Genomic DNA, 65,244 nt, shown 5'->3' on the forward strand with positions numbered 1-65,244 from the left:
TTCGCCACATGCTTTTCCACTTGAGAGAGAAACCCTGAACATCATTGGCTTTCTTGAACCAAGGTTTCTTTCCCTAGATGCCTTACATGAGACATTTCTATAGCCTTGCTTTAATTTGGACATTTTCACAGCCTTTGAACTGAAAACTTGCAACTTATTAAATTCACCTTTTAAAAAGTCATTCCATGTCTGGTATAGTGCATTCCAGCAGCTTTCAAACTAGAACAGATTTTGGTACAGGAGAAGTGGAGTGCTGCTGGCATTTGCAAATACCAAACTTGTTGGAACAGTTTTTTACATGGATAAGGGGAAGATTTTGGAGGAGTTGTGAGGAGCCTGATACAGAAGGCCTAGAATGCTTTGAAGAGACTGTTGGTAGAAATGTGGACTCTAAAGATATCTCTGAAAACTCTAGACAGAAATGAGATGTGTTATTACAAACTGGAAGAAAGGTGATCCTTATTTAAAAATGATAGGTAATCTGGAAAAATTGACTAGTGGCTTTGGCTGGAAGGCAGATTTTAAAAGCATGAAATTGGAGATTTGGCAGAAGAGATTTCCAAATTAAATGTGGAAAGTGCAGCCTGGTTTCTCCTTGCAGCTTATAGTGAAATGTGAGAGGAAAGAGTTAAATTCAGAACGGAACTTTGGGTACAAAGAAACCAGAAGTTGATGTTCTGGAAAATTCTGGATTTCCAGGAAGGGAGACCCCAGAGAATGGTGCCCCACATTTGCCAAATGTGGAACCAGTCAGCCATTTCAGAGAAAGCCAGGATTGGAGATGAAATTATACAGCAAGGATTTGTGGACACTCCTTCTGTTTGACGGGCACAATCTGAACTTACTGCATAGATATCCAACAAGAGTGTGTGGGATCCAGGGCATGTGTTGCAAATATCTTCTCACAATTGTGGCCCAAGTTTTGTTTTCAAAATATACTTTATCTTTTATAACAGTTTTAGATTTACAGAAAAGTTATGAAGCTATTAGAGAGTTTGTGCCTCAACTTTTCACTTTACTAATAGTTCCTTTGATAAATGCAAGATTTTAATTTTAACAACATTGAAATATCAAGTTCTTCTTTTATGATTTGTATCTTGTTTTGAGAATCCCTCTTGACCCTGAGGTTATAAAAAAACGTTCCTTTACATTCTCTTCTAAAATAGTTACCATTTGTTTTTTTCATTTCTGTGGTTAATACACGTGGAAATGGTTTTTGGGGTGTTTTCAGGCAGGATCTAATGGCAATTTCTTAGCCAGTTGTCCAAGCCTTACTCACTGCGTATCTCATCTGATGCTTCTGGTGTGCAGTGTAACAACTGTCATGCATCAAGTCTCCACATTAGCCTGTGTTTGGGCCTAGACGGTTTCCTCTATTGGTCTACTTATCTATCTCTGGGCCACTACTACACTACCTTGATTACTAATTACTTTTATAATAAGTATTGATATCTCATAGAGTAGGGAAAGTCCTCCCACCTGGTTGATTTTTAGGAATGTCATGGCTTTTCCTGGACTTTTGCTTGTCCATCTAAATTTTGAACTGGTCTTCAAGTTGCTCCAAAACAATCACACAGACCAACATGATGAGATCTAAGGCTTGCACTGACTCTTTGGACCAATGAGGAGAAGAATTGACATTTATAATACTAATTTTGTTAATCTATTTAGTTGCTCTTTAATGTAATTCAATACAATTATATGATTTTATATATAAAGGTTTTATACATATTTTGCCAAAATTTCCTAGTTGTAAAAAAACCTGTTATTATTAATGGTAACTTTTAGAAAATATATTTGCTCTGTTGCTGATGAATAGAAACACTTCTGACTTATTCATTAATTTTGTTTCTAGAAGGCTTGCTGAACTTTTATCAGTGTTGGTAATTTATATTTTGAATCTGTATCTCAAAAGCATCATATCACTGGACTATAATAGTAGTGGTTGTGGTGGTTTTAAAACTCTAACCATGGGCACATGGGTGGTTCAGTGGTAGAATACTCGCCTTCCCTGTGGGAGACCCGGGTTTGATTCCTAGACCATGCACACACACACACAAAATCTAAGAACACCTAGGGCAATATGTAAGATTTCACATGGGTTCCAGGCGCTAGAGTAACTTTCCAGAAACCTACAACCTCCAGATGGGTCCCTGGTCCAGATAAGTCCTGAAACCTAGAGGGCCCAGCCTCTCCAGAACACCAGATAGTTTCATCTCCCTACCCCATATTAGTGACAGACCCTTCCAACATGAAAAAGTCAGAATGGCCATACCCCAAACACCCATAAAGAGAGGGATAGGAAGATCAAAGGTGATGGTGGAGTTAGCAGAGAAGATAGGATTTAACAAATGAATATGATTGCTGAATCATTAAATTGATATCTCTTTTAGTCTCCAGTATCTTAGAGCAGCTAAAAGTAAAAACCTAAAATTGTGGAATCATAACCCATGTCAAACTTTGAAATACGTTCTACAAATAATTGTGGTGCTGTGTTTCAAAATTTATTGCTTTTTTGTACATATGTTATTTTTCACAAAAAAGAGAAAAAAGGCGTTTGTGGTGATAAAAAAAAATTTAAGCCTTCCAGCCACCTATCTCCTGGAGCAGCTGGAAGGAAAAATCTGAGAGGTCCATATGGTAGACTATGACACACTCTGGGCTCTGTCCTGTAAATTACTTGCTGAAGAGGGCTTTGAAAACTATTGCTTATTTATTTCTTTGCTTTGTATATATGTTATACTATACAATAAAAAAGTTAAGAAAAAAGAAACCCTCTAACCACAAACCCTTTGCCAGTCCTCTCTCCAAGAGGTGGAACTTAATTCCCCCCTCCTGGAGTATAACCTGGACTTGCTCCTAGCAAACAGAACATTTGTTTTAGTGATGGGCTATCACTTCTGGTATCAGATGATGAAAAGACTCTTCTCTCTCTTGGATCACTCCCTCTGGGGAAACAGTAGCTATATTCTGAGCTGTCCTGAGCCAGGTCCACACGGCACAGAGTAGGTACAGGGTCGACTGCATAAAACATCCATCCAGAAAAGGGAAAAAGAGGAAACACAGCACTGCGTACCACAGCTCGATGAAAGGCCACCAACAGAAGGTGCAGAAGCCCCCAGGTGAATCCGTTCAGCACCTGCCTCCCTTCTTCCGGGCTCCCCCAGGCCAACATGATTCACGCCTTGGAGCGCGTGCTCTCCTAGCAGCTGTTCACCAGCTGTAGCCTGCTTCTTGCTGGTGGAGGTACAAAGGCTCAGGAGTTTCTTCAGGTGTCGAACAGCAGCAGGTTTTAGCAGACCCAACTTTGGATTTCTTTGGCAACAATTTCTTCAAAAGCCAGGATGCTTCCTGTCTTCATCCAGTCAGTTGCACGGGGAGGTAATGATAGCTAAAAATCTCGAGAGGTTTTAATTTACTGGTCTCTGCTCTCCACCCCATCTCACCCCATGCTTAACTGTCCCCACATTATATTGCCTACTTCCTTAGGCCTGTTATGGGAAAACTACTCATTTTCCTATGCCCCATGTGCCCAGAGTCAGGACCCAGGGTCAGCATTACCCCCTGCTACTTCCATATGACTCCTTGCTCTCCCTCTCATTCAAAGCCCTGTTCCTTTGGAGCACTTGCTGGTATCCTGATCACCCAGTGCCGTTCCACATCTCTGTCATCCTACCTCCTCCCACTGGATCGCCATCCTTCACTGAGGGGAAAGTGAACAGCTACAAATGAAATGTGTGAGACAGGAAATAATTTACTAGATAATGTCCCTGAGTAACTGAGAAGGATGTGATCATAATCACAGCCCGTATCCTCACCAGAAGGAAAAAACTTTTAATCAAACAAGAGGAAAAGAAGAAAGGTTTGAAAATAACTATATCAGTCATCTTAGTCTAGGTTAATTCATTTAACAATCCCCAAATCTCAGTGGCTTAAAACTAAGATATCTCCTTGCTTGTATTACATGTCCATCATAGGTTGGCAGAGGAACGAAGCTCATCAAAGGGACTCAGGAACACAGGCTGACAGGCCAACCATAGTGCCAGAGGGAAAAGTGCTGATGGCCTCCCACTGGGTGTTCAGACTGGGATGGGACATGAGTTACTGGGCAGAATTAGTCACACGGCCGTACTCCACACAGCAAGGGGGACAAGGAAGTACAACTCTCCGGAAGGCAGAGAATTGGAATTTATTTGGTGAACAGCACTAGTCCCCCCCATACACACACACATAATTTCATCCCAGAAAAACTTTCATTCTGTAAGTGACTAGGATGCTTTATGAAACTTTGACATAACAAAACGCGAGGGCTTGGAAAGGACCTTTAGAGACTAGACAGTGCAACCCTTTTGTTTTAAGGACAAACAATTTGAGGACCAGACAGGCAGTCATTTGCCCAAGTTCACACAACAGAACAAGTGGGAGGAAGACTGAAAGTCCTGTTTCCCATCTCCCAGCCCATGGTCCACGACAGCCTGGCACTCTCTGAACTTTATCTCCAGCAGCGTTAGGAACTCTTCTTTCCAGCAATCCTTTTCACCTGGGGTCAGATATCAGTGCCATTTCCCCAAAGTACTGATCGTGCCTTTGGCTGTTGCCAGTTCCAGTTCTACCACGTCCATCTGAGCTGAGCCCACAGATGTAGAAGCCTCTGCAGTAATTTCTGTGGTCTTCCTGGCTTCATCCTGACCAAGGGTGGGACCAGTGGGGCTGGGACATTCTATACACCTCACCTCCATTTCTCATGGATGCACACAATACATCTCTTCCTGGATGCCTTTCATCATCTCCCAGCCTGGGTTAGGTGATGCCCCTATGCTCCCAGTCCCCATGCTTCCTCCTATAGTTTGATACCGAAGGACATATCACAACCAAAACACCAAAATCCTGCAGACAGGTTCCAGCTTGAGGTGGCCTCTGCAGTTATCGGGAACTCATCCAATAAACAATCCCTCCACTGGCCTTTCTGTAGTTATCCATGACCTGACCTCTGCAGGACAGCCAGGAAAGGGACAGCCTGGGGCTTGAGAGGGATGTGTGGCTCTATAACCAACAACCTGGTCACCCCAGCCATACCCAATTAAATGACTATACAGCCCTGCCCCTCACAATGGCTCCTATCAAATTCTTTACTTAGAAAATGCAAAATGCAAACTATTCAATTGTTCCTCCAACTGCCAGCAAGCTGAGAGGAAGGATTTCAGGAGCTGGGGAATTTGGAAAGCTGTGGCTGCACTGCAGTTCCAACCAATTCAGGAGTTATTGAAGAGAACTGAAGACAGTAGTTTTCAAACTTGTATGTGCTTAAAAATCACTAAACAATGGATACTGTGCAGCTATAAAAAAGAATGCAGAACCAGATACTGCGATGGGAAAGATTTCCAAGCTGTATTTTTAAGTAAGGGGAGAAAAAAACTATCAAAGAATGTAACAGTGCATTTAGTATACTACCATTTATGTTTAAAGAAAAAAACTTGGGAAAGTTATGCATATTTGGAAAAATATACAAGAAACTGGTAATAGTTGTTTTGGAAGAGTAACAATGTTCTGGGGGGGTGCTCATTCTTATTTGTTTTTTAATTTTGTGCCATCTGTTTTAATGTGATATCCTGGATTGGATCCTGAAGCAGAAAAAAGACATCAGTGGAAATCTGGTGAAATCTGAGTAATACCTACAATCTAGTTAGTAGTACTGTAGCAATGTTAATTTCTTAAGTTTAGACAAATGCAGCATTTTTGTTTCCTGGTTCATAATTTCATCCTATCCACTTCTCCCCACTACTGGAACTCACATGGAAGATTCGGAACCTGTCATTTTTCTGTTCCCTTTTTCACTCTCTTCTCGATCTTGAAAGCTATACTCATCCTTCAAGGCCAAGTTCATGAACCATCTGCTCTGAAAAACCTTTCCTAGATTCCCGGTTCAGTATTCTCTTGAGACATGACATGTATCTGTACCGAGCTTGTGACACATGGTTTTCTACTGGTTTGTACTTTTACAAACAGATTCCTTCCCCAGGAAGTAGACTCTGAAATGAAGATTAAAATGCAGGTAAATTTACTGGGATTAATACCAATGGAAGGGAAGGGAAGCAGCATTGGGTAGAGGTTGGGCTATGATACAGTCCCAAGGAAGGTCTCAGCATGCCCCAAGGAAGCTAAGAAGCCCTTCGAGGTTGCCCCACATTGTGGTGAGAGGGATAGAGCCCTTACACCACCAGTCCATTAGAGGGCTAACCAAGAACAGTCCGTCAGCAACACTTGCAGCAGCTGGGAGAATAAGACCTTCATCCTGAGGGTTGGGGCATCACACCACCTCTATTCTATGTCTTATCCCATCCCACCATGAACATATCTTATCCCCATATTCCTAATGCAAGGATTAGAGTAGAAAATGCTCCAGTCTGTATATGAAAGATGACTGTAGGTACTTTGGTTCTCTGAAAGCAGGGGCCTGGACCACAGGATCAGATGAGCTTCCTTCTACAGTAAGAACAGCCTGTTCTTTCCACACCCATTCTCACAGCAGCATGCGGAGAGTATATCATTCCCAACAATCAGAAACATGCGGAGAGCCTTGTAAACAGTAAGCAATTCATGGCCCACTTGATAACACCAACCAACCAAAGAAAAATTTCATGCTGAAAGAACATCCATTTCTTAACAAATTAACTTTTTAGGCCTTGTCTTTTCAAGCAAATGAATACTTTTATTAACATAGTAAGTTTTTTGTTTGTTTTAACAGGTAGGGTTTTGACCTCAAATACTTGTGTCAGGTCTGTTATTCAAATGAACTTATAAGCTGGACAATTTGTGAACCTTGAGGCAGCCTCTTCTCTATCCAATTTAGGGTCCAATGCATACAGTTTCTGCTTTCCTTTCCCAGTCCCTCAAGGGACTTTGCAAATAGTTCTTTCATTTTATGCCCAGAACACTCCAGAATGTATCAGGGAATTAATTACATCAACCTGCACAGAATACCAAGTTTTCATCCCCTAATCCAGGTTCCATGTCAAAGCTGAGTTAGGTTGTCCAAACAAAGTGACTAGACAGGTTACACCAAATAGTGTGTGACAGAAAATTTAAAATTTGAATAAATCTCTCCTCCTTTGGTCTTACGCAGAAACTAAAGTCCCCAAATACAGACAATACCATCCTCCACCCTGCTTTCTGATTTACCTTAGTTCTAACCAGATCAGCCCCAGTCACACCCCCAGTTGAAGTACGATCCCTTCTTCAGCTTCTTCAGCAGCTGCTGCATGGACTCGTCTTGCAGAATTAATGCAGCTCCTTGAGTACCTCCAGAGCTGGAGAGCTCCAACTCCGAGTCTCAGGTGTCACAAACACACCCAAAGTTCCACGGAGCTACCAGGCCACAAACAAAGAGCAAAGTACCTCAAAATTTAGAAATAACAACTGAAGCCCAGGAACAAATGTCACTGCTGCAAGAGTTTACAATCTAGGCCCTAATTCCCTTATGTGCGAGCATTTTACAAATGAAGTTATTTCCAGAAACAAAACTATTTAACAATCAACTTATATTGAGGTCATTAACCACAGACCATAGCAAAAAACGTAGTGTAATTGAGGACAGAGTGCAGACAGAGGAAAAAAGAGAGAAAACAAAAGGCTCTCTGGTTTCAGCTTCTCCAGGGTGTCAGCCAATCTCCATCAGGTGACGAGAATCCATTGGCTGTAAACCTAAAGCACAATTGAGAGAAATTTATCAAGAGGTTAATTCTGGGGCCAAACCAACCAAAAACCCTCAAAAAATTCAATCAGCAAGGGTGCCACCTCCTCTGGAATGCCACTTGACTCCTTCCAGTCTTCCAGCAAAATTTGGAATTGTCCAATACCGGACATCTCTCGTAATTCTCTATCTCTATCCCCCCACGCCTTTCGATGGCGTATCATGTGTTTGTTTCTGTTCCCTTCGTGATATTTAGGCTTACTCTATCTTACTCTGTCTCTAGTCTACTGGTGGGGACCTCTGGTTTCAACCAAACACATACCAAGCCAAAATAACTAAACAAAAAATACACAACTTATTTTCCCTAGTTACCAGAGTAAACCAAAACTACCCAAACGTAAATGGTATCAACTAGGACCAAAGTTACAAGTCAAGCATGCTCTTATCCTTCCCTTCCTCTGAATATCCACCTCACGTGGGTGGCTAGAAAATAATTTTTCTCGGAGAGATGTGACCCAGTTTAAAGCGTCAACCCAGCTCCCACGGGCGGCCGGCCTTACCGTCGCTTCCCCTTCAGGACGATTCGCTCTTCTCTATTCTGCGGACTAGCTCCACCAACATCTCTGCCATCTTCGCAATCTCTTTGGCCTTTTCCTCGGCCTTCTCGCATCTTTTCGTCGCTCTACCCTCGACTCCGTCGTCGGGATTCTGGAGATGATTCAAAGCGCTCTCCTCCGAAGCCTCCACCTGGGTTTTTATTTGGAAGAGCATATTGTCCATCTCCCACAACTTGCTCCTATTCCGCATGTAGGCTCTCCCGTGCTCTCGGTTGAGAGACGCGATATCCTCCCGCATCTCGTTGATGACTGGGAGCAGAAACTGCTCAAAATCTTCCTCGGGTTCCAGCACTTCGACCTCCTCGGGTTCCGCCAGCTCGACGATGTCCAAAGGCCGCATTTTTTCCCGCTACTTCAGAGCCGCAGTATCGACGTCGATCGGAGAGATTCAGGTGGAGAGCGACTGTGCTTGTCGACAGAGTTCCAGAAAATTCTTCAAAACTTTTATCCTTTTTAAACTTTTCGCCTCGCAGACGCCGAGGAAACTACCGACTTCGGAGCAGAGAAGCGCGAACAAAATGGAGTCGCGGCCGTCAACCAGCGCTCTGCGGGTTGCGACCCCTTTTACGGCACGGCCGCGCCCCTTTACGGCCACGCCGCGGGTAGGGAAAAGGTGCGGGCGCGCGCACGTGGCTAATGGAGGACGCGGCCCCGCCACCGCGGCTGTGCGTACGCAGGCACGCACGCGCACGCACTGCATTTTCCTTCCTCCTCCGTCCTGCCGCTGCGGTCATTTCTCTTCCTCTCGGTCCTTTCTCTTCCTCTCGGGGTGCTTCCCGTGCCCCCTTCCTAAAGGACTTCTCGGGCGTCGGTCTTGACGCGCTTTAGGATGTCAATTCTGTTTTCCTTACGCCAGAGGAGGGGGACCAACCTGGCGATGTAGTTCAAGGCGCTCTCGGCCCCTTCCCCTGGGTGCAGTAGCCTGACGCCACCCGCTTAGCCGGTTTAAAGTTTAATTTTCTTCCGTGGCTCACAGTCGCGTGTGGCTGGGTATCCTTTAGCCAGACGAGTCTCCCACACCCCAAAGGTAGAAAGCCTGGTGTGACCATCCCGAGGCTCCAGCTCTGCCGGACCTGGACCTTGAGTTATACCGAAAAAGGTTTCCCTGACTTTTTTACCAAGCTCTGCTTTTTCACCGATCCCTTCGGGGGCTCGTGCTACCCAGCGCTGGGTCCCTAGCGCCCCGAGCAGAACTTGCCCCGCAGGAAATTTGCATTAATATTGACTTAACGCAACCAGTTTTGAAGGAAATGAACCCAGGCCTCTTGACCCAGTGATCACAGCTTGTTTTCCAGTTAGCTAAATGGAACCAAGCCCCTGTTTTGAATGAGGCAGAGTTAAGGATTAAGAGAAGTCCTAAAAACGCGTAGTAAACACCAAACAGACTTTTCTCAGATTTTTAGTATTTCTTATACTTTTGTTGTTATTAACGAAAACCCAACTTTTGAGTTTTATTGATTTACCAGAAGCAGCGGTAATGCTGATAAGCTTTTTGTATGAATATAAAGAAATGGCACCCCACCAGTTGGATGGATTGCAAAAATCCATCACCTCCCTGGGGTGAGCTTGGTGTGGGCCCCGTCGGGGAGGCAGTTGTGGGCAAGGCAGAAAGCCACGCTGCCCAGCTTTCATCCCGGCCTGCTCCCTGTCATGCCTTTGTTTTCTCTTAATTATTAATATCTGTTCCTTCTACTGTGTTTGGTTTATTCTGTTGTCCCCTTTTCAACTTCTTAGGCTGGACTTTTAACTCAATGCTTTTTTTTTTAAATAAAGCAGTTTGAGATATGTTCACACACGATACACTCCATCCGAAGTATACAACCAGCGGCTCTCTGTATAATCGCAGAGTTGTGCATTCATCAACACAAGCAATTTTAGAACACTTTCATGACTCTGAAAAGAAAAATCCCATACCCCTTATCCCCACCTATTATTGACCCTTAGCATGGGTGTGGTACCTTTGTTACAGTTGATGAAAGAATATTAAAATATAACTGTTAGCTATAGTCTGTAGTTTTTAGGTGCTTTTTATTCCCATATACCACTCTATTGTTGACACCTTGTAATAGCTATGCTGCATTTTCTAATATTTAAGATCTTATTTTCCTATCAGGTATGGCTTTAGCTGCGTCCCACAACTTTTGGTATTGGATTTTCATTATCATTTGGTTAAAAATAAATTTTGATTTCCACTGTGATTTTTATTACTACACGTATTACCTTTAAATTTTTTATTGTAATAAACATAACATAAAAATTATTTTAATCATTTTTAGGTATACAATTCTGTGACATTAAGTTTACAGTGACAATGTTGTGTAACCACCACTATAGAGTTCCAGAATATTTTCATCATCCCAAACAGAAGCTCACACCCCACCCTCCTTGCTGCCCTGGTCACCATGATTCTGCTCTCATTACTTTTACTAAGTAATAAGAAATGTTTACTTATTCTAAGTACTTCATATAAGAGATACCATGCAATATTTGTCCTTTTGTGTCTGGTTTATTTCATTCAACCTGCTGTATTCGAAGTTCATCTGTGTGGCAGTAGGTACCAGCACGTCATTCCTTTCTACAACTGAATAACATTCTATTGTATGTACTACTTTTTTTAATCTGTTCAGCTGTTGATGGACACGGGTTGCCTCCACAATTTGGCAATTTGGACACGGGTTGCCTCCACAATTTGGCAATTATAAGTAATGCTGCAATGAGCACTGGTGTACAGATACCTGTTCAAGTCCCTGTTTTCAATTCTTTGGGGCATTTGCCTAGAGTGGGATTGCTGGGACATACGGTAATTCTATGTTTAAGTTTTTGAGGAACTGCCCAACTGTCTTCCACAGTGGCTGCGCCAATTTACTTTCTCACCCACAGTGTCCAGTGGGTCCTATTTCTCTCCATCCTACCTGACACTTGCTACCTTCTGCTTTTTAAAATAGCCATCCTGGTGGGTGTGAAGTGGTGTCTCGTTATTTTAATTTGCATGAAGGTATACGAGGGAGCTCGTGGTGTTTATTTACCCCAGTTAGTGTGAACTCTGTGTCCACTGCAGAATGTTTGATCACAGGTGCCCAGCCCCTTTGGAGGGTGTGAACTTTGTCATCTTTCTAAAATCTGAAGAAGTCTCGACTCTGGGAAACCCATCGGGCCCCAACAGCCTGGATACTTTAGGGTGCAAGTCTTTCTCCTTTAACACAAGCGGGAGGCCCCGTTTCTCAGTCGAGGTGCCCGAAGGACGCTGCAGGAGGAAGAGGCTGTCGTGCTGTTTCTGGCCCTGTCCAGCCCAGCGGAGTGGGTGCGGGGGCATCAGGGGAGCTGCCTCTGCCTCAGATCCACCAGGTCCCTCTGCAGCCCTGACCTGACCATGACCTTTCCTGATGTGGAAATCAATGCCCTTGGTACCCATCTGCTCTGAAGGGCCCCCGCCCTGGCCTGAACTCTCGCTGCAAGCCCACCTTCCTGGGGTTGCTGCTCATCTGCTCTCCCCTGCTGCATGACCAGCAGCCCCAGGCCAGTTTGGACATTTTTATAACCTTGCCTTAATTTGGACATTTTCACGACCTTAGAACTGTAAACTTGCATCTTAATAAATTACCCCCCCCCCACACTTTTTAAAAAATTTATTTTGTATGCTGTAGGGTGGGGGTCACATTTCATTCTTTTTCCATGTGACTGTCCCATTATTGCAGCACCATTTGTTGTAAATCCCTCTTTTTAAAAGTCGTTCTTTCTGGGATCGCATTCCAGCAGCTTGCAAACTAAGGCCAATGGGTCCAAAACGCCTCTGTCTAGCTGGGAGTCACATGGCTGCTGGTCCTTTGGCTTCTGGCTTCAAACACCTTCCCCAGGGGCATTTCTTTCTGCATCTCCAAATGTCTGGGTCTTGTGTTGGCTCTGAGCTCTCTCCAAAATGTTTCCTCTTTTAAAGGACTCCAGTAAACTAATCAAGACCCTTCTTGAATGGGTAGAGTCACATCTACATCTACTCAAAAGGTCACACCCACAACTGGTGTGTCACATCTCCGTGGAAACAATCCAATCAAAGTTTCCCACCCTAGACAACAGGCCTGTTCTCACAAGTTGAATCAGGATTAAAGCATGGCTTTTCTGGGGTCCCTAATAGTTTCAAACTGGCACAATGAATATCCAAGTCATGCTCATACAGCAGCAATGCCAATCTGCTCTGTATGGTTCTGATTTTAGTACACATGCTGCTGAAGCAAGCACCCGACTAATTTCTTTTGTGGGTATATCTCATTTATCCATTCATCTGTTGGGGGCCATTTAGGCTGTTTCCACTTTTTGGTTATTATGAAGAATGCTGCTATGAGCCTCCATGTACCTGTTTTGGTTTGAACACTTGTTTGTAAGTTGTCTTTTTTTTTTTTTTTTGGCTTTTATGAAGGGAATTTATTAAGTTGCATATTTATAATTCTAAGGCCATAAAAAGTCCAAAGTAAGGCATCCACAGAAATATACATTGACTCAAGAAAGGCTGATGTTTTGAGAACCTCTGTCAGCTGGGAAGGCACTTGGCTTGCATTTGCTGGGCTGTGTGGCTTCTGGTTTCAAACAGCTTTCCCAGGGCCATTTATTTTCTGCATCTCCAAATGTTTAGATCCCATGTTGGTTCTGTTGGCTCTGTCACTTCTGAGGTTTTTCCAAATTGTCGCCTCATTTAAAGACTCCAATAAACAAATCAAAACCCACTTTAAAGGTGGGAGGCACATCTCCATCTAATCAAAAGGTCACACCCACAGCTGGGTGTGTCACATAAACATGGAAACAATCCAAGCAAAAGTTCACCCCTACAACTGAGTGGGTCAATCTCCATGGAAACAATCTTCTCAAAGGTTTCAACCCTAAACAATAGCCCTGGCCTGACTGGATCAGGACTAAACCATAGCTCTTCTGGAACACATAACAGTTTCAAACCAGCATATTCCACCATCTGGCATCCAAAAAGACATGTTCTATCCAAATACAATATACATTCATTCAATCACAATATCACAAAAGCCTTAAACCATTTCTGTAACAATACAAATGTGATACAACATCAGAAACTATAAGAAATATCAAAGTTGTATATAGGTATGGTCTGTTATAAGGAAAAAAAATTGCCTCTGGCTGTGGACCTGTGAAGCACAAAACAAGTTATCTGCTGCCAATATACAAAGAAAGGACAGTCATACGATACATGTTTTCATTTCCATAGAGAGAAATTGGAAGGGACACAGGGGTTATTGGACACATACAATTCTGAAATTCTTCAGGGCAGACTCCATTGGATTTCAAAGTCTGAGAGTCATCTATCATTGGGGTTTTAGCCATGGTCTTAGCCTTTCCAAGGGCCTATGCAGAATCCCTGCTATCTGCAAATACTAAGGTGAGGGTTGCAATATTTGGGTTGTTTGCAAGTTTTGAGGCACCTCCTGTGGTGGCTTGGAGTTATATACCCCAGAAAAACATGTTCTTTATCTATTCCTGGGGTTGTGTACCCATTGCAAATAGGACCCTTGAGGTCACTTCAGTTTAGGGATGGCCAGCTGAATTGGGATGGATTTTAATGTTATTCTTGGAGTCTTTTATAAGCAGAATGAAATTTAGACACACACACACACACACACACAGCCAAAGGGAGCTGCCGGAAGCTGGAAGTCAATGGAACGTGGAAGAGAAAGGAGAAGATGCTGTCGTGTGCACTGCCATGTGAAGGAAAAGCCAAGGATCCAGGGTCTCTGGGAGCCTTCCCCAGAGTGCCACAGCCTTCTGTGAAAAAGCATCACCTTGAAGCTGCCTTGATTTTGGACTCCTAGCTTCAAAACTGAGGGCCAATAAATTCTCATTGCTTAAGCCAACCCATTGTATGGTATTTGCCTTAGCAGCCAGGAGACTAAAACAGGTGCCTTGGAGTGGAATTGCTGGGTCGAATGTTAACTCTGTTTAATTATTTGAGGAACTGCCAGACTATTTTCCAAAGTAGCTGCACTATTTCATATTCCTCCCAGCAACACTGGAGGTTTCCAATTTCTCCACATCCTCACCAGCACTTGCTATCCTCCGCCTTCATGATTCTGGCCATCCTACTGGGTGTGAAGTGGGATCTCACTGTGGTTTTTTAAATTTTCATCTCCTTGCTGCGATTGTGAAATAATGCTACTGTGAACATCTGCATGACAGACTTTGTGTGCTCATAAGTTTTCTAGTCCCTTGGGCATATACCTGAGAGTGAAAGTTACTCTTTCATCACAGTGACTAATTCTTTATATTGATCTACCTCTCACCTGCTGTGTGGCTTCTGTCTCTTGAGGGGACCCACACTACAGCTGCAGTGCCTTTCTGGCCTGGCAGGCAGCACCTCTGCGGCACGGGTGGGGCACACACACTCTGCAGTCTGAGTTCAAGTCCCAGCCCTGCCTCGTTGTATCCAGCAGCCTGGGACAAGCACCTTCCTCGCTCGGTGCTCCAGGTTCCACCCCTGTCCAGCAGGCACAGCTGGGTAGCTTGCAGGGCGGGTCCCAGCGCGGGAGGGAGGTGAGGGCACTCAGCACACAGGCCCTTGGGAACACTGTTGAGCCTGCACCTCCCTGAGACCCAGCAGGGGCCGGGTGGCAGAGACGTTTGGGAGCAGGCTGGGTGTTGCACTCTGCCTTCAATAGGACTTCCTGGTTTTGACTTATGTAAATGAACGAAGACGTGTGTGTGAACATGTCACATATGGGAGAGGGGTGCTGGCTCAGAAGTGGGACGGGAAAAAAATCAGTCCTTTTAATTTGATTTTTATTAAAAAAATAAAAAATAGAACTCCAGATATGATCATTTCCTGCAGATAGCCAGCCAGATCTGCAGCTTATTCCAAATTATGGACTCTGCCTCGCTGCCCCCTCCACGTTGCCTTTCCATGTCCTGCATTCGGTTCTGCCTCTGCGACAGGCCTGGAGCCACGGGCGTCTGCATAGGGCTCACTCCTCCCGAAAACGGATGAAGAACGTGCGGATTTCCTTCGGGTGCACAGTGACAGTAAAGCCTCCTGGCGGCCGCGAGGGAGACATGGAGCTGCCTGTGGGAGCAGAGGGGCCCGTCGAGCACAGCCCCAGGACGTCTCTTCCCAGCCTCCCCCAGACAACTCTCTACCTGCCTCCAGCCTGCTGTGGCCCCCTGGGGTGGTGGTCCCTGGCTGCCCCCCTTCCAGCCAGGACTCTGGCTCCGAGGGGGTCTCTTGCACTTTGCCCCTGCTCGGGGCACAGCTAATATACAGGGTGGTCCTGACCCCACGAAGCCTCACCCCCAGGGTGCTGCCTCCACGCCTAAGGGCTTTCTCACTGAGCCCAGGACGGGTGGAGCAGCCCCGGCTGCCTGGGGCCCAGCCAGGCCAGGGCTCTCTCACCTCTACGGCGGGGGCGGGTCTGTGTCCTCCAGTGCCAGCGGCGTAACAGGCTCACGTCCCATGTCCCTGTGAGGGAACGCTCTTCCACGGCCACCACGGACCCCAGACCCTGCAGCACAGCCTGCGGGGGCACAAGCAGGGCGAGGAGTCAAGGACGAGGCAGCGCCTCCAGATCCAAGCAGAAAACAAAGCCAGCAGCTGGGGCGCTAACCTCATCACCCAGTGTCCTCGAGGCACCAGGCCCAGCGCCAGCATGGGACGCCCAGCCTTCATTTAATTCTCCCAGCAAGTCTCCAAACACTGGGACTTGCAGCCCTGTGTTTTGTATTGGTAAAATAACATACAAACATTCTTAGCATACAGACATCTCATGTATGGTGTACAGTGGCTCACATATCATCACATACTTGTGTATTCATTTTTTTTTGAACATTTCCATCACTCCAGAAAATGGAAGAAAGAGGAAAAAAGAAAAAACTCATACATCCCAAACCCCGCACCCCTCCCTCTCATTGACAACTAGTGTTTTCATCTACTCAGTTAATTTTAATCTTTGTGCCTCCTATTATTTGTTTATTTTTTATTCATATTTTTTACACATCTGTCCAAACCCTAGATAAAAGGAGCATCAGACACAAGGTTTTCACAATCAGAGTCACATTGCAAAAGCTGTAACAGTATATAATCATCTTCAAGAAACAAGGCTATTGGAAGACAGCACTACAATTTCAGGCACTTCACTCTGGTCTCACTAATGCACCTTAAACTAAAAAGGGGACATCTATATTATGCATAAGAATAACCTCCAGGATAAACTCTCAACTCTGAAATCTCTCAGCAACTGACCTTTTTTTGTCCCATTTTTCTCTTTGCCGTTTTGGTCAAGAAGGTTTTCTCATCCCCATGATGCTGAGTCCCTGCTCACTCCACAATTTCTGTCCCACGTTGCCAAGGAGGTTTACACCCTTGGGAGTCATGTCCCACGTGGGGGGCGGGGGTGGGCAGTGGGTTCACTTCCATGTCAGTTTAGAGAGAGAGGCCACATCTGGGCAACAAAAGAGGTTCTCTGGGGGTGACTCTTAGGCCTAATTTTAAGTAAGGTTTAGTCTAGCCTTTGCTGAAACAACTTTCATAGCAGTGAAACACAAGATGAGGGCTCAGCATATGCAGCCCTGTTTTATGGATGGGAAACTGAGGCATGGAAGGCATGTGTTTCACCCATGCTGACTGGAGGGAGCTGGCATTTTTAACTGGCTATTCAATGTTATGTCCCCTCTCCTCCCTGGTATTGCTCAGAGGGTGCCAGGTCCGGCCCCAGGGATGACCAGTTACAGTTATTCTGCCCCCTTTTGTCAAAGAACCATCGACTTTTGTCAAATAACCATCAACCCTGCTTCCCTTGCAGCCAGAGAAAATATGCAGTCCAGTTCTGGGCATCTTGAAGAAAGGACAAGTCTGAGGAAGGGGTTGGCGGGAGTGGCTTACGAGCGGCTTCCCCGGGCTGACACAGAGAGAGCTGCCTGCAGCAGGCCTTTCGTGCCACGGAGCCTCCTCCTTCGTGCCTTAAATATGCTTATGATGCCTGTGACCAGGAGGGACAGGCGGGAAGACAAAAGGCAACACGCTGCGGGTGGCTGAGTGGGAAGGGCAAGAGGATGGTCCTGAGGACAGCGTTGGGCAGCTGACCTGGCCACGGCCCCCTGGACGCCCTCCCGAGGTGACAACACACATGCAAATCCCTCAGAAATTCATCTTCAAGCAGAGGGAGGCGTGAGACACTTCAGGGCTTTGTCCTCTCAAAGAAGCTTTGAACAGCCAGCAACAACTGGCAGAAATTTCTTAAGCTGAAACTGTCCCAGGCTCCCAGGGTAGGTCTCTGGTTTTAGTTCTGGGGGGAGCAGACTGACCCTCCTGCGCATACTGGGGGCATGTACCCCGGGCTCAGCCTGTCCAGTGGTGGCCCGAGGGACTCGCCGTCCCAGCACTTGCCCTGTGTGTGGAGCTCCTACAGAAGGCTGTGGGACAGAAGTCAACTCATGGCTGCCTGGGGCAAGGGACTGCTGGGGTAGGACATGCCGTTCTGTGCCTGGGACAGCGAGGAAACTATTTCCTAAGCAAAAGAGGCCATGTGTACCCATGAAAATGTGGGAGTTCCCAGGAGCACATGAGTACGCCCAAGGCAAGACACATGCACAGACACTATCAGGGGAGTCACAGTACTTCGGCCTCGAACTATTCTCTAAACTCATCATATGGATAAACTCTAAAGGAGAGCACCTGCAGAGACTGCAAAGACTGGGAAAGGTGTTTTCCTTTTGTTCTCTCTTTTTTTCTTTTGTTAGCTCCTGGCATTCAAGGAAAGCTCTGTCATAACACCAGTGGAGACAAGCTTAAAGAACAGACACTTAAGAGTCTAAATTCTAGCAATAACACCTTAAAATTTCAAAATGCCTAGATTTCAACAAAAGGTTACAAAACATACAAAGAAACAGGTAATGATGAAACAGGAAAAGTAAAAGATGAAAGCATTAGAAACCAGTAATGAGGAAGACCAGACCTGGGATGCACCAAAGACTAAAAAAATGGTCCTAAATATGCTCAAAGAGCTAAAGGAAAAGACAGAGAAAGGGAACTAAAGGAAACTGAAGACAAAGGAAACTATGACTGTGATGGTTTGTACCCCAGAAAAGGTCCTGTCCTGACACTAATCCATTCCTGTGGGTATAGTTCATGGGGTACTTGAGTGGCTGGAGGAAAGCACATGAAACCATAGAGCTGTGTTCCAGTAGCCTTGATTCGTTATTTTTTTAAGAAAATATTTTTATTATAAACAATGAAAAAACATACAAACATTCTTGGCATAGTTATTACAATCAGTGGCTCACAATATCATCACATAGGTATGCACTCATCACCATGATCATTTTTTTGAACATTTCCATCACTCCAGAAAAAGGAAGAAAAAGAAAAAACTCATACATCCATGCCCCTTATCCCTCCTTCTCATTGCCAACTAGTGTTGTCATTTACTCAATTTATTTCAACCTTTGTCCCCCTATTATTTCTTTATTTTTTTTCCATATTCTTTACTCATCTATCCATACCGTAGATAAAAGGAGCATCAGACACAAGGTTTTCACAATTACACAATCACATTACAAAAGCTATATCAGTATATAATCGCCTTCAAGAAATAAGGCTACTGGAACACAGTTCAACAATTTCAGGTACTTCCTTCCACCCACTTCACCACACCATAAACTAAAAAGGGATATCTATATAATGCATAAGAACAACCTCCAGGATAACTTCTAGACTTTGTTTGAAATCTCCCAGCTACAGACGCTATATTTTGTCTCATTTCTCTTTGTCTTTTTGGTCAAGAAGGTTTTCTCAATTCCTAGCTGCCACGTCCCAGCATATCCCATGATTTCTGTCCCACATTGCCAGGGAGGTTTACACCTCTGGTAGTTATGTCCCACATGGGGGGAAGGGCAGTGGGTCCATTTGCCTTGTCAGTTTAAAGAGAGAGGCCACATCTGAGCAATAAAAGAGGTTCCCTAGGGGTGACTCTTAGGCCTAATTTTAAGTAGGCTTAGCCTATCCTTTGCAGGAATAAGTTTCAAAAGGGCATATCCCAAGATTGAGGGCTAAGCGTATGCAGCCCTGTTTTATGGATGGGAAACTGAGGCATGGAAGGTATGTGTTTCACCCATGCTGACTGGAGGGAGCTGACATTTTTAACTGGCTATTCAATGTTATGTCCCCTCTCCTCCCTGGTATTGCTCAGAGGGTGCCAGGTCTGGCCCAAGGGATGACCAGTTACAGTTATTCTGTCCCCTTTTGTCAAATAACTGTCGACTTTTGTCAAATAACCATCAACCCTGCTTCCCTTGCAGCCAGAGAAAGTATGCAGTCCAGTTCTGGGCATCTTGAAGAAAGGACAAGTCTGAGGAAGGGGTTGGCGGGAGTGGCTTATGAGCGGCTTCCCCGGGCTGACACAGAGAGAGCCGCCTGCAGCAGGCCTTTCGTGCCACGGAGCCTCCCACTTCGTGCCTTAAATATGCTTGTGATGCCTGTGACCAGGAGGGACAGGCGGGAAGACAAAAGGCAACACGCTGCGGGTGGCTGAGTGGGAAGGGCAAGAGGATGGTCCTGAGGACAGCGTTGGGCAGCTGACCTGGCCACGGCCCCCTGGACGCCCTCCCGAGGTGACAACACACATGCAAATCCCTCAGAAATTCATCTTCAAGCAGAGGGAGGCATGAGACACTTCAGGGCTTTGTCCCCTCAAAGAAACTTTGAACAGCTAGCAACAACTGGCAGAAACATTTTTTCCAAAGCTCCAGAAAACTGGAGCTGCAGTAACAGCAACGGCAAATCAAGAAAAAGGCCAGTTAAATAAAAATGGCAGGATCTCGTGGCGCCCTGGCTGACCCCCCCACCCCATCCCTTGCCCCAGCCCGGCCTGAAACTGTCCCAGGCTCCCAGTGAGGGTCTCTGGTTTTAGTTCTGGGGGGAGCAGACTGACCCTCCTGCGCATACTGGGGGCATGTACCCCGGGCTCAGCCTGTCCAGTGGTGGCCTGAGGGACTCGCCGTCCCAGCACTTGCCGTCCCAGCACTTGCCCTGCGTGTGGAGTGCGGCTCACGGAGCGCCGACAGAAGGCTGAGGGACAGAAGTCAAGTCATGGCTGCCTGGGCTGCTGTACCAGAAGCCAGAAGAGAGGCAAGAAATTGATTCCTCCCTGTGACACTTTGATGCACAGACCTCTGACCTTCTGAGCCATGAGATAATATGTTTCTGTGGTTTTAAGTCACCCGGCATGTGGGGCTTTGTTACGGCAGCCCCGGGAAACGAAGACACCATGCAGGCACTGCGGGTGGGGCTTCTACTGCTTGCAGCCATACGTATTCCTAACCGGTAAGCCATCTCCCCATCAGACCACCTGGCCAACACCCACCACGTGTCACTGGACCAGTGAGCTCAACAACACCATGTCACCCACCAACACCCCCGCCCACAGCATGTCACCCCAACACCATGTCACCCTGCCATCCCTCCCCACCATCACCATGTCACTCCACCAACACCCTGCCCACTACGTCACCCTCCGAACACTCCTCAGCAACCATAGGTCACCATGCCGACACATGACCCAGCCAACAAAAAGCTCCACGCCAACACCCCACATAACACCATGTCAGCCAGCCAACACCTGCCCACCACCTCACGCTCTCAACCACACCATGTCATCCCACCAACACCCAGATGAGATGTGTGGTGTCAACCCGCCCGTTCCCTGCTTCTGTGCTTCACCTGTAACATGAGGGCTGCACAGACAAGCCTTTCCGATTCTGCGGGTGTCTTCCTTCCCCTGCTGACACCCTCCCTGAGAACTCCCAGCGCCCGGCCCTGGGCAAGGAGCTGGGACAGGGGCCTCAGACCTGGCCTTGGCCCTCCAAGGAACCCAAGCCAGGGCAGGAGTCCATGAGGGAAGAGCCCCACCCCCTCCCCACCCAAGGTGGCAAGGCCTCCTTCCCTGGGGGCAATGCTGCCTGAGCAAACCTGTCGCAGTAGCCCCTGCAGGAGGGGGCGGGGTATAGGCTGGGGAGGGTTTGGGTGGGGTGCGGCTTACCTTCAGGTTTACTGTCACTGGCTGGGACAGGACTGGGTCCTCCCCCGCCTCGTAGAGATGGTGGAGCCGCAGCAGGACACGGCCCAGGTCTGCCTCTGCCTCCCTGCAGCCACCTGCAGGGACAGAAGGAAGGTGGCGGCAAGTCCCCCCACCTTAGCACCCGTGCCAGGGTCGGCACTTTCGGCACAATGGATGTGACTCTACCCTGCTCTCTTGCTCCCTGCAAGGTGGCTGAGCCGGTCTCCCAGTGGACCGAGGCGCTGACCTGTGCAGTGGCTCGTCCATGGCCAACCCCAGGGCCTCACATGCCCCACGCGGGGGCCACCGCCGAGGGCCGGGCCTCATCTGACCTCAGGGACCCCTGCCCTCTCCTGCCCTGCCCCCAAGCTGGGCCCCGCCTCAGTAGCCGAGGACATACGGGGTCCCTGGCGAGCCATGGCCATGGGACAGGGTGGGAACAAACTTATACCGCGTCCCGGTTCCCACAGCAGAACCCAGCCATCCAGGACGGTCCCGTCACCGCATCACACCCGTGGCCTCGGGACAAGCCTCCCCATTTTGGAGATGAAATGACCACATCCCGAAGGAAAGGAAAGCGCTGAGATCAAGGTCCGGGGAAGGGCAGCCGCCCTGCGTGACATCAGTGTCCTTAAACCCTGGCTTGTAGGCACACCCCAGCTCTGAAGCTTTATGGCCCAGAGCCTCCGGTACTGGACTCCCTTAGGGTGCAGCCAAGGAGCCGGTATATTTTAAAAGCACATCGTGGGGCCAGGGGCAGTGGGGGGTAGGTAGCTGGTTTACTGGCCTAAGGGATGGCCGCTAAATATCACAAAGGCTGACAGGTGTCTAAAATCTCTGCAGTGTGTTGAGAGGGCTGTGGACGAAGTTCAAGTTCCAGGGTCAGGCCAGGTCGCCGTCCCCTGATGGTATAACAGGGATGGGAACGGACACTACTTCCTGGGGTGGCTTAACATTTGGGGGAGCAGGGGGGCTACGCTTGCCAGACCCCATGTCCTCGCTCTGCCCTGTCTAAGGAGGAGCGGCTTTCTCACCATGGGGTCCGGCCCAGTCCCTTTCTCCCCTTTCCTATGTGGGAGCAAGCAGAGAGCAGGAAGCTTGGTCTCATCTGCACCTGGCCAGGCACAGAAGTCGGAAGGAACGGTCGGGCCAGCAGGGAAGGCCTGCCCTCCCCCGGGTCGCCTTTGGCGTGTGGGGATGCTAGTCTGTGGCCTGAGTTCCATGTTAGGAAGCCACCATGGCTGCAGACACCAGCCACATTCTGCAGGGTCAGTTTTATCAGGGACAAGGGTGTTATCTGGCCTGTGTTGGCTGATCCTGGACTTTTTCTTCTGCCTTGGCTCAAAACTTTGGGGGTTAAAGCCTCTTCTTTTTGTTTTGTCTCCTTAATTCTTCCTGTGGCCATATTTTGGTTTTGCCAGGCCCTGGGTGAGTGCTGGGGACACGAATCAGCCCCTACCTTTGAGCTGCTCCCAGTCTACAGGAGGCAGACAAACCATAGCTGGTTCCTGGTAGAAGCCACCTCTTCCAGGAAGCCCTCCCAGATGCCTCTGCTGGGGGCTTCCCTCTGGTCTCTGTGTCCTCTCTGCCTGGTGTCTTACTGTTTCCTCCTCTAGAGCAAGAGCTCAGGGAGCCTGGGGACCTGCCCACCTTGTTTGCTGCTCCATCCCCAGCCCTGGGTACAAGAAATATCTGTGGCATGAATGAATGGAAACTCTCAATGATCAGGGCTACTCGAGTTCAGGGGATGAGTGGGGTGGTGTTCAGGGGTTCCAGGAGGACTCCTAGAGCAGACAGGACTAGGGTGCATCCCTGAGGGTCAGGCAGGATGGGGATAGTGGTCTGCAGCTGGGGCTGGGGGGCAGGGAGGGATACATTCAGAGACTGGGGGGGCAGGTCCCAGGCTGTGCCCTAGGCCTGGTCACTCACAGCTCCTCTGTGGGGCCTCAGTCTCCCCATCTGTGCACGGAGGGGACCAGGTGACTCACAGAGCCAGGACATGCCCTGAGGGGAGCCCCTATGTGTGGGGAGGGCCCCGGGTCTGCACCGGGAGTGGGGCAGCCTCACCTTTGTGGAGGGCTTGCAGGTGCTGCGTGTGGTTTGAGCTGTAGTTCCAGCCGGGGAGGCTGAGGGTCTGCAGGTGCAGATTCGGGGGCAGTGTCACAGCCTCTGGCTGCCGTGGTCCTGGGGGCTTTGGGGCGGTCCCTGTAAGAGAGAGGGACAGAGTGAGGAGAGGGTTTGGGGCCCCGACACCTCAGTCAGGGCCTCTGCAATGCAGCCTACCTCCCCTATCCCCACGTGCGCCTGATGCAGCAGTCAGCCCGAGCTGTCACCGGCTCACCGCCATATCTCTGCTCCCACAGTCCCCTCCTCCACATTCTAGCTGCTGATATCACAGCCCAAGAGCTGGAATGACCTGGAATCTCACCCATCCAGACATTCCAGACTATGGATGAGGAGATGGAGGCCCAGAGATAGGACACAGTTTTCTCAGGGTCACCTGGCAAGTTCACACAAGCATCGCTCATTTTTCAAAGCCCAGGACCCCAGTTCTGTGTGTCTGCCTGCTCACCAGGCAGCTCAGTCCCTTCCTCCTTCTAGGAAATGCTCCCTCCAATGCTGGGCTTTCAGCTGGAGTGTCACCCTCCCAGTCCCCCAGGCCAGGGGCAGGTGCAGGCATGGGCCACCGGCTCCAAGCGGGACCAGGCAGAATCCCTCCGTGGGTCCTTGCACTGAAAGACCAGGAAGCCTGAGTCTCAGAAGGAAGGTGTGAAGGCAAAGAGAAGCCCTGGTGAGAGGTGGGCGGGGGGCCAGCCTCATGAGGGCCCTGGACCCTGGGCCCAGTCTCAAGTTACTTGGGCCTGAAAACCAACTCTTCCTTTTGCTTCTGCTGGGTGGAGCTGGGTTTCGCTTGCGAGCATCCCACAGGGACCAGAGTGGGGCCAGGTGGGAGCGAGCAGACAGCAGCAGTGGTGCTCTCCAAGGCTGGCAACATTCTCGGCTTTAGAGGGGCGCGCAGAGGCCAGGAAGGAACTGTGTTCTGAGCCAGGAGCAGACTCCAACTCTGCTGGGCCATCAGATCCCCTCTCTGGGTTTTCTGAAGCCTGGGAAGTGGAGGTGCCTGATGGGCAGTTCAGAGGCAGCCCTGGGAGAGGCGGCCGTAAATTCCTGAGATGCCCAGAGATGCCTCCTCCTGCCTGCCCAGGCCTCCTGTTAGCTCCTCCTCAGATTCTACAAACTTCCCCAGTCCCTGCCCAACTACCTCCCCTTCAGTTTCTGTTACTTCCAAACAAAAGAGCCTTAACTGATAGCCCCAGAGCTGACCCCTGACCTCTTCCTGGCTTGCCAACTTGCTCTCCTCTTACCCACAAGGCACCAGCCCTCTGGACGGCGCCTCTCCCTCACCACCCAGGGTCCTGGCTCTGCATTGAGAAGTCCTTCAGGAGGGGGACTGCGTCTTACACAGCAAATGCTTGTTGCAGGAGTGACTGCCTGGGTGCCTACTGGTCCTGACTCTAAATGGAAGCAAGGAAAATCTTAAAAGCACATTTGAGTTTGTCTGCTAAGCCACTGTACTGATGTTTCTTTTGGCCTCCAGTGTTTTGGAGCAGCTAGAGGGAAGGATCTGAAACTGGAATGGTGGCCCATGCCAGACTGTGAGATCTGTTCTGTGGCTGCTTGTTGGAGTGCATTTTGAAAAGTATTGCTTTTTCTTTTACTTTTTTGTATGTGTTAGATTTCATGGCGGAAGACATTGAAGGAAAAAAAAAGCACTTTTGAACCCAAATGCTGCAAGTGACTAGAGAGAGAACACAGTTCAAGGACTCATGAGGATGGTATCAAACTGGATCTAGGGGTTTAATTCATTAAGGGTTGTTCTGAAGTATTAGCTTTAAATGTAACTGCTGTTTAATGTTTCCCATGTTCAGCTATTTTAGGAAAGATACAAAACTATACGATTGTAAGTCTATAGAAGCCTAAGTGGAAGCAAAGTATTAGCTTTGCAGAGCAGACTGTGGACTGACAGCGCCCTCACTTGGTGGCATCATACCCAAATTCACACAAAACTGGTCTTTTAAATGCTGAGGCTCCAGACCTGAAGTAATATGGTGACACTGTCATACTCAGAAAGAACAAGGCACAGAGGGAAACTGGAGGAAAAGACTCAAGGGATGGTGTAAAGTGGAATGGGATGAGTTCTAGTTCTGCCCTTGCTAGCTGTTTGGCCTGGAGTGCATCGCCAAACCTCTCTGCCTCTCAGCTTGCCCATCTGTTAAATGAGGTGCTTGCTCCGGAGGGTCCACGAGATACTTCCCGCTCAAAAGCTGCCTGCACCCTGGAAGACACAGCTCCTACCCGGGCCTGTGTATCCTGGAAGGAGGACCCCTTACCAGCCAGCTCTCCAAACAGCACTACAGGCCTATGCTGCAGCTCCAGCCCGCTCCTTGGGCGCAGGGCGGCTGTGACTGGCTGGGGCCCCAGGATGAGCCAGAGCACAGGGTGGACAATGGAAGTGTCGTTCAGCGTGAGGTTGTAGCCCAGGTCCCACTCGAAGTTGTTCCACAGCCGCCGGTGGAGCATGACCTGCAGGAAGGAGCCGCCTGAGGGGCCTGCTCACCCCTGCACCTGCCCACGGGGGCCCACACAGGGCCATGGCAGGCCAGACCCTGCCCTCCTCCTACCTCCACCTGCCCACTGCCCTGGCTGGAGACGCCATGCGCCCGCTCGGACAGCAGCACCAGCCTGCTTCTGCTGTCCTCGATGAAGGCCGACTGGACCATGGGGTAGTAGTTCTGCAGACACAAATCAGAGCATGGAGCCAGGGGTCCGCTGGGTCGGGGGTCACTCTTGGTGCACCCAGGGTGGCCCCCTGCACAGGCACAGCAGCAGCAGGAGACTCACAGACCTGGGGTCAGAGCCCAGCTCCACTGCCTCCAGTCATGCGGTCTGAGGGAGAGACATAGCCTGCTGGGCCTCAGTTTCCCCATCTGTGAAACGGGGTAAAAAAGACCCTCTCTGCACAACTGTTGGCAGGAGGGATGGAGGGAGTGGGCGCCTGGGCCCATGGCTGATGAAAAAGAAAGGACTTCGGACAGGGCTGGAAACGCAGTCACAAAGCCTAGGTCACGGCAGGGAGGCATCGCTCCTTGTCCCCAGGAGAGTGCCTGGGTGCAGAGAAGCAAAGTGACCTGCCAGTGCAGGGAGCTGAACCGGGTCCGGCCACACACTCACCATCTTGGCCAGCAGCTGGCAGTGTTCTCAGCATGGGCCTGGGGCCCGGCTAAGCATTGGATGTGCATCGTCTCATTGTCCCTTTGGGACCACCCTTCAGTGGGCGCTCAATTTATAGAAGAGGAAATTGAGGTACAGATGGTTCAATAACTTGCCCAAGCCACCCAGAATTTAGATGTCATCTGACCTGGAGCCCATGCTCTCAGTCCTGCAACAGGCAAAGGAGCTTGGAAAGAACTCCCAGAGCTCTCTACTGCTGCCAGCTGGCGCTTACAGGGGTGGGCTCTGGCCTCCTGGAAAAGCCTGGCCAGGGGCGCGCCTCGTGGGTGCTGTGCCCGGGGCGTGGCAGGCCGTACCCGAGCGATGCTGTTGTTCCTATAGGGCTGGTAGGGCCTCGGCTGCAGCTGGTACCCGTTGTTGTCTGAGTAGATGAGCTGCCGGCTGTCGAGATCAGTGCTGGTCCTCAGGACGGCCTCCCGGTTCAGCTCCAGGGGGCCCACCCGGTACTCCTGCTCCACCCGGCGGCAGAGCAGCTCCCCGCCACGGCCCCATGGCACGTGGGCCAGCCGGGAGTGGATTGCGTAGGTGTGTTCCTTGGCTGTTGCATTCCTGGAGGAAAAAAAAAAAAAAGAAAGAATTGGTCAATAAAACTCCAGGAAGATTTCTTTTCTGGACATTCCTTTCTTTCTGCAGGTGGGGTGGGGTGGGACAGGTGTGCCGGACAGGTGGGCAGGGAGCCTCCGTGGACCGTGTGGACATGGGCACCCCCGGGATATTGAGTATTATGATGGGAGGAGTGTGGTCCCCTGAGATTGCGGGGTCTCTGACCAGGACCTGGCCGGCTTCTGCCTGCCCCATTAGAAGGCCCCAGGACCGCTCTTGTGGCTAACTCGAGGGTCCCGGCCAGCTCCCAGCATTGATTCTAACAACCAGGAGGCAGCGCACACAGAAGGCAGAAGGGGCAGATCAGAGCATTTCTCCTCCAGCCTTGCTGTGAGCAACAACTGTGTGGCACGCTCAGGGGCAGGAGCCGTTGGCTTGTTCACCACCTGTGCACACTTGCTGTGTGCCAGACCGCTCGGGACCACCTGGGAAGGGGGGGCGGGCACACCTGTAGAAGCGCTGCCGGATCTCGGTCACAAGCTTCCCAGCCACGATTTCCATTTCTACAGCTTCCCAGGCTGGCACCGCCGCCTCGCTGGGTGCAAACATGTAGTTGTCGGAAATGGGGCCCCGCTTCAGGTCACCATTGGCATGGTATTCCAGGAACTCCTGGGTCACATGGACTGTTCGATTACTCTCTCTGCAGAGGCAGAGGGGAGAAAACACTGCTATTCTTGTGGGCAAGAAAGTGGAGACTATGTTATCTGGACTCGAGCTAATGAGCTATTTATCCAGATGCCATCGTGGCCAGGAGTGAAGACAAAACTGTCATGCGATGAGCATGTGGTTCAGACCCTGAGACCCTTCAGACCCAACGGGTGGAAGGTTCCACGTGATTCTAATGTCAGCTGGTGAGCTGTGTCCCAGAGCACATGACACATCGGGAGAGGGACACAGGCTACCCAGCAGGTACACTGAGGGCACCAACAGCACTGCAGAAGAGGGAACTGCCGACAGAGACCGTCTCGGCTGTCTGTGAAGGGGTGAAGCCCCTTCCCGTGTGCGTGGACCCCAACCTCAGCACATGGAGGGCTGTCATTGCGCTGACTCTGAGCTGTGTAGCAGGAAGCCAACATCCACCAAGGACAAAGAACCTGCCAGTGTCTTCACTTGCCCTCATTAAATTCTCACAGGCACCAGGGCAGGGACGCGAGATGCCTGTGGGGATCTGCACTGAGTTAGTGTGCAGGCCAGGACCCAAATTCAGCCCCAGCCCCAGCTCCTCGTCCTGGGGTCCCTCCACGTTAGGTTTCTCTGGTTAGGATGAGGATGGGGGAAGAGTGGGAAGCGGAGGCGGGCAGAGCCTGCAGACACATCTTAGACACGAACACGCCTGAGGCTGAAGCAGATGCACGCATCATGGGACTCGGCCTTGCTGTGGGCGGGTGACGGGCCAGCCAGCCTCCTCACTCGGTCCCAGCTTTGGGGGTTTCTGTGGGACGGTGGTGGGGGTGGGGAAGGGAGGTGAGGAGGAAGGGGAAGCTGGGCTGACTGAGAAGGGCCCCACCGAGCCTGTTGTGGAAGGGGCGGAGAGCATTTTCTCACTCGTCTGGCACACGAGGCCTCCGCTGTCCCACCCCCAGTGTCCCCTCACAAAAGCTCCCCCGAAGCAAAAGTGCAGAAGAGAGAACACAGCAGGCTGGAGACTGCTTCCCCCATAAAAGACACATTCAAGACTCGACCCGTGATCCCATGTGCATGAACTCATTTGTCACAGGAACTCTGACGGTGTGCTCCTTAGCTAAGCTGGGGACTCATCTGTGAATGAGATTTCCAAAGATCCTACTGAGATGAGGCCCAGTGGAATAGGGTGGGCCTGGGGTCACGTGGCTGGAGGTCTTAGAAACAGGAAAGTCAGGTGCAGTCATTCAGCAGAAGCCAGAAACCAGATGAAGCCAGAAGCAGCAGAAGCCAGAAAGAGATGGGCGACTGCCATTGCCGGGAGACTACCGACTTTGGGGGAAGGCTGGCCCCACCAACACCCCAATGTGGGACCTCCAGCCTCCAAGCTGTGAGCAAATAAATTCCTGTTGTGCAAGCCAACCCATGTGTGGTATCTGTCCCGGCAGCCCTGGCAGCCTAGGAAAGGGGGAGAGATGTGCTCAGGGCCCACGGCATGCCTGTGCCTCAGAGACGGCCATGGCTGCCCCACCTCTCCCAGATGCTGTGCATCAGGTTGGTGTCCTGGTCCAGGAGCATGGTGTAGCAGTCGTTCTCCACAGGCACCAGGTGCCGGCTCCCATGCCTGGTCTGTCCCCTCCGCCTGCGGCCAAACTGGCGGGCAGCAGCCACAGTGGCAGCCAGCTCCCCCATACCCTCCGGGGCCCCTGAGCTGGGCCTGATGCTGTAGTGTCGGTAGCTGAGGCCCGGGACTGTGGTCAGGATAAGCAAGTCATATGCAGACAGGGTCCCAGTTGCGTTCTGGACCTGCAAGGCCGAGGGACAGGACAAAACAGCGGCTCTCAGGGCTGGAAGGCACCGGGGTCTCCCTGAGAGCCCTTTTGCTTAAATGCCTCCTGCAATAGAGCGCTCATTACCCCCCAAGGCCGCAGTGTCCTTCTACCCCTAGGATGGTGCTGAGCTCTCCTCCCTGCATGGCTTTACCCTCTGGGAACCCCACGGAACACATCAGCCTGAGGGAACCACTGAGTGATCTTCTGAAGAGACTATGAGGTCCCTCAAGCCTTCTCTTACTCAAGTGGAACACATCACTCTTTAGCTAAAAGCAGTGACTCCAAAATCCAGGTCTTAACCTGTAACCCCTCTTGAAACCTAGCACCCATGGGTATGACTCCTTGCCAGATGCCTTCACTTGGATGTGCACAGCTGGGTGTACCAGCTTCCCCACCCTACTCCTGCACCCCTTCAGTGATAGCCCTTCCAGCACTCACCTCCAAGGCATCCCCACCCCCACCCCACCCCCAGCCGTCCTCACCTCCCCCAGTTATCTGACTCCCCCAGCCATCCCTGCCTCTCTCGGCATGCCCAGGACCCTCAGCCTCCCACTTTCTGTTCCCTTTGGCTCCTGCCTGGTCAAAGCTGCTCAGCAGCTCCCTGGACCAAGCTGGTGTCCTCACTGGTCTGTCTCCACCCATCCCAGCCACCAGCACAAGCCTTCCAAGCCCTGCAATCTGCTCCCGGGTAAGAGGCCTTCAGGCCCCGCAGGACAGGCCCCCAGTGCAGTCCCAGCCTCAGCACTGCCCTCCCTGCTGCCTCCTGCCCTGTCTGCCCTGCTCCCTCCACCTAGAGGGCCTTCCCTTTCCCCAGCCCTCCCACCTCCACGGAGGACTCTGCTCAGGTTAACTCATCCCCAAGGGACCCGATTGTCCCCGAGTGACCCAACTGGGGCGGCTGAAAGAGGGCCCTGGCACACGCAGCCATGCCCATCCCAGCTCTCTAGGAGAGACGCACAGTCTTTGAGCCCCAGTGAGGAGGCCTTTTTGGGGGGAGGGGGACGTTAGCAAACTCACGACTGCCCCGCACACCCTCCAACACAGCCTTTCTCTGAAATCCAGCCGACACTGCCTGATCCGTGCTGCCACTACCTGCCTGCCCTACTTTAAAACAAGCCCCAACCCCTGATTTCTGCTCTCCTTTTTGTCTCTGCACCCTTGCCATGTTCAAAGATTTCTTATTTTGACCAGATGCCTGTCTGGTCACTTCAGTACCCCCAGCACCTGGAACGGGGCCTGACGCACAGCAGGTGTTCCAGAAGTACTTGTTGAGTGAATTTACTATAAACTGGCTAAATTAGGGTGCAGAAGGGTGATGTTAGGTGCTGTGTCTGCACAAACCAGCACCCTGCCCTCTCTCTTCCCTTGGATGCTGAACGCCTCCTCATTCCTGGTCTCAGTTAGGGACCCTCCTCTGGGCCCCAGGCCATCACTCTGCACCACAGCTGTCCATCTGCGTGTCTGCTCCCCACTGGATGGCGAGGCCTCAAGGGAGGGGCCTGGGTCTCCCTGGGCTCCAGGGCCCCAGCCCTCAGCTCAGTGCCGGCCCTAGGAGCATGCTGGGAGCGCTCGCTGAGCGGCTGAGCGATGCTCAGCACCTCCCCCTCCTCCCATAGGAAGGGCCTGCTGGGAGACACGGACGGTGCCCTCCGGAACCGGGGTTGCTTTCAGGCTGCAGGAAGGGATGAGGATGGACCCCCGACTCACCCTGGATGGACGCTCTTACGGGTGGTACAAGGAGAGGAAGGCCAGGCTCCAGCTCCTAACATCAGAACTTCTTATTAGAGCACCCCTTCGAGCCCCCCGGAGGACTTTCCACATGCAAAAGCAGGGGTTTGGATGAGATTACAGACATTCCATTAAAGGAGGGAAAGGGAGGGAAGCTTCCCATCCAGTGCCTGCTGTGGATGAGACCCTCCTAGAGTTGGGACAGCTGAAGTGGGGCCTTCAATGACCTCAGTGACCCTGCCTCTCCAAGCCTCAGTTTCCACTTCTGAAAATCAGGGGCAATTACAGCCTCTTGGCAGGGCCAGGGAGACTGTAAGTATAGAGTGCTCGGCCCGGGCGGGTGCCCAGCCCCTGGCATATGCTTCTCCAGCAGGATTTTGTTCCCATACCTGGGCGGGCACAGGGTAGCCCAGCTCATCTGTGACGCTGACGCTGGGGAAGCCAATGGCCAGGGTGACGATGGTGGTGACCGTCCAGGCCAGCGGGTTGTAGACCACAGCCAAGTGACCCCCAGCCTCCGCGCCTGCACACAGAGACGAGGCCTTACTTTCCACCACTGGGCTCACTCACCTCCCCCGGGTGCCCCTCAGGACAAGGAAAACCAAAGCAGGTGAGACCCAGTTCTGCAGGGACTCTGGGGGGATGAGCTGGGGAGAGGGCCAGGGGCAGGCAGGAGGGGCTCATCCATGCCACCCGGGCAGGCAGCCCGTTCTACTCAGTGCTGCAGCTCGGTTCAGAGGCGGGGAGGAGCCGCCCGCCCTGAGCGCCGCTCTGCGTCCGGCACTGACCACTGACGTCCCGTTTGCTCCCCATGCCTTGTCTCCCCGTCGCTCCACTTTACAGACAGGCAGGGCTGCCTGCTCGGGTGACATGGCTTCGAGGACCGACCCCGGCTCTGAGCCCTTGGCACCAGGAACGACTGCAGACTCTCTGGAGCTTGAGGTCACGTCCCATCGCCTCACCCGGCACCAAGGCTGCTGCGACGTGGCCCCAGCGGCCCTCTCTGCTCCTTCTTGTCATGCAGGTGCCTTAACGCTGTGGCCAGGTCGGGCGACATCCAGATCCCTCGGGACGCCCCTACCTCCCGGCTGTGGGCTCTGCCCGGGACGTCCCTCCCGTCTTCTCCTCTCCGTGTGGCATGGGGCAGCCTCCCATGTGCCCATCCCCATGAACCGCGCCCCCACCCAGCTGTGAGGTCCGGCCCCCGCCTGCGCTCCCTTTCCAGGATGCCTCCCCACTCTGCTGGCATCTGGAGGGCAGGGCTGCTCCAGCCAGGGGTGAAGGGGAGGGGGTGCCCAGGGGGTGGGGGGTGGTAAGGCCAGAGGGGGGAACTCAGGGAGTTCAAGCTGACAAGAGCGAGGGCTGCATGTCGGGGGCAGGGGGGCAGAGCAGGCCTCGTGCCCGGCAAATTCCTTTCCCAGGGATCCCCTCATTCCGGGCAAACTGAGACAACCGAGCACCCTATGTGTGTGAAACCCTTGCGGTCAAAGAGGCTGGTTGACCGGGGGCCGAGATGTTTCCCACCCAAGCCGTGCGGGGGAAGAGACACTGCGAGCCAGGCATTTGGGGGGGGCCCCGGCCACGCCCACATCTCTCAGGGCGTGCAGCACGGGGCGAGGTTCAAATCCCTGCTCTACTCCTTCCTTCCTGTGTGACCCCAGACAAGGAACACCCCCTCTCTGTTCTGACTCGGTTTCCCCAGCTATAAAAGAAGGACACCAGGTCCCATCTTAGGGGGGTTCTGTGAGGCTTAAATACCTTGTGAAGGAAATGCTCGGTCTGTGCCAGCTGGGGTAACGTCCTAATCATAATGCCAACATGTCCTCTTTCCTCGGATGAGGACATGGAGGCTCGGAGAGGTGAGGGTGCCACTCGTCTGAGCTCTCAGCGCTCACCAGGGGCAGACGAGGGTGGCGCGCCAGGGCCCGAGGCTCATATCCTTCTTGTGCCCCCCTGCCCCAGCCCCCGGCTGGCTTCTCAGAGAGGGGCCAGGGCTTCTGCGGCCCTAGGGGCCCTGCTTACCCAAGCTGGCTGCCTCCTGCTGCTCCCCGGCCGTGGGCTGCAGCCCCTCCAGGACGATGGTGGCCATCAGCTTGCGCACACCCCGCATCCCCGCGGCCAAATGCTCAGTGTACATGTCGCTCACCTTGGGGGACTCGGTGCCGGTGACGGCGTCGTGGTGCTGGACCTGCCGACCACGAGGCCGGGGAGAAGGGGATTAGAACCTGTCGCTGTGATGCCCACTCCGCCCGGCACCCACCTGCACTGGCTCTTGTTTTCTCAACATGTGCCAGGGGCAGAAGTAAGGTTTGTCCCTGTGTCACAGAAGAGGAGACAGAGGTTCAGAGAGGCTGATGAACTTGCCCAACTCTTCCCGACCATGTGAAAACCCACAGCCAGACACCTCACTTTGGGCAAAAAAGAGGCTTCTGGAAAGGGGCTCCCCCCCCTTTACCTCTGTGACTCCATCTTCCCAGACGCACTCTGTAACGTGACGTCTACACTCCTCTATGACCCCAAGGGAGACACAAGGATTATTTCCACTTAACAGAAATAATGCTCAACCCTTTCGGACAGACTCAAAAAGTCCATTTTGCCTTGACGCAATGGAAAACTTTGCCAGCAACTCCCTCTAGGTAACTGTCAAATTGTCGTGGCTGGCATTGCCATTTTCTGTCCAGATAACTGAGGACCAGTTAAAGGAGAGACAGTTTTCCCATCTGTACAAAGGGGAAGGGGAGTGGTGGCGAGTGGAGGTGGAAATCTATGAATAACTTATGTGGCTGACACTGTGCCAGGCTGGCTACATGTCATTGCTTTCAGTTGTCCAACATTCTCCAGGGTGGGCGTGCATCCTCGTTTCACAGAGAGAGAGGAAATTAGGTCTCTGAGAGGAAAAGCCATAGTCCTGAGGTCACACAGCTAGCAAGTGGCAGAGCTGAGCCTTGGAGGCAGGCAGGACGGTTGGACTGTAATGTGGCCTTGCTTTGCCTGTTATTTCTCCCAGTAAAACTGGCTGCACATAACTTTCCAAGCTTACAGAGGCCCTCGGCTAGATGCTGCCAGACCTGGGCCCAGCCTTAGGCCAAACCCACCACACACCAGCCTGGTGACCAAACAGATCTCAGTTTCCTCTTCTGTAAAGTGGGGCCTCTAGTCCCCTGGGGGCTCGGGGGATTTGTGGGGACACTGAAGACGTTCCGCTCTTGCCATCTTGGCTGAGAGGTGTGGCGTTACCTCAGACACGGCCCAGCGGAGCTGCTGCAGCTGCTGCAGGGCCCAGGAGGGGTCCAGGGCTCCGTGGGGGGCCGGCCACATGAAGCGCGTGAACATGGACTCCCCGGCGGACAGCAGGGCGCTCGCCCGCCGCGCCAGCCCCTTGAGCGTACTGCGGGACGTGTAGAAGCCTGTCCAGGCCTGAAACGGTTCTGGGAGACAAGGGGGCAGTGAATGTGAGGCTCTGTGCCCACGGGACCCTGGCTGAGTCCCAACCTGGAAGAGCAGAGGACGCTGAGCGGGAGAGGGGCAGAGCTTGCCTGGGTCACCAGGGAGACAGCCTGCGCAGTGCAGTGGCTCCCCAGCAGTGCTCGTTCCTGGGCCTGGTCGGGACCTGCCCAGGGAGGGGGGGCCATCTGGGAGCTGGGACAGTGGGGGTACATCAGGCTGGGCTGGGGTGCTGCAGGATGGTGACTGGAGACCAGGAAATCCTGAGCTGGGAAACCTGGGGCAGGCTTGTGAGCAAGGCGTGGGTTGCAGGGCCAAGAGGGCAGGGCCCATCCGAGATGTCTTCGCTGGCCAGGCAGAGATGCCACGGCAGATGTCCTGACGGGCGATCAGAGCCGGGGCACGCTGGCATTCCGGCAGCCCGGGGAGGAAGGATGGGGAGAGGGCAGCGGGAGCGGAGGGACCCTGGGGAGAGTGGATGAGGATGGGGCCGGGGCAGGGCTGGACAGGAGAGGCGAGGGCTTCCCGTAGGGGGGTGTCGTTGTCTCTGGTGGGGACTCAGGGTTCCCTATTGTTTCTGCCTCCTCTTTCCTCCGGGGGCTCGGCTGTGCCTCCATTCCCTGGTCTTCCCTTGCAGGTCCCTGGGCCAGACCCCGCGGGGCGGCCACGTGGCCCAGGGAAGATGCCTCAGGATGAGGGGTCAGGGACATGGGTCTTGCGGAGAGGGGGCGTGGCGGGGCCAGATTCCAAGCCAGGAGCAGAACCAGCAGCCTGAGTTCTAACCGGTGCGCCACGCCCACCCCGGCTCGTCGTCTCCCTCCCTCGTGGGCGAGGCCATTGCCCACCCCCATGTCTTCAGCCCCTAAGACCTCAACTCCAGACTTCACCGACCGACCGGGGGAACCGCGGCCGGGGGTGGAGCAGCACTGACCCGGGTCCCGGGTGAGCGAGGGCAGCGCCCCGCCCCAGCCCTGCAGCTGGAGTCCATTTTTGGAGGCGCAGGAACTGGGGGTGGGGGGGGGAGGGCAGCGGCCGCGGCCAGCGCTCCACGTGGCGTCCCGACCAATCCCCGGACTCCCTGCCCAGCCGATGCCGAAAACGGGGCTCCGCGCCGGAGGGGCTGCGGGGGTCCGTCTGCGCCTCATCACTGCCCGGCCCTCGCCCTCCCCCGGGGCCCCGCCCCAGCCTCGGCCCCTCCCCTGCGCGGTGGGGATAGCCGCAGCGCCCACCCATTGGGTGCCTTTCTGCTCCCGCCTCTCTTTCCAAAGCGACCTCTGGAATCGACCCGGCCCGCGGGCAAGGCCGGCTGCCAGGCAGGGGCCCGTTGGGTCCCGGAGCTGGCCCGTGTCCCCCCCAACCCCGCCGGCTTCTCCTAGTGCGCTGAGATGGGGTCCTCCAGGGCTCTGATGTTTTGTGAAATAGAGATTTCAGACGGGCCGGGCTTGGCCGACGGTGGGGGTGGGGTGGGGACAGCGAGGCTGATTTGGGCAGACACCTCCTGGGGGGCAGCCAGACCCGTCCAGGGCACGGCCTGGCACAGCAGTGCCAATGACAGACGTGGAGCCTGTTACTAGTGCCATCTGCTGAGCTCTTCCTGTGTGGGGGGCACCGGGGGAGGGCTTTTCTGGTCTCACTTACTCTTTAGACAACCCGATGTGCTAAGCACCGTGACTGTCCCCCTTCCCCCGAGGCAGGGCGGGTCCATGGCTGGCACACCCTGGGGTGGGCAGAGATGCTGGGACCCCAGCCACGCAGGCTCACTCCACGGGGGCCCCGGAGACACAGACCCCACAGCCCCAGGACTGGGGCATGAAGAAGACAGGGCCCCCTGATAATGACCGTGTAGCTGGACAAGGAATCCTAAGGAGGCACCTGTCCCAGGCTCGGTGTCAGGAAAGGCTTCCTGGAGGAGGTGCCACAGAGGGTCAGGAGGAATAGAGCGGGTGGAGGGGGCGTCCCTGCAGGGGGCACCACGGGGGTGGGGGAGGGCAGGCCACTGCTGTGTGCGTTTGGGGGTCCAGCCTGGTGGGCAGCCCCACCCCAGCAGCCCTGAAAGGGAAGATCGGTAGCCTGCCCTGCCCCCGGTCGCCACCCAGGCTCATACCTGTGGAATAGGGCAGGAAGTCGTGGTGGTCGCGGACATGCCAGGTGAGGTTGAGCGCGTGCAGGGCGCGGAAGTAGTCGCCCAGCGTGGCGTACTGCACCGAGACGCCGAGCTCGGCCGCGCGGCTGTTGATGCGCTCCAGCAGCGGGTCCATGTTGGTGAACTGCACTGAGGCGTTGAAGAACTGCTTGTCACATCCCTGGGGGGTGGGCAGGAAGGGACGGGAGGGCGCCATGGGCTTCTGGGAGCAGAGCCCACGCCTGGCAGGTGGGCCCCTCCTGCCCCCACCCAGCCTCCCTGGCGCCCAGAGAAGGGCAAACTGGTTCCCACAGCTGAATGTACCCCATTCTCTCACTACTTCATTCAGTATTACTACTTACCAGTCGCACTCATTATAATAGAGACCCCAAGCTCACTTAACCTTCAAAAAGGTAGTCATGGGTTCTGAAGGTGGGCTGTGGAGCCGGCCTGGCCAGTCTGAACACCATTCCCCTTTCCCAGCGGCCCTACTAACTGTTGGGGTAGCCTCTGGAAGATTCCTTAGCCATTCCCGGCCTCATGCCCTCAGTCTGTAAAATGGGTCTACCCACGGTGCCTGCCTCCTAGCTTGGAGGTTAGGTTAAACGGCACATAGGAGGTGCTCAAAAAAGGTTAGCTCTGGTGGTGATGACATGTTGGGCACTATCCCCCCAGGGACATCTCTCCTCACTTAATCTCAGATCAAGCCTATGAAGCAGGTACTTTGATTATCCCTGTTTTACGGACGAAGAGACTGAGGCTCAGAGAGGTTCTAAATCCCACAGTGTGAAGGTGGGGAAAGGGGCGTTATAGTTTGAATCATGTCCCCAGTAAAGGCATGTTCAGGTCTTGCCCCTGGTCGGGTGGCCATGAACTCATTTGTAGTAGGATTTTAAAGATTCTGTTAAGGTGAGGCTGATCTGAATCAGGGGGTCCTAATCCGATATGACTGGAGTCCTTATAACAGAGCTGACCTGGAACCGGAGGCTGCAGGATTCAGCCGTGGAGAGAGGCGGCCATGTGGCAGAGGCAGAGGCTGAGTTACGGACGGCCTGCAAGCCAGGCCTGGAACCCTGCGGACTTCAGAGAAAGCCTGACCCAGCCAACACTTGATTTTGAACTTCTAGTGTCCAAAACCATGAGAAGACTAGTTCTGGCTGTTTACGCCAAACTGTCTGTGGCATTTGTTAGGGCAGTGCTGGCAGACGAGGGTGGGGGCCCAGGCTCGGCCTCAAATGCTGTGATGTGCAAGGAGGGAGCTGGTGGGGGCTGGCATGGGTGGGGGGTGCTCATCGGGTGGGAGGGGCAGCAAGTGAGTCCAACATGGGGGGCAGGGGCCTGGGAAGTGGGGAGGCAATGGTGGTCCTGGGCTGCGTGGAGGATGCCAGGGGCTGGGACACCCCCTTACCCAGGGCCAGAGGACATGGGGCGTCCGGAACCAGGCAGCCCGCTGCTTCACGTTGGCCGCCAAGGCCTCCGCATAGAGGTCGATGTTGTCCAGGGTGACGGGCTCACTCATGTTGGGGTACACCCTGTCCCGGGGTGGTTCCGGGAAGACAGCCACACCATTCCAGTAGAACCCCGACCTGCAGGAAAGTGGTGGGTTAGAGGAGCCTCTGCTCTGAGAAGGGAGCAGCCTGGGGGCCGGGGAGAGCACGTGGAGGTGGGGGAGGGCCAGGGCCCGGCACCCCCACCCCACTCGGGGCACCTGGTTCCAATCTTGGGCAGCTGTGGGACCTCGGACACACCCCTGCCCCTGCCAGGCCCAAACTCCCCCAAACCCCTGCCTCCCCACACCACGGGATGATACAATTGGGTTCAAACAAAATTCACTTGTTCACTTTTTTTTGTTCATGCTACCTCCTCATCTATCAGGTCTGGGGTCCCAGGGCCCCCTAAGCGGGCCTGGGACAGGGTGAGGCGAGTGAGGCACTCATCTTGGGTGTAAAATGTAAGGGGGTGCCCCAAACCTTGGTAATCAAGATAAATGTTTTTAATCCAGTATTTTCAAGATATGAAAATTAATGCAAAAAAATCCACAATGAACAAAATATCACATTTCTAAATTAACACAGGATCAGGATTAGGGAGTTTTCCTTTTGCCCCAGGTACCAATATGGCTCAGTACGGTGCCAACCCCAAGGGTGAGCCTTGGGGGTCCAGGCGGCCCCCAGCTAAGCATCTTCCCTGTCTCGTGCCTCAAGGCCAAAGGGGTGAGATCTGGGGATCCCTGGCTGGAGCCCATAATCCTAGGCTGGCATCCCCGCTGCGCCACCTTCTGATGGCTCTGAACCTCACTCTCCTCCTTGGCAAAATGTCTTGCAGACTGTTACAAGGATTAAGTGAAAATAATGTATAGGAAATAGCTAGTGACAACACCAGGCACATAATAGGGCTCGACAGTGGCACCGACTGTGAATGGACCCCACCTGACGTTGTCCTTCCCTTGGCTTGCTGGTCATTTCTACTGGCAGCGGGGCCGGACGCCTTGCCCTGGGGCTCCCAGGCACCAAGTGGCAGAGCTGGGACTTGAACCTGGGTTGTTCGACTCCATGGGGACCGCAGGCAGCTGGTGCCACGCGAGAGGCTCTGGAGCCGGCTGCCTGAGCCCAGCGATGGCTTTGCTACTTTCGCCAGCTGCGGGACCTTGGGCACATAGAGTGGGGAAGGGGATGGAGGGGCCTCCAGGGACCAGCTGGCTCAATTCCTCACCCTGAAGATGGGAAAGCCGAGGCCCGAAGCAGGAAGGGACCTCTCAGGGCCAGTGTGGGAGGATCCTTTAAATCACCCCACAGTGGGACAGAGACTCACAGCACGAGGCATCTGGAGTCTAACAGAACTAGAGTTAAATCCTGCCTCCCATTTACCAGCTGGGTAGCCCTGAGTGGGGCACTTCCCCTGCTGAGCCTCTGTCTTCTCATCTGTAAAACGGGGTCGATAACACCCCCCCCCGTGATGTGGTTTCTGTCCTTGATAAATGGGGAGAGCCACCCCCTGCTCATGGGGTCACCTGCGGGTGGATGAGCTGACATGGGAAACGTGTTTGGTGTGGCACATGGAAGGGTCTCCATCAAGATGAGAAACTGTATATGGAAAGGCATAACAAGATGGGATGAAAAAGTTCACAAGAGCTGCTAAAAACAGGGGCTGGGCAAAGATACCCAGGAGGGTGCAGGGGCTCCAGGCAGGCCGAGACATCTGGACTAGGACACACACCTGTTAGAGAAAGGGATGTGGGAGGGGGTGCAGTAGCTGTACTGATCCATGACGTGCGTGAAGATTTCCTGCTGCTCCAACAGGGACGGGGACCCTTGCCAGACGAACTGCAGCCCCTGCAAACCCAGAGGGAACAGGCTGAGGGCCGAGGGCTCCACCTCCTCCAGCCCCACGTGGGCCCGTGCTCACCTTTGACCATCTCTTGGTGGTGCATGGATAAGACCCCGCTTTGCTCCCTCCCTGGTAAGATGCTTCTCTCAGCTCCGGAAGACACAGCCAGCCATGGGCTGTGCCCTTCAGCCAGAGCCTACACATCCAGTTCAGCCCAACCCCCTCCACAGGGGGCAGGAATCTCTGCCTCGTTCTCCTAGAGAAGCTCAGACTGCCTGCCTGAATACCACGGGGACGGGAAGCTCATCACCTTTCACCAGGTACATGGTCTTCTTTTTTAATAGTTCTGATGGCCAGAAAATGCTCAGGTCTGCAAAGCAGGGATAAGAGGTGGGAGCTACTAACAACCAGCCCTGGGCCCCCCCGCAGGTCCCTAACCCCTCTGTGATGTGGTTTCTGTACTTGATAAATGGGGACAGTCACACCTGGCTCACGGGGTCACCTGCGGGTGGAACGAGCTGACACAGGGAACGTGTTTGGTGTGGCATATAGAAGGGGCTCCATAAAAATGTGACTTCCCTTGCCTATCTAGAGCCCAAATCCACTTTTGTGTCACTTCCTCCAGCCAGGTCTATCCTCGCTCTCCAGACCTAGAGACTGTCGGTGGGGTGGGTGGAGGATTAAGAGAAGCAGCTCAGAGGCCAGACTGCTGGGTTCTCATTCTGGCTATACCTTTACGAAAAATGTGATCCTGGACAGTTTTTCTTAAAGGTTTTTTAAAGCCTTTCAGGGGCAGGGCAGACCATGGTGGCTCAGTGGCAGAGTTCCCACCTGCCATGCCGGAGACCCAGGTTCGGTTCCTGGTGCCTGCCTATGCAAAAAACAAACAAACCTTTCAGGGCCTCAGTTTCTCCGTCTATAAAATGGGGATAGTTACAACAGTGCCCATCTCATAGGGGTGCCGTGAGGATTGAACCAAATGAAGGATGGACCCTGGCACTCCGTCAGTGTGCAGCTGCTGCAGCGTCGACAGCTGCTGCCATTGTGTCATTCCCAGAATAGCTGCCCACACCCCTGAAGAGTTAGGTGTCGCCACTAACTGTTCGTCCCAGAGGACTTCCCCCTCCCTTCCATTCTGCCTCTAGTCCGCCAAGCTCTGCCTCCTGAGCACAGCTCTGTCCTGGGTGCTGTGGGGGACCCAAGGAAGGACCCAAGGAAGCCCTCGGCCCCAGCCTCCGCCCCAAGGCAGGGCAGGGGTCTCCCGGCAGGATGCACCTGGCAGGGCCTGATGCTCGGAGGGGGAAGGAGCGAGGGGCGGGCCCGCAGCAGCAGGCAGGGCGCCCCCTCACCTGGGACTCCTGCAGGGTCTCCTTGAGGTCATAGTCGATCCTGGAGATGAGGTGGGCGTCAAAGCCCGCCAGGGCAAAGAGGGTGGGGGTTGTGGCGGACGCACCAAAGGGGTCGACGTGCCAGGAGAACTGTGGCCGGATCCCAAACGTCTCATAGAGAAACCCGTGTCCTTCTGCAGAGAGAGCATGACCTTGCTGACGGCCGGCGGGGTGGGCTCCTGGCTTCCTTGTCACCTGAGCACCTGCCCGGGGCACCCAGGCTGGCAGAGGTGAGGATTTCGGAATGAACTTGGACAAGGCCCTCATTCCAGCGATTCTCGTAGAGCCCATGGAAAATGCGAAAGGTAAACTTCAGTCTAGAGGTGGGGTGGTCCAAAAATATGTCCTCAAATTCTTTTGACATTTCTTACTTTAAGAAGTGAGGCTTAGGGCTTGGGGGTGGGCTAGACTGAGTGTCACTTCCAACAGAATGAGGCAGAAGTGACGGTGTGTGCAGAAGAGTAGGTCAGGAAGGGTCTTGCAGTTTCCATCTTGGATATGCTCACCCTCTCTCCTGCCACTTGCTCTGGGGGCACCGGGTACCGTATCCCGAGCAGTCCTACGGGGAGGTCCACGCCGCGAGGAACTGAGTCCCCCAGTTTACAGCCAGCAAGTTCGAGGCCTCCTCCAGCAAACCTCGGGCTGAGCTGGGAAGCGGCTGCTCCAGCTCCAGCTCAGCCCCCAGGTCACTGCAGCCCCGGCCGATGTCTGGACCATGACCTTGGCCAGAACCAACCAGCTAAGCCTCTCCCAAATTCCTCACCCACAGGGATGGTCAGATAATAAGTGTTTGATAGTTGAAGCCATTAAATTTGGGGCAATTTGTTATGCAGCAGGAGATAACAAATGCAGGTGGCTCTATCCCAGAATTATCCAGCCGTTCATTTATTCATTTGCTATGTAAGGACTGCCACAGAGAGAGGTGTTGGGGTGGGCACTGCAGGGAGAAATGGGATCCAGGCTTGAAGAAGCCTGGTGGATGAGGTACCCCTAACACTATCTTCTTAACTCCCTGAGCAAGGGGTGTCGCAATCTGCATTTTAAGGATGGAGAACTAAGACATGGAGAGCTCAATAACTGGCCACGAGTCTACATGCTTTTCACTGATGAACTTCTCGGTCCTGGAAACATTGGCTGAGGCCCAGATGGTGCCCGCATCTGGGGGCCAGGGCAGCAGTCAGACCCATAAGCAAGATCAAGGCAGGGTGAGAGGTCAGCGGCTGCTGGGAGGTGTGGGCAGGGGCTGAGGAAGATTCTGGGGTAGATACGCAGAGGAGGTGAGTGAGGAGAAGCCAGGGAGCATGACTGCATGGTCCTCCAGCCTCAGGAACCCCACAGGGGCAGGTGGAGGGGGTGCAGGAAGCAGAGAAGACAAAGCTGGAGAGGCCAGAGAAGTGGGAGGAGAGCTGAGAGGGTGTGGGGTCCAGGGTCCCCAAGGAAGGTGGGTTCAGAGGAGGGTGTGATCAACCATGTCACACTGTGAGGGGGCAGGCCAGCCGTGGAGGGTGTCCTCTCTCACCACACAGGCCACCCAATGCTGCCAATTCAGCAGCCTCTCTTTCTCATTTACAGAACCTTCACTTTGCTCAAGGAGCACCATGCCCTGGTCCAAGGGATGGATTGTGACCGATCTAAGCAGAACATTCTCCCTTGCCAGATCATGTTTTCTCAGCCTGTCTTGCAGTTAGAAAGAAGTAGGTGTGGTTCATGGATATAGCCAATAAAATGTGTGAGTTAAGCCTGCTTGGAAGTTCTAGAGGGAGGTTTCCACCTTAATTAAAAAGAGAGAGAGAATCAAGAAAGTCCCTTTCCCCTTTTCCCTGCCTTGAAAAATGGTTGTGTGCTGGCATGATGTCTAGAGCTGTGGCAGCCATGTCATGACCATGAGGGAAAGGACGTGGGAATCACACATATCAAGGAACTGCCTAACCATCCCCCTAACCATCCCCATCTTCTTAAGTCAACAGTAAATGTCTACAGGACTTAAGTCACAGTAACTCAGGTTTTTTTTGCCCTCCAGCAGAAAGCATTACTAACAGAGGAACTGGGTAACGACTGAATTTGCTAACCATCTCCCAACATACATTCTCCTGTTTTTCCTTTCGGAAACTGATCCACACACGTCCTCTTGCTTTTAGCAAGGCACATGGCCCCCAGCTAGACTACACTCCCCAGCCTCCTTTGCAGCTAGTGACGATCACATGGCTCTCTCTTGGCCAATGGGATGTGAGCAAAATGATGGCCTGCATCCCCCCGCCCCCACTGCAGCCTGGGGGTCATGTGACTATGTTTTGCCCAATGTGACCTGAGCAGACGTGATGTTGGCAAGTCCTGGGTCAGCCCCCAAAAGGACGCTGTCTGCCCTCCCTGGGGCTGGAATGGCAGCTCAAGGGGCGAGCCAGGTCTGACCGCGCATGGAGAAGGAATCCCTAGGGGTGGCCAAGGAAAAAGCCCGAAGCTCCCGGGATCTCTGGACACCCCCACGGGGCAGTCTCCCAATCGCTGCAGATTCGTCCATGAGTGAGCAAACCCTTCTCTCCTTCCGAGCTCCTGCCACTGTCTCTGCTACGGCAGCCCCGCCAGTGCCCATGGCCGGGCCCTGCGGACACCGCGCCCCCCCACCCCTACCGAAGCAGATGGAGGGAGACGGGCAGCATGGCTACCACCGCGCTGGAGGAACTGCTTTGCTTCTTTTTAAGGTGATGTTGAGCTTATCTGGGAGGAGGCAGAAGTGAGCCGGGGAAGGGGAAGACCATCTCATGACACGGGGGTTCCAGGGAGAGCTTGGTGTAGGGCTGAAAGCTGGGGTTTGACTAGCTCAGGGCAGGAGTGAGTGACTGCCCGGGCAGGGGGTGACAGCTCAGGGCACGGTCACCCAGGCAGGGTGATGGCCCCGGGAGGGCCAAGCTGAAGTCTGTGCTGGTCTCCCTTCCCTCCACCTGCACCTGGACCTTTCCTTTCTCCCCACTCCTGCCAGACCAGTGGTGTGGCACCCTGGCTGTGGGTATCCCTGAGGCAGCACCCAGCCCCTTCCCTGACCACCCAGCACTTGTCTGGGCCAGACCCTGCACTGGGTCCTCTAGAGATGAATCAGACAGTTCCCCTCCCCAGGGGAGCTTGCAGTTTGGGCTTGAAGGGGGCGGAGCTAAGGAACTGTGGGAACCCAGAGTGGACTTCTGTGGGGAGGAGGTGGGGAGGGCTTGTCTCCCCAGGTGACCTTGAAGGATGAGTTATTCAGGTGGAGAATAAGAGGAAACATCACCAGTGAAAGCAGACAGATGACACAGAGCCCAGCAGCTGTTGAGAGAGCAGGTAAAGGGCAGCAGGAAGCAGAGGGGAGCAAAACCAGAGAGGGAGGCCAGGCTGCAAGGCCTTGAATGCCGAGTTCAGGAGACTGTGGAGTGCTATTATAAGATAATTAAAAGAAAAAGTAAGGTTAAAAAATAAATAAGGGGTGAAAAAAAATGGGTAGATTGAAATACTAATGGTCAATGGGGGGGGTAAGGGGTATGGGATGTATGAGTTTTTTCTGTTCTTTTTTTATTTTAATTTTTATTTATTTCTTGTTCTGGAGTGATGCAATTGTTCTAAAAAATGATCAACATGATGAATACACAACTATGTGGTGACATTGTGAGCCACTGATTGTACACCATGTATGGACTTTATATGTGTGAAGATTTGTCAATAAAAATATTTTTAAAAAGACTACCATCATGTACCCAGTTGCCTTGCTGTGGCATCAAAACTAACACTTTAAATGGGGAAAAGAGAAGGACGCAGGTTCTGGAGGCAGGGAGTGGCCGTGGCACAGCCCCTGAGCCTGTCCTTTCACCCATCCTCTGGGGGTTGCAGCCCCCCCGCCTAGGGTGGCTGTGAGGTGAGGGAGGAGCTGCGCTCTGCCTGTGGAAGGTGGCTAGGACAAGAGAAGTGACGATACTGGGGATTGAGAAGAAAGGGCTGCCTCCAGCACCAGCTTCAAGGTCAAAATGGCGAAGTCCAGTGGTGGCAGAAGGACAGAAAGAAGGCAGTGGGGAGCACACGGGAAGGACCCCAGATTAAACAGGGGGAAGGGCAGCAGTGCACCAAGATTCTCTGCCAGTGCAGGCCTCTACCTCGCTGTCTTACAAAGAGGGGTGCCGAGAGGCTATGCCGTAGGGGAGCGAGCACGCAGCTGGAAACGGAGTCATGGGGCCAGGATTCAAGTCCTGCCCCATCCACAGCCCGTCTGCCCTTGAGAGAGTCCCCTCAGGTCTTTGGGTCTCAGTTTCTACATCAGCCAAATGGGACTGGAGTCGCGATGTCCCCTCATCAGCCTGCCATGAGGACGGGGTAGGGTGCTGCTGGGGCAAAGCACTTGGTGAACAGAGAGGAAAGTGCCCGCCAGGGTGGAGGATGGTGGCGATGGTGGTGATGGTGGTGACAGTGCTAATGGAGGCGGTGACAGTGTGACGATGAGGATGGCAGAGGTGGTGATGGCAGCTAACATTTTTTGAGCATTCACCAGAAACCACAAACTCTACGGAAAGTGTTTTAAATATACTAATCCAGTTTAATCTCACAAGGACCCTCTGTAGTAGATCCTATTACCAAACTTATTTTATCAAAGGGGACACCGAGGGCCAGGGAGGTCACATCCCTTGCCCAGGGACACAGGGCTGGGAATTGGCAGAGCTGGGTACAAACAGGTCCTCTGGCCTGAGGACCCTCACTCAACCCCTGCAGCCCCCTGCCCCGGCACTGGCATGGATATGACACTAGTGAGACACCGAGAGGGGCAGATGGAGACCACAACCCCCTGTGCAGACCCCCAGTCCCTGCCCAAAAGGAGGCCCCTAGGGTCCCTGGGATTGGGGCAGGGTGGTCACACCTGTGAGCTGTAGGATCTGGTCGTCAAGGTGAGTCACGGCCTCATCGTGCATGACCTGGCCTCCGAGGATGAACTCCAGCTGTCCCTCGGCCAGGAGCCTGTGGACCTTGGCACAGCGAGAAAAAGCCCAGGTCACACCCCCAGGCCTGGTGGGGTCTGTGGGGGACCTCACAGTGCCCCATAAAGCCCCTCAGCTTCGCTTCCCTGCTCACCTCACTCCCTGCTTTGTGAATCCCGCCAAAGCGGGACCTTGCCCTGTGTCCCCCCCCCCCAGGATGGCACCTGGCCCACCGCTGGCCTTCGGCAATGAATGAATAAAAAAACAAGTAAAAGCAGGTGTCTGTGTATGTATGCCTTACTTTCTAAATACTTTCAAACTTATAAAAATGTTGCAAGGATAGTTTGGAGCTCCCATATATCTTTCACCCAGAATCACTAACTGTAAACATCTTGTCCTTTTTGTTTTAATACTTGTGGTAGTTAGATTCAGTTGTCAACTTGGCCAGGTGAAAGCACCTAGTTCTGTTGCTGTGGACATGAGCCAATGGTAGGTGAATCTCATCTGTTGCTAATTACATCCGCAGTCGGCTAGGAGGCGTGTCTCCTGCAATGAGTGACGTTTAACTTAATTGGCTTGTGCTTAAATGAGAGAACACAATGTAGCACAGTCTAGCAGCTCAGCATTCCTCATCACAGCACTTGCAGCTCAGCCCAGGCCTTTGGAGAAGTCACCCCGGGGAAAGTTGTTGGAACCCAGGGGCCTGGAGAGAAGACCAGCAGAGACCATCCTGTGCCTTCCACGGAAGAAAAGAGCCTCAGTGGAAAGTTAGCTGCCTTTCCTCTGAAGAACCAACAAAATAAATCCCCTTTTATTAAAAGCCAATCGGTCTCTGGTGTGTTGCATTCCAGCAGCTAGCTGGGAACGGTGCACTCTCCCGGGCGGGCCGCGGCGGCTGGCGCCCTCCCGCCGCGCTTGGCGCCCCGGGCCGACTAGGAAATTCGGACGGGTACTCTCCCGGGCTGAGGCGGCCGGCGACCCTCCCCGCGTTCGGACCCCGGGCCGGCTGGCACTCTTCCAAGCCACTTAGGCTGGCGAACCTCTCCGACGGCGAGAGTTTTCCAAAGTTAAAGGACCCACAGCACCTTCTACTGGTGGGACCTGCAAACAAACGTGTGCCACGAGCGCCACCTACTGGGCAGGATAAGAAAAACAGAACCCAGAGATTTCACAGAAAAATCCTCCAAATTGTTGGGTCCAACACCCAGGGAAATCTGACTAAATGCCCAGACGCCAGCAGAAGATAATGGATCACGCTAAAAAAATTGAAAATATGGCCCAGTCAAAGGAACAAACCAATAGTTCAAATGAGATACAGGAGCTGAAACAACTAATGCTGAATATACGAACAGAAATGGAAAACCTCTTCAAAAACGAAATCGATAAATTGAGGGAGGACATGAAGAAGACATGGGCTGAACAAAAAGAAGAAATAGAAAAACTGAAAAAACAAATCACAGAACTTATGGAAGTGAAGGATAAAGTAGAAAAGATGGAAAAAACAATGGATACCTACAATGATAGATTTAAAGAGACAGAAGATAGAATTAGTGATTTGGAGGATGGAACATCTGAATTCCAAAAACAAACAGAAACTATCGGGAAAAGGATGGAAAAATTTGAACAGGGTATCAGGGAACTCAAGGACAATATGAACCGCACAAATATACATGTTGTGGGTGTCCCAGAAGGAGAAGAGAAGGGAAAAGGAGGAGAAAAACTAATGGAAGAAATTATCACTGAAAATTTCCCAACTCTTATGAAAGACCTAAAATTACAGATCCAAGAAGTGCAGCGCACCCCAAAGAGATTAGACCCAAATAGGCGTTCTCCAAGACACTTACTAATTAGAATGTCAGAGGTCAAAGAGAAAGAGAGGATCTTGAAAGCAACAAGAGAAAAACAATCTGTCACATACAAGGGTAACCCAATAAGACTATGTGTAGATTTCTCAGCAGAAACCATGGAAGCTAGAAGACAGTGGGATGATATATTTAAATTACTAAAAGAGAAAAACTGCCAACCAAGACTCCTATATCCAGCAAAATTGTCCTTCAAAAATGAGGGAGAAATTAAAACATTCTCAGACAAAAAGTCACTGAGAGAATTTGTGACCAAGAGACCAGCTCTGCAAGAAATACTAAAGGGAGCAGTAGAGTCAGATACGAAAAGACAGAAGAGAGAGGTATGGAGAAGAGTGTAGAAAGAAGGAAAGTCAGATATGATATATATAATACAAAAGGCAAAATGGTAGAGGAAAATATTATCCAAACAGTAATAACACTAAATGTTAATGGACTGAATTCCCCAATCAAAAGACATAGACTGGCAGAATGGATTAAAAAACAGGATCCTTCTATATGCTGTCTACAGGAAACACATCTTAGACCCAAAGATAAACATAGGTTGAAAGTGAAAGGTTTGGAAAAGATATTTCATGCAAATAACAACCAGAAAATAGCAGGAGTGGCTATACTAATATTCAACAAGTTAGACTTCAAATGTAAAACAGTTAAAAGAGACAAAGAAGGACACTATATACTAATAAAAGGAACAATTAAACAAGAAGACATAACAATCATAAATATTTACGCACCGAACCAGAATACCCCAAAATACGTGAGGAATACACTGCAAACACTGAAAAGGGAAATAGACACATATACCATAATAGTTGGAGACTTCAATTCCCCACTCTCATCAATGGACAGAACATCTAGACAGAGGATCAATAAAGAAATAGAGAATCTGAATATTACTATAAATGAGCTAGACTTAACAGACATTTATAGGACATTACATCCCACAACAGCAGGATACACCTTTTTCTCAAGTGCTCATGGATCATTCTCAAAGATAGACCATATGCTGGGTCACAAAGCAAGTCTTAACAAATTTAAAAAGATTGAAATCATATACAACACTTTCTCAGATCATAAAGGAATGAAGTTGGAAATCAATAATAGGCGGAGTGCCAGAAAATTCACAAATACGTGGAGGCTCAACAACACACTCTTAAACAATGAGTGGGTCAAAGAAGAAATTGCAAGAGAAATTAGTAAATACCTTGAGGCGAATGAAAATGAAAACAGAACATACCAAAACTTATGGGACGCAGCAAAGGCAGTGCTAAGAGGGAAATTTATTGCCCTAAATCCCTATATCAGAAAAGAAGAAAAGGCAAAAATGCAGGAATTAATTGTCCACTTGGAAGAACTGGAGAAAGAACAGCAAACTAATCCCAAAGCAAGCAAAAGGAAAGAAATAACAAAGATCAGAGCAGAAATAAATTGAATTGAAAACATGAAAACAATAGAGAAAATCAATAAGACCAGAAGTTGGTTCTATGAGAAAATCAATAAGATTGATGGGCCCTTATCAAGATTGACAAAAAGAAGAAGAGAGAGGATGCAAATAAATAAGATCAGAAATGGAAGAGGAGACATAACTACTGACCTCACAGAAATAAAGGAGGTAATAACAGGATACTATGAACAACTTTACGCTAATAAATACAACAATTTAGATGAAATGGACAGGTTCCTGGAAAGACATGAACAACCAACTTTGACTCAAGAAGAAATAGATGACCTCAACAAACCAATCACAAGTAAAGAAATTGAATTAGTCATTCAAAAGCTTCCTAAAAAGAAAAGTCCAGGACCAGACGGCTTCACATGTGAATTCTACCAAACATTCCAGAAAGAATTAGTACCACCTCTCCTCAAACTCTTCAAAAAAATCGAAGTGGAGGGAAAACTACCTAATTCATTCTATGAAGCCAACATCACCCTCATACCAAAACCAGGCAAAGATATTACAAAAAAAGAAAACTACAGACCAATCTCTCTAATGAATACAGATGCAAAAATCCTCAATAAAATTCTAGCAAATCGTATCCAACAACACATTAAAAGAATTATACATCATGACCAAGTAGGATTCATCCCAGGTATGCAAGGATGGTTCAACATAAGAAAATCAATTAATGTAATACACCATATCAACAAATCAAAGCAGAAAAATCACATGATCATCTCAATTGATGCAGAGAAGGCATTTGACAAGATTCAACATCCTTTCCTGTTGAAAACACTTCAAAAGATAGGAATACAAGGGAACTTCCTTAAAATGATAGAGGGAATATATGAAAAACCTACAGCTAATATCATCCTCAATGGGGAAAAATTGAAAACTTTCCCCCTAAGATCAGGAACAAGACAAGGATGTCCACTATCACCACTATTATTCAACATCGTGTTGGAGGTTCTAGCCAGAGCAATTAGACAAGAAAAAGAAATACAAGGCATCACAATTGGAAAGGAAGAAGTAAAACTATCACTGTTTGCAGACGATATGATACTATACGTCGAAAACCCGGAAAAATCCACAACAAAACTACTAGAGCTAATAAATGAGTACAGCAAAGTAGCAGGTTAAAAGATCAACATCAAAAATCTGTAGCATTTCTATACACTAGTAATGAACAAGCTGAGGGGGAAATCAAGAAACGAATCTCATTTACAATTGCAACTAAAAGAATAAAATACCTAGGAATAAATTTAACAAAAGAGACAAAAAACCTATATAAAGAAAACTACAAAAAACTGCTAAAAGAAATCACAGAAGACCTAAATAAATGGAAGGGCATACCGTGTTCATGGATTGGAAGACTAAATATAGTTAAGATGTCAATCCTACCTAAATTGATTTACAGATTCAATGCAATACCAATCAAAATCCCAACAACTTACTTTTTCAGAAATAGAAAAACCAATAAGCAAATTTATCTGGAAGGGCAGGGTGCCCCGAATTGCTAAAAACATCTTGAGGGAAAAAAACGAAGCTGGAGGTCTCATGCTGCCGGACTTTAAGGCATATTATGAAGCCACAGTGGTCAAAACAGCATGGTATTGGCATAAAGATAGACATATCGACCAATGGAATCGAATAGAGTGCTCAGATATAGACCCTCTCATCTATGGACATTTGATTTTTGATAAGGCAGTCAAGCCAACTCACCTGGGACAGAACAGTCTCTTCAATAAATGGTGCCTAGAGAACTGGATATCCATATGCAAAAGAATGAAAGAGGACCCGTATCTCACACCCTATACAAAAGTCAACTCAAAATGGATCAAAGATCTAAACATTAGGTCTAAGACCATAAAACAGTTAGAGGAAAATGTTGGGAGATATCTTATGAAACTTACAATTGGAGGCGGTTTTATGGACCTTAAACCTAAAGCAAGAGCACTGAAGAAGGAAATAAATAAATGGGAGCTCCTCAAAATTAAACACTTTTGTGCATCAGAGAACTTCATCAAGAAAGTAGAAAGAGGGCGGGCCGCGGTGGCTCAGCGGGCAAGAGTGCTTGCCTGCCATGCCGGAGGACCCCGGTTCGATTCCCGGCCCCAGCCCATGTAAAAACAAACAAACAAAACAAATATAATAAAACAAGAAAATGTTTAAAGATGTTTCCCTTTCTTCCTCCCTTCCTTCCTTCTATTCTTCCTTCCTTCTCTCTGTCTTTCCTTCCCTTCCTCCCTCTCTCTTTAAAAAAAAAAAAAAAAAAAAGAAAGTAGAAAGACAGCCTACACAATGGGAGACAATATTTGGAAATGACATATCAGATAAAGGTCTAGTAACCAGAATTTATAAAGAGATTGTTCAACTCAACAACAAAAAGACAGCCAACCCAATTACAAAATGGGAAAAAGACTTGAACAGACACCTATCAGAAGAGGAAATACAAATGGCCAAAAGGCACATGAAGAGATGCTCAACGTCCCTGGCCATTAGAGAAATGCAAATCAAAACCACAATGAGATATCATCTCACACCCACCAGAATGGCCATTATCAACAAAACAGAAAATGACAAGTGCTGGAGAGGATGCGGAGAAAGAGGCACACTTATCCACTGTTGGTGGGAATGTCAAATGGTGCAACCACTGTGGAAGGCAGTTTGGCGGTTCCTCAAAAAGCTGAATATAGAATTGCCATACGACCCAGCAATACCATTGCTGGGAATCTACTCAAAGGACTTAAGGGCAAAGACACAAACGGACATTTGCACACCAATGTTTATAGCAGCGTTATTTACAATTGCAAAGAGATGGAAACAGCCAAAATGTCCATCAACAGACGAGTGGCTAAACAAACTGTGGTATATACATACGATGGATTATTATGCAGCTTTAAGACAGGATAAACTTATGAAGCATGTAATAACATGGATGGACCTAGAGAACATTATGCTGAGTGAGTCTAGCCAAAAACTAAAGGACAAATACTGTATGGTCCCACTGTTGTGAACCGACATTCGAGAATAAACTTGGAATATGTCATTGGTAACAGAGTCCAGCAGGAGTTAGAAACAGGGTAAGATAATGGGTAATTGGAGCTGAAGGGATACAGACTGTGCAACAGGACTAGATATAAAAACTCAAAAATGGACAGCACAATAATACCTAATTGTAAAGTAATCATGTTAAAACACTGAATGAAGCTGCATCTGAGCTATAGGTTTTTGTTTTGTTTTGTTTTGATTTTACTATTATTACTTTTATTTTTTTCTCTATATTAACATTCTATGTCTTTTTTGGTTATGTTGCTAGTTCTTCTAAACCAATGCAAATGTACTAAGAAATGATGATCATGCATCTATGTGATGATGTTAAGAATTAATGATTGCATGTGTAGAATGGTATGATCTCTAAATGTTGGGTTAATTTCTTTTTTTCCGTTAATTAAAAAAAAAAAGAAAAAAGAGAAGGGATAATTGGAGATGAAGGGATACAGACTGTACAACGGGACTGGATATAAAAACTCAGAAATGGACAGCACAATACTACCCAATTGTAATGCAATTATGTTAAAACACTGAATGAAGCTGCATGTGAGGTATAGGTTTTTTGTTTTTGTTTTTTTTTCTTTCTATTATTGTTTTAATTCTTATTCTGTTGTCTTTTTATTTCTTTTTCTAAATCGATGCAAATGTACTAAGAAATGATGAATATGCAACTATGTGATGTTATTAAGAATTACTGATTGTACATGTAGATTGGAATGATTTCTAATTGTTTTGTTAATTCTTTTTTTAATTAATAAAAAAAAAAAACTGAATGAAGCTGCATCTGAGCTATAGGTTTTTGTTTTGTTTTGTTTTTGTCTGTCTGGTTATTTGTTTGTCTTTTTTTTTTTTTTTTTTTACTATTGTTATTACTTTTTTTTTCTCTATATTAACATTCTATATCTTTTTCTGTTGTGTTGCTAGTTCTAAACTGATGCAAATGTACTAAGAAACGATGATCATGCATCTATGTGATGATGTTAAGAATTCTTGAATACATATGTAGAATGGTATGATTTCTAAATGTTGGGTTAATTTCATTTTTTTCTTTTTTTTCCGTTAATTAAAAAAAAAAAGAATGTGGGCATGCCAAACCACTGGGCCGTTTAGAAAGTGTGATTTTGGTTTGCTTTTGGAAGGTGCCATGTTTATATTTCATTTATTCAACAGACTGAATAGGCACCTACTATGTACTGATTGAATGAGCCCTGTCCAGGCACTGGGGATTCAGCAGGAAACAAAGTAAAAAACCACTGCCTTCGTGGAGCTGCCCTGTTGAGTGGCCTGCTCACCTCTTGACCAGACACATTGACAGTGTCTCTCTCAGGGGGGCAGGGGACAGACAATGGGTTTGGTGGTGTCCACGCAAAGTGTGGATCTTTCGCTGGACACCCCTGGAGACATGCTTTGAGTCAGATACATGTGCCTGGAATCCCACCTGCTGTTCATATGCTGTGTGACCATGGGCCAGTGACCTGCCCCCTCTGAACTTGCCCTCTCTGAACTTTGCTGTACAATGGGCTGAAAATCCCCCTTCTCCATGGCTCTTGGGAGTATCCAATGAACTGATGTGTCAAACGGCTCAGCCCAGCGTGTGGCAAGTGGCAAGTGCTATCAAATGTTGGGCATCTTCCTGTGTCGCTCGCTCTGCTGAGGTCTGCCTGGACAACCTGTCCTGCCCTCTTGGCTTTGCTGCCCTGAGCAAGTTGCTCAGCCTCTCTGATCCCTAACAGAAGGTGCATGCCAGGGCGGAGCTAAGAGCTCCCTGAGCATCGTTCTCGGTGCTCTTGTCACATCACGTCGTATGTTCACTCTCGGCATGACCTCTCCGAGAAAGGGGAGGGCACCCCGTTTTATAGATGTGGATCTGCAGCCCACAGAGGCCAGTGGACATGGCCATCCCACTGGGAGGTGGTGGAGGAGGGACCAGGTCCTCTCTTCAGGGTGCCCCCCTCAAAACTCAGGGTGCGCCCCCACCTTCGTCAGGGGTGGCCAAGTCCTGTGCCAATGGGGGCCAGAGAGCCAAGGAGGCAAGAGGGTTTGGGGGCTCAGAGCCACGTGGGGAGCCATCGCAGGGGGCCCCCAGGAATGTGGGGCTGGCTTCCCAGAGCTGGTGTTATACCCAAGGACAGCAGGAAAGCCAGGGTTGGGCGTGCAGCTGGCCACGGGCCTGTCGTCTCTGGTCTAAGCAAGCCCTGGCCACAGCTAGGGACCCTGCCCACTTTGTGTCCTGCCCATGGCCGCTCTTCTGTCCTCCCTTGCCCCCCTGCAAGGCCACCCCAGCAGGCCACGTCACCTGGCGTTTCTGCTGGTCCGAGGCCACGCGCCCCCACCACAGCCGGAAGAACTCCTGCTCCACGGCCACAAAGCGGCGGTGGCTGCCACGGGCCAGCTCGGCCACCACGGAACTGTAGACGTTGGCGGCGTAGGCCCGCATGCTTTCCTGGAGAAGGGAGGACACCACGACACCAGCCTCGGTGAGGGCTGCTGGAGCGCCCCAAGGCACGATGAGTAAAATGTGGGGGGGGGGGTCCTGCCCGGCACGGGAGGGGGCTCCCCCCGTCCCGCCCCCATGAGCTCTCCCGCCTGTGATGCCTGCGTGCCCCATGGAGGAGAGAGATGGGACACGGGCAGCGACACCCGCCATGAGCAGAGGGACACACCGGCTCAGCCCGGGACCCCAAAGCCCAGGCTTGCTCTGAAATATAACGCGGGGAGTGTGGGTGGCGAGAGACGCGGCTGAGAGGAGGTGTCCTCGTCCCTCCCTGGGCTGCCCCCCGTGGGTCTAGCTGCCAGCCCTTGCCACTGGGTGGGGGCTCCCGGGGCCAGAGCCATGGCTGCTTCTGTCCCAAATGTCCCGTGTCCGGCACACGATGGGAAGGGCACTCTGGAATAACCCCCGAGTCAGCAGGCATGGGGGTTATTCCAGAGTGACCTGCGGCAAGGTGCTGATCCTCCCTGGGCCTCAGTTTCTCCTTCTGTAAAATGGGGATGGGTGGGCATGCTTCCCCAACGCACAAGCTGTCTCTAGCCGTGGGTGGGTCATCACCCCCAAAGGCAGTCAAATGTACCCCAGGACCAGATTTAACACAGCATCAAATCCTCTTCCCGCCTCTCGCTCATGAACGTCCTCTGCAGAGTTCCTGTAGCCACAATTCTCTTCCTCAATCCAAAAGAAAAGTGAAAGAGGCCGAGAAGGCCTGAGGTCATACTATCCAGTTACTAGCCCCAGAAACCTCCGGAAATCAGGCTTTGCTCTCTCTCTCTCTCTGCATTCTGCTCAACAAATGTTCCTTGGGCACCTGCTGGGTCAGTGCAGAGAGGACATGTCAGTGAACAAGACGGACAAAGCTCCTGCCCTGTGGAGTGTAGGTTCTAGTGGGGACCGTGGAAAATCCTCATGCCTGTAAGTCTGTAAGTGACATCTAGTTGTGGAAGATCAGGTGGTGCCAAGTGCCAGGGAGAGAAACGTAAAGGAGGTCAGGGAGATGGGGGCTGAGACAGGTTTGTTGGGGAAGACCCGGCCAAGAGAGTGACTAGATCACAATCCAAAGGAAGGAAGGGTGGAGGCCTGCCAGCTTCTGGAAGGAAAGTCATCCATGCAGTGGAACAGCCTGTGCAAAGGCACTGAGGCAGAAGGGGCCCAGGGCACTGGAGGGATAGCAAGGAGGCCAGGCTGGCTGGACAGGGAGAACCTGGAGGAAGGAGCTAGCAGGGCAACGTGGGGGCTGGATAATTGTTTCCTTTAGAGTTTCAGGGTTCAACTGAGACACTCAGGCCTCATCTAATGCCCACTGGGGTTCACAGGGCTGAGCGTGGTGCTGGTCCCCCCACCCCCATGTCTAAGGGGCAGAGGAGAGACGAGAATGCAGCCCCCTGGGTGCCGAGAACCCCATACTGACCCTCTCCAGTAGCTCCCACGTACCCTGGATGTCCGGCAGGGACTGCTGTTTTCACTTCACAGATGGGGAAATTGCTCAGGAAGCAAAGCCCCTTGCCCAAAGTCCTAAGCTGAAGCTTAAGGTGACCACAGGTCTGAGCTGGGGAGAAGCCTGCTGAATGCTTGCCCAGTTCACCTTCCAGGGGTCACCTGACATCCAGCTGACCTGAAGGCAGCCCCAGGCTCCCCTGGGAAATGATGCACCACGCCCACCCCCACACCAGGGACCCCTACTCCTAGGTTTCCACTCCCCTCCCCAGCCTGGTACACAGGGACCCAGGCCAATCAAAGTACCACCCTAAAGAAAGGGAAACTGAGGCCCAGAAAGTAAGCCTGGACTTGCCCAGGGTCCCCCAGACCAGGGCTCTGACAGCCGCTGCCCTCTCAGGTCAGGGCTCTTTTCATCTGACCTCAGCTGCTTCCAGCCTTTCCTATCACAGAAGGGGAAACTGAGGCTCAGAGACAGGAAGGGGCAGCCCAAAGGAGGCAAGCCAGGCACCCAGGCTGACCCTCCTCCTACGCTGGCCTCAGCCCCAGCTGGCCTCAGGACGCCTCCCCCCACAGCCGGGTCCCCACAGGGACCCAAGAAGGAAGCTTCGGGAAGGGGCGCACGGAGCGCGGCGCGGCCACCCACCTGGACCGTGTAGACCCAGCCCACGTCCATGTGGCTGTGGGGCACCACGAAGGCCCGGATCGGGTCCGCGGGCCGAGTCCCGGGTGGCCGCAGCAGCGCGAGCAGCGCGAGCAGGGGCAGCAGGGGCAGCAGGCGCAGCGGCTCCATCCCCGCGGCGGCGGCGACAGGGACAGGCGCGGGACGGACTTCCGGGTCCGCCGGGCGGGCCGAGCCGGCGGGGGCGGGGCCGAGCCCAGAGGCTGAGGATCAGGCGCCGGGGTGGGTGGGGTCAGGGTGGGGTTGGGGGAGGTGCGAGACCCGCGGGACTTTGGCCCCTTGGGCTGGCGAGGGGGTGGCGGCGCTTTGCTCATTGCCACTTAGCACTCCTCCCCCAACTCCCGTTTCGTGGCCTTCCCCGTCCTTTAAGCAGAATCCAAAATGCCACCTCTCCCAGGAAGCCTGCCAGATTGCCCCCCAGCAGGTGAAAACCTCCCCTGCCCAAGGGATGCGCCCAAGTCAATGGCTTTTACTGCCTGAGCGGTTCCCATTTCTCTCTACATCTGCATCACCGTGCCTCTGGACTCCAAGGCCGCCATTCAACACCCAACTTGGGGAGCTCCACCACCAGGCAGCCTTCCCAGATGACCCTCTACCTCCTGTTGCACCCCCAATCTGGGCTTGTCATGGGATTGCTACCTCCTTTCAAAGAGGAAAATCTGGCTTTCACAGATAACCCTTGACTTGCCTAAAGTTGCACAGTTAGTGGAAGAGCCAAGACCAAAAATTCTAGAATTAGATTTGGGTGGCTAGATGGCAACCTTGGGCTGGATGTCTCACCTCTGAGTCTCAGTTTGAGCTCCATAACATGGGGATGAGAATAAGGACCTGGTAATAAAGTGAGAACATGCTGGAAGATGGAAAGGGCAGTTTCTCCTACTCATCTGTGGAGGGGTGGGGCAGGGGGGCACATGTTCCCTGGAGCCCCCTCACCCCCACCCCATTGTTCCCCAGCGAATAGGCATCCGCAGCTCGGGGTTTACTGTCCAGCACAGCCAGACCTGTGGTTCTGGAGGAGAATGTGGGCGCAGACAGCCATGAGGGGAGGGGCCATGTGACGACAGAGGCAGAGATTGAAGTGCTGCGGCTGCAAGACACGGTTCTCCAAGGAGCACGGGGAAAGCCCCAGAAGCCAGGAAGAGGCAAGGAAGGCTCCTTCCCTACAGGTTTCAGAGGGAGCACGCCTCTGCAGACTCTTGATTTCAGATATCTGACTTCTAGAGCTGCAAGACAGCACGCTTCAACTAAGTTACCTGGTTTGTCACAATTGTGACACCAGCACTAAGAAAAGAAGGCGCTAAGAAAGGTCACAAAATCCACCTGTCACCTGTCCTCCGCAGGAGAGTCCAGAGGCCACTCCACTTCCCAAGCCCCAGCGTCGCCCAGAAGCTCAGGCCCAGGGCTGTCCCCCGCAAGCAGAGCTCTTGGTGGAACTGCTCTCTGCCAGCAGTGGGAGTAACGCGGTAGGGAAACAGGAGGCCGGGGGCCGCACCTAACCATGAGAAGCAGGGACAGCACAATGGTGGCAATGGACCTCCCGAAGGAACGGGGGCCAGAGATACCTTGCTGAGCCACTCCCGAAATAAGGCAACGCACACAGGATCAGGGCCCTTCTTGGTCCAGTTTGTCCTCATCTTAGCCAATCACATCACTAAGACCCTATTGACAAATAAGTTCACGTTCATGGCACTGGGGAGGTTAAGACTTGACTGTGTTTTTTTTTTTGGGGGGGGGGGCACAGTTCAACCTAGAGCACATAATATCTCCTCTCTAGCTTGGGCCCCCTGCACTGACTCTTTGATCTTTCCTTCTACCATCTGCCACAGTGGATGTGGTGTGTCTCTTCACTTAGTGAGAGCTGATGCTTTCTCGAAGCTTCCAGAACCATCCGAACAGCGTGCTAGCGTAGCATCCTTGCCAGGGCATTGGATCCTGCACGACAGGAGAGGGCCCCCATTTCAATAAACCATTTCAGTCACAGTCTTTCATCCCTACCCCCTCAACCCTGACCCCCCACCCTTGGGATCGAGGTTCTCGTCTCCTGCTGCTACGTGCTGGTGAGTCCTCAGCTCCTTCCTGGTACAGTCTCGTCCTCCCTCTGCAGGCCCAGCGGGTCCCCAGGTGGGCTGTGCTGTGACGTCACCCTACTACCTCCTGGGGACTGGCATGGGCAGTGGGGGGTGGATTCTGAGGGTGGCCTGGAATCGGTCACAGGGTAGAACTAGGCAGCATCTTTCGGCACAGGGAGCAGTGCTGGTCTTTATGGGAGAGTGGCCACTGCTGCAGGTCCAGTGACCTGGGTGAAGGCCTCTGCTTTTCCAAGTCTTTCTCCAAAGCATTGCTAGCTCCAAGCAAGAGCCATCAAATTCTATACACAGCCATGATTTCTTTCCCCACAAACCCTGACACATGACTTCTGCCGGCAGACCCTCCCAGTTCTCCGCCAGCGAGGGTTTTGACAGTTGTACCGCTTCCACCTTGCAGACACCATCCCTGCTCCCCACGGCCCACCTGCGGTGGGGACCTTGCTGCCAGCTGGTCAGCAGATGAGCCAGCCCCAAGTCCACTTCAGAGTCTGCTTTCTCTTTCGCAGAGCGCTCCTGGAATCCACTGTCATGAGTCAGGTTCCTGAGAAACAGACTGGGAGATGGATGTCTGCAGGCAGGAAGTTTAGTGGGGAGGGCTCTTGGGATGGTGGTGGGGAAGGAAGCAGGGCTGGGGAGAAGGAGAAGTTGCAGGCTTATGCACTCACAACACAAGTCTCTGCTGATTTCACTGGATGGGCTTTTACTCCCCTGCAAAGAGCAGTCACTGGATGCGAGTTGTTGCAGGGAAGCATTCTTTTCTAAATACAGGTGGGACCTTGGGCAAGGCAGCTCTGTAGCGGAGAACAAGTTCTGGAGAGGAACTCAGCAGAGAACTGTCAGCAGGCAGGAATGCCAGCCACTCATCCCCACGCCCACTCCATGGGGGTGAAAATGGGATACTGTGATTGGTGGCACTCTGTGTTTACGTGGCCAAGGGGAAATTCCTCCCAGAAGGGGAGCTACCTTTGTGGTAAGAGAAAATAATAAATGTTCACGAGCACACTCAGATAGAAACAATAACAAACCTTCAAGCTTATGATTATTCAGGTGAGTTCTGGAAGGCTAAGGCAGCAGCCACTTGGGTAACAGTTACTTTTTTTTTTTTTGTCTTTCTTTTTTAACTTTTTAATTGTGTAGTATAACATAAATACAAAGCAAAGAAATAAAAAAGCAATAGTTTTCAAAGCACTCTTCAACAGGTAGTAACAGGCCAGATCCCAGAGTTTGTCATGGGCTGCCATATGATCCTCTCAGATTTTCCCTTCTAGCTGCTCCACAGTATAGGAGGCTAAAACGCAGAAAAGTTTTTTATTACCATAATCGACTTTTTTCTTTCTTTTTTTGTGAAAAATAGCATACATACAAAAAAGCAATAAATTTCAGAGTTTGACTTAGCTGCTCTAAGATACTGGAAACTAAAAGAGATATCAATTTAATGATTCCCCATTCATATTCATTTGCTAAGTCCTATCTTCTTTGTAAAACTCCACCATCACCTTTGATCTTTCTATCCCTCTCTTTAGGGGTGTTTGGGCTATGGCCATTCTAACTTTTTCATGTTGGAAGGGTCTGTCACTAATATGGGGTAGGGAGATGGAACTATCTGATGTTCTGGAGAGGCTGGGCCCTCTAGGTTTCAGGACTTATCTGGTTCAGGGACCCAACAGGTGGTTGTAGCTTTCTGGAAAGTTACACTAGTGCTTAGAACCCTTGTGGAATCTTATATATTGTCCTAGGTGCTCTTTAGGATTGGCTGAAATTGTTAGCAAGGTCTACCTGAAACTTGCATAAGCTGCTGGAATGCAATATAACAGAAATGGAATGGCTCTTAAAGAGGGAATTTATTGCATTACAAGTTTACAATCCTAAGGCCATAAAAATGTCCAAACTAAGGCATCCAGAAAAAGATACCTTGACTCAAGAAAGGCCAATTACACCCCTTGGAGGGCAGAGTGGTGGTTACACAGGAGGCTAGGGGTGGAGTTGCCATATAATCCTGAAACCCTGTTGCTCAAATATATCCAGAGGAGCTGAGAGGACATTTGCACATTGGTGTCTCTGGCAGCAGTGTTCATGATCCACAATGAATGGAGGTGGCCTAAAGGTACAATGACCGAAGACTGGAAGGGGGGAATCCTTGGTGTGTACATACAATGGACTACTGAGCAGCCACAAGAAGGAATGAAGTTGTGAGGCATGCAACTAGATGACTGAACCTTAAGAACTGTATGTTGAATGAAATGTCAGGAACAAAAAGACAAATATTATCATGCCACAATCATATGGACTAACTATAATATAAAAATTCCATGAACTAAAGTTGAGACCATGGGTTATCAGGTTGGGGTATATTGTAAAGGGTCCTAGATTGTCAGAGCAGTCACATACATTCAGAAGGTGAACTATTAATTCTAGAATATCAGATAATGAGCTTTTTTGTATATAACATGGTCTTTCCCAGAAACTTCGGGTATTTATGTGACACTGAGACTCAGAGTTAGAGCTCTGAAGCTATGAAAGTCAGTAGTACCCCATACAGGAACTGTTTAAAAAGGTGAAAAATAATCAGACATCGAGTAGAGATATGAATGAAGCTGATTTGGGTAAGACTAAGGTATATTAGAATACAGCGTAAAAGATGATATCATCCATGCTTTAAAATTTCTACTTCTGAGTGAGACCAAAGGGAGAGATGTTTATTTGGTGCAAAATTTATATTTAGGGTAGTGCATTTCCTAATTTAACATGTATGGTCAGTTTAATTGAATAACGTAAGTGTTCTAGTTTGCTAGCTGCTGGACTGCAATATACCAGAAATGGAATGGCTTTTAAAAAGGAGAATTTAATAAGTTGCTAGTTTACAGTTCTAAGGCCGAGAAAATGTCACAATTAAAACAAGTCTATAGAAGTGTCCAATCTAAGGCATCCAGAGAAAGATACCTTGGTTCAAGAAGGCCGATGAAGTTCAGGGTTTCTCACGTGAGAAGGCACATGGCAAACACACTTAGGGTTTCTCTCTTGGCTGGAAGGGCACATGGTGAACACGGTGTCATCTGCTAGCTTTCTCTCCTGGCTTCCTGTTTCATGAAGCTCCCCAGGAGGCATTTTCCTTCTTCATCTCCAAAGGTCGCTGGCTGATGGACTCTGCTTCGTGGTGCTACAACATTCTCTGCTCCTCCGAATCTCCCTCATTCTCCAGAATTCCTCTTTTATAGGACTCCAGAAACTAATCAAGACCCACCCAAATGGGTGGAGACATGTCGTCACCTAATCCAGTTTAACAACCACTCTTTTTTTCTTTTTTTTTTTGGCTTTTAAAAAGGAAATTTAATAAGTACAAATTTACAGTTCTAAGGTCATAAATATGTCCTAACTAAGGCATCCAGAGAAAGACCCCTTGGCTCAACAAGGGTGATGTGGGAAGGCACGTGGCTGACATCTGTTGGTCTTTGTTCCTGGTTTTGTTGCTTCCAGCTTCTGAAGCCAGTGGTTTCCCTTCTAAGCATCTGCGGGCCTTCACTTAGTTGTTTCGGGACAAAACTCTAGTTTAATCTCTTAGTTTAGCATCTGCTGGGTCCAGAAATTTCTTCTCTTTAGGTTCTGGCAATTTCTGTGAGTCCTTGCTTAGCACCCAGGCTATTTCTGTCTTATTATTATTATTTTTTTAATTAATTTAAAAAGTATATAACAACAAACAAACACGAATTCTTAACTTATGATCATTCCATTCTACATATACAATCAGTAATTCACAATATCATCACATAGTTGCATATTCATCATCATGATCATTTTTTAGAACATTTGCATCAATTCAGAAAAAGAAATAAAAAGACAACAGGAAAAAATTCATATATGCCATACCCCTAACCCCTCCCTTTCATTAACATTTCAATCTAAATTTATTTTAACATTTGTTCCCCCTATTATTTATTTTTATTTCATATGTTTTACTTGTCTGTTGATAAGGTAGATAAAAGGAGCATCAGACACAAGGTTTTCACAATCACACAGTCACATTGTGAAAGCTCTATCGTTATACAATCATCTTCCAGAAACATGGCTACTGGAACACAGCTCTACATTTTCAGGCAGTTCCCTCCAGCCTCTCCACTACACCTTGACTAACAAGGTGATATGTATTTAATGCATAAGAATAACCTCCAGGATAACCTCTTGACTCTGTTTGGAATCTCTCAGCCATGGACACTTTATTTTGTCTCATTTCACTCTTCCTCTTTTTGGTTGAGAAGATTTTCTCAATCCCTTGATGCTGGGTCTCAGCTCATTCCGGGATTTCTGTCCCACGTTGCCAGGAAGGTCCACACCCCTGGAAGTCATGTCCCATGTAGACAGGGGGTAGGGCAGTGAGTTTGCTTGTTGTGTTGGCTGGAGAGAGGCCACTTTTGAGCAACAAAAGAGGTTCTCTTGGGGGTGACGCTTAGGCCTAATTTTAAATAGGCTTGACCTATCCTTTGTGGGGTTAAGTTTCATATGAACAAACCCCAAGACTGGGGGCTTAGCCTATAGCTTTGGTTGTCCACACTGCTTGTGAGAATATCAAGAATTCAACTTGGGGGAGTTGAATTTTCCCCCTTTCTCACCATTCCCCAAAGGGGACTTTGCAAGTACTTTTTTATTCACTGTTCAAATCATTCTGGGATTTATTGGGGCACCACTCTGGACAAACCAACAAAATCTCATGCCCTACTCAAGGTTCCATGTGCTTATGGTGTTCAGTTAAGCTGTCTAAATAAGTTTTTTAGGAAATGCAGTAGTCAAAATACAAATTTTATACCAAATAAACATTTATTTTCCTTTTTACATTTATTAATTAAAAAAATTTAACAAATGAACTAAAACATTAACATGTAATCAGTAATTCACAATATCATCACTTAGTTGAATATTCATCATTTCTTAGAACATTTGCATCAATTCAGAAAAAGAAATAAAATAAAAACAGAAAAAAAAAGATTATACATACCATACCTCTTACCCCTCGCTTTCATTAGCATTTCAAACTAAATTTATTTTAACATTTGTTCCCCCTATTATTTATTTTTATTCCATATGTTCTACTCATCTGTTTGACAAGGTAGATAAAAGTAGCATCAGACACAAGGTTTTCACAATCACACAGTCACATTGTGAAAGCTATATCATTATACAATCATCCTCAAGAAACATGGCTACTGGAACACAGCTCTACATTTTCAGGCAGTTCCCTCCAGCCTCTCCATTACATCTTGAATAACAAGGTGATATCTACTTAATGCGTAAGAATAACCTCCAGGATAACCTCTGGACTCTGTTTGGAATCTCTCAGCCATTGACACTTTGTCTCATTTCACTCTTCCCCCTTTGGTCCAGAAGGTTTTCTCAATCTCTTGATGCTGAGTCTCAGCTCATTCTAGGGTTTTTCTCAAACCCTTGATGCTGAATCTCAGCTCATTCTAGGATTTCTGTCCCTCGTTGCCAGGAAGGTCCACACCCCTGGAGTCATGTCCCACGTAGACAAGGGGAGGGTGGTGAGACTGCTTGCTGTG

At 50.7% G+C, this 65,244-nt stretch overlaps 2 protein-coding genes across 2 annotated transcripts; both read right to left on the reverse strand.

Moving 5' to 3' along the window:
- Positions 1-6,683: 6,683 nt before the first annotated feature.
- On the reverse strand, positions 6,684-8,852 carry MRFAP1 (Morf4 family associated protein 1). The gene is made up of 2 exons (XM_077136354.1): positions 8,251-8,852; positions 6,684-7,701 (listed from the first exon to the last, which is right to left on the reverse strand). Exon 1 carries the CDS (start codon positions 8,645-8,647, stop codon positions 8,264-8,266), a length of 384 nt encoding a protein of 127 aa, XP_076992469.1. The 5' UTR covers positions 8,648-8,852; the 3' UTR covers positions 6,684-7,701; positions 8,251-8,263.
- A 6,227-nt stretch (positions 8,853-15,079) lies between these two features.
- Positions 15,080-57,719, reverse strand: MAN2B2 (mannosidase alpha class 2B member 2). Its single transcript, XM_077136355.1, has 20 exons — positions 57,573-57,719; positions 55,295-55,441; positions 46,587-46,692; positions 41,678-41,850; positions 40,218-40,333; positions 38,410-38,587; positions 36,984-37,182; positions 34,673-34,863; positions 33,468-33,623; positions 33,153-33,164; positions 31,825-31,950; positions 29,407-29,681; positions 27,703-27,894; positions 26,948-27,200; positions 26,042-26,152; positions 25,751-25,943; positions 23,427-23,564; positions 21,342-21,454; positions 15,704-15,824; positions 15,080-15,376 (listed from the first exon to the last, which is right to left on the reverse strand). The coding sequence occupies exons 1-20, from the start codon at positions 57,717-57,719 to the stop codon at positions 15,279-15,281; spliced, it is 3,045 nt and encodes a 1,014-aa protein (XP_076992470.1). The 3' UTR covers positions 15,080-15,278.
- Between the last annotated feature and the right edge of the window lie 7,525 nt (positions 57,720-65,244).

This window comes from Tamandua tetradactyla, chromosome 19 (genome assembly GCF_023851605.1).
Source record: "Tamandua tetradactyla isolate mTamTet1 chromosome 19, mTamTet1.pri, whole genome shotgun sequence".
In the NCBI taxonomy this organism is placed as follows: Eukaryota; Metazoa; Chordata; class Mammalia; order Pilosa; family Myrmecophagidae; genus Tamandua; species Tamandua tetradactyla.

Bases quoted from the DNA above. Each gene is read 5' to 3' on its own strand.
- MRFAP1 (XM_077136354.1), bottom strand. From the start codon at position 8,647: ATGCGGCCTTTGGACATCGTCGAGCTGGCGGAACCCGAGGAGGTCGAA.
- MAN2B2 (XM_077136355.1), bottom strand. From the start codon at position 57,719: ATGGAGCCGCTGCGCCTGCTGCCCCTGCTGCCCCTGCTCGCGCTGCTC. The intron at 55,442-57,572 runs GTGGGTGGCCGC...TCCCTTCTCCAG, and splicing joins GCTGGGTCTACACGGTCCAG to GAAAGCATGCGGGCCTACGC. The intron at 34,864-36,983 runs GTATGAGCCTGG...CTTGTCTCCCAG, and splicing joins CTTCCTGCCCTATTCCACAG to AACCGTTTCAGGCCTGGACA.